The sequence below is a fragment of the Miscanthus floridulus genome, chromosome 5 (assembly GCF_019320115.1).
Source record: "Miscanthus floridulus cultivar M001 chromosome 5, ASM1932011v1, whole genome shotgun sequence".
In the NCBI taxonomy this organism is placed as follows: Eukaryota; Viridiplantae; Streptophyta; class Magnoliopsida; order Poales; family Poaceae; genus Miscanthus; species Miscanthus floridulus.
The window spans coordinates 101,806,242-101,871,126 of NC_089584.1; the positions used below are offsets into that span (position 1 = coordinate 101,806,242).

General features: G+C 47.6%; 2 protein-coding genes across 3 annotated transcripts; one reads left to right on the top strand and one right to left on the bottom strand.

The window, feature by feature from the left end:
* Positions 1-27,565: 27,565 nt before the first annotated feature.
* On the bottom strand, positions 27,566-37,216 carry LOC136450350 (protein ABA AND ROS SENSITIVE 1-like). Its single transcript, XM_066450747.1, has 8 exons — positions 36,939-37,216; positions 36,203-36,303; positions 35,459-35,611; positions 34,298-34,724; positions 28,589-28,664; positions 28,430-28,471; positions 28,147-28,151; positions 27,566-28,052 (listed from the first exon to the last, which is right to left on the bottom strand). Exons 1-8 carry the CDS (start codon positions 37,022-37,024, stop codon positions 27,866-27,868), a joined length of 1,077 nt encoding a protein of 358 aa, XP_066306844.1. The 5' UTR covers positions 37,025-37,216; the 3' UTR covers positions 27,566-27,865.
* Positions 37,217-50,598: 13,382 nt separating this feature from the next.
* Positions 50,599-55,622, top strand: LOC136450351 (probable E3 ubiquitin-protein ligase RZFP34). Of its 2 annotated transcripts, XM_066450750.1 has the most exons (12): positions 50,599-51,889; positions 52,051-52,297; positions 52,381-52,610; positions 52,717-52,804; positions 53,306-53,365; positions 53,457-53,489; positions 53,577-53,654; positions 53,748-53,832; positions 54,471-54,553; positions 54,668-54,759; positions 54,836-54,941; positions 55,129-55,622. In XM_066450750.1, the coding sequence occupies exons 3-12, from the start codon at positions 52,432-52,434 to the stop codon at positions 55,231-55,233; spliced, it is 909 nt and encodes a 302-aa protein (XP_066306847.1). In that variant the 5' UTR covers positions 50,599-51,889; positions 52,051-52,297; positions 52,381-52,431; the 3' UTR covers positions 55,234-55,622. The 2 variants fall into 2 exon arrangements, with proteins under 2 accessions (XP_066306847.1, XP_066306845.1); XM_066450748.1 differs by having other exon boundaries at positions 52,051-52,610.
* Positions 55,623-64,885: the final 9,263 nt, after the last annotated feature.

Here is a 64,885-nt window from a genome sequence, read left to right on the forward strand (position 1 = left end):
CTCCACGGTTACGGCCCGGTGGCCTCCTTCTTCCACTCCCCCTCCCTCCTTCCAAGGCGAGCTCCGGCCATGGGCTCCCCCGTCTCGATCTGCCCTGGCCGCCTCCGCCACCACTAGGACCCGAATGCCGCCCTGCCATCGTCCCCACCGCTTGGCCGGCCTACCTCCCCCGATTTTCCCTTCTAAGGTCACCGAATTTGGAGAAGAAGAGAGGGAGAGGCCAGAGAGAGAGGGCGTGCGGGCGACGAGAAATCGAGTGTCCAACACTCAGTTGTTGGATAACATTTCTCTCTATATATATGTTCTTTTTTTCCTTTTCTCACCCTAGTAATGATTTTCTTCTAAGACGTGTATGATTCATTAGTATACTACGGTGGGAGAAGAAAAGAGATGCTCGGCACTAGCTTCCAACTAAACATTGTGGCTAACTAATTAGCTGGAAGTTAGCTAGCTAATTAATAGCTTCCAGCTAGATATTGGTTGGCTAACTACTAGCTGCGAGATAATTGAAACTCTCAAAGTATATTTTCATTTGTTGCTTCCTAACCTCTCCAAGACATGTAATTTATGTGACTCATCAAGAGTTGAAAACTAAGCCAAGTAAGTTTTATCTTAACGAAACCTATCTCTTTCGTCTTTTCTTAAATAAAAATATTGCTATATCATCATACATGTTTATATAGTATCTTGTTAAAATGAGGATAAAAAATCCTACTGAGAATGGTCTAAGGCAGTCCCAACCTTGAAACTGCAGGGTAGTTTCTATAGGCATTTTCAGACATAATTTAACCAAGAAAAATACTAGCAGATTTGTTATGGCATATATGTGCATGCGTGATCTATTCACAACAGTAATAGCATACTCGATGAACATATTGATCATGACAAAAAGTGCTAAATTTCACAAATTCAGTGAGTACAGTAGTATATCCAGAGGCGGGACCTGTGCCAGAGACAACGACAACGCCATTCCCACTAATCGACATAGTGGGGTGCTCGGTGTCATGAACCTCAGTCGATGTAGGGAAATATACGTTGTTCGGTCTCACAAACGGCCACCATTCAGTGGATGTTCACGGGGATGTTGGGAAGAAGATGACGTTGAGCGGTCACCAAGAAGAACACATCGCAGAGCGCAACACGACCACCAGGAAGTAGAGGTTCCATGTCTATGACCAAGTACAGGAGTAGTCCCGCGCGATGAAGTGCACTCCCTAAAAAACTAATCGCACGCACACCTAAGCAGTTGTCGTAGACGGGTGGGTTTTGGAGGTCTGATCTTCCAACGATCTGTGCTCGCAGAAGCTGGAACGAGGAAACTAGAAAACAACAGCAACGGAAGAACAATGGTGCACTAGATGTATGTTCATCGTACGTGAGGCTGAAGGCGAGCGCACCTTCTTATAGAATAGACGTGGGAGGTCGAAGGCGAAGGGTAGAGGATGATTCTGGACGCGTGAAGTGTGCATCAACTACTAGTAACCGCAGCTATAAACATGGGAGTTACTAGTAACTGCAGCCATAACTATGACCGTCACAAGTTCATCTATCAACCACAACCAATTCACCATTAATCAGCTCAAGTGGCACAACCACCCCATCTCGCATCATGTTGTGATAGTGCATCCTGCCCTGGCTCGGTGCACACACGTGTGGCAAATCTTTGGTCTCACTTAACTTCACTAAATCAAGGTATTTTTTTCAGCCGGAACCGTGTTTCTCTCTCACAACAAATCAGTTGAAACAATGTTTCAGCTTGTTTTTTCAGCGAAACAAACGGGGCATAAGTTGACATGACCTTTAGTCAAATTCCTACATGGGACGGACTAAGACTCTAATTCACATAGCATTTAATCTAAGCTTCAGAATTTATTTGATTTTTAAATGAACAAAATTAGGACAAGTCCGAATCAAACAACTACACCACATAACCCATATCCTTTTCTCCGGTTCGCGCGTGGGCATCTTCTTCCTTTTCTCTGGTCTGGTCCTTGCCCAGGCCGACTCATTCTTCTCTCTCTTCACTCATTGGATCCAAAAAAGACGCAAGCACAGGGAGCAGTGGTGGCCTACGGCGTGGCTACGAAGCAGCGACCACTGGCAGGCATGGTTGCGGATTGGAGCGCGGCGGGGGAGCACACTCTGCGGGCAGGAGCCAGCGGCGTGGCACGCGCTCGATGAGCAGCGACCGCCGACGAGGCGTGTTTGTGGACCCACATGATCGGTCGTTTCTTTGTGCTTTGGTGTTCGAGCCGACACAGCTTCTCTTAAGAGAAGCGATTTCCTCTAATTTTCTTCTCTTTTCTCATTTAATTCCATGCGTATCAGCTTTTCTGCCTATGTGGTAAGCTAATTAATGATAAAAAAACTGATGGTTGTGTCGCCTTGGAACTGCCCTAACAGGTCAAATTAGACCAGTCTGAGTTTATAAGCATTAAATAAGCTGCCAACTATTACAAATATGTCGAATAACACAATATTGACGAAGAGAGATACTATCAAAGTTTTATAGGATTAAAACAAGTTTTATAAGGATGAAACTAGTGTACACACTATTTCCAAACCTTATAAACTGGGTCACTAAACTTTCATTGAGGCTAACTTCCACTGAGACTGATATATTATGAGAATCTTTCGCCTATACCGATGTGAGAGTGAATTTTGACAGCGGAAACTCTGCTGCAACGAATGTTTTAAGAGAAAGTTTTAAGTGTTTTAGTGCTTTAGGCCACTAAGGCACTAAGTCAGTAACAAACCCCTAAGAGATGACAAAGTCGACGAGGAGTCTTGTATCAATCATGGCCATGGACATCCCCGTTCGATGCATCCGTAGATGCACCGGTATGTCTACTACTAGATCCATCCCTATCAACTGCGAATAGAGATAGAGGTTCTGTTTGGCGGAACTTATTACTGTTGCGGCTGATTTGTTGTGAGTCTAAAAAAGTAGAACTAATTCTGTTTTATAAGCTCAAATGAACAGAGCCATACATAAACCACACCCACTGATGCTTCGTGAAGTAGAGGATCGGTCACGCAGCTTGCCAACCTACTGGACTGCAAGCAGCAAGCTTGTTCAACGCTGCTGGCTGCTCGCAGTACGTAGGTTCAGCACTTCAGCTAGCTAGCCAATCAACCGACGCAGAGCTCGGAATGATCATCCGCTGGCGGCGGCGGTGCAGCAGATCTGCGAAAGTCCCGAAACCAAGGGCGTTACACGGCAGATGTGTGGAAAACCCGAAACGCGCGCGCGTACCCGATTGATAAACGAAGTCCACTCCATGGGAGGGAGCCAGGGAGGAAGTGACGCGCGAGCGAGAGCGACGCGGTTGGTGAGCACGTCACAGAGGAGACCAACCGAGCGAAAGGCGGTCGCAGGTCGGTCGTATTGGCCAAAATTTTTTTACAATTTGATCATTTTTTAAAAAAAATTACTTTTGACCTCTTAGAAATCGTAAACTCATCTTTGGACTCTGGGGATCGACGTCAGGACTCATGGCTCCAAGGTAACACGTCTCAGCGCCACAGATCTTGGTTCCGAGGTATCTGACTGTGTACAGCAGGGCATCCTAGGTGGCGTTGACGTGGCCGATACCTCGGAGCCACATATCTTGGCTCCAAGCTCGACGTCAAGATCTGTGGCTCCGACCTCAGAGCCGTGGATCTCGGCTCCGATCTCGGAGCCATGGATCCTAGCGTCAAGCATGGATTCAAAACCCACGGCCAAACCACAATGGTTCAGTTTGATGTCAAAGGATGGCACTTGTAAGGCCAATGTGAAGACAACATGCGACTCAAGAATCATTGTTTATGAAATAAACGTGCCGCTTGGTTTGATGTTCCTGGCCGTAACCAGTTCATGATGCAATCTAATTGTGTTTCTTGATGTTTGATTCACATAGTCCATAATGGATAACAGCGTGAACCATTATGGGTCCATAGAGGCCCGTTCGGCTTGCTGAAACTTAGCTGAATTGGCTGAAAAATACTATTCTGGTTGAATTGTTGTGAGAGAATAATATTGTTCCGGCTGAAAAAATAAGCTGAATAGTACGGATTATAAGGTAAGCCGAACGGGACCAAAATGCAGATACCGCTCATCATGTAGCGCTAACTGATCTAGTTGCCCACTCCCTTGTGCACTCACGGAAACAAACAAATCAACGGCTTCGGGATGTGATCCCTTACCATTTAGAATGTTTAGACAACACATTAAGAAAAGGATAAATTTGAAGAGCAAGTTGTAAAAACAATATAATTATCATCACAAAAAGCATTGACTGTCATTTTATTAAAATATAGGTCTACAATATTCAAGATGGAAAGGTAAACTCGTTAAGATATACAGAAGTAACACACAGGTATAGTTAGATGACCGGTCGGATGCGAGCAGAATCCTTTTGATTATTCTGTCGAACACTTGAAGCACACAGAGCAGCAAGTGCAAAAGAAACAACAACTAAGGGGGTGTTTGGTTGCTCCTCCTAAACTTTAGTCGTTGTCCCATCAGATGTTTGGACACATGCATGGAGTATTAAATATAGACTAATTACAAAACTAATTACATAGTTTGCGACTAATTTACGAGACGGATCTTTTAAGCCTAATTAGTTTATGATTTGACAATGTGGTGCTACAGTAAATATGTACAGATAACGGATTAATTAGGCTTAATAAATTTATCTCGTGGAGTACTGATGTATTCTATAATTTGTTTTTTTATTAGTATCCGAACATCCTATGTGACACCTTCACGTGACACCTCCTAAATTTTAGTCACCGAATCTAAACACCCCTAAGTACCTCACCATGCTTAGAGAGGAAGGAAAACCCAGGGAATACTTCAGCGCGGGGCCACTAGAGGCGAAGAAGAAGAGCAACTGGTGAAAACGGCTCCCACAGAGGTGGCAGCGCGACCATCGCACATAGGCACAGGTGGCGCGAACACACATATGGACACCGGCAACAAAGCACACCAACAACAATAGCGGAGACACACTATATCGGTGTGGGTGGACGAACTGCGCGGCAGCAAAATAGCTGGGGGCGCGCGAGGAGGCGGCGCACAACACAAACGATGGTGGGCTACGTAAAGTGCATTCAAGCCGAAGATGGGCATTCCGATGGTAACAAATAACAAGTGATATGGGCTCATGACAGAGCAGAAAATGGTATGATAAAGAACAAATGTATGTATATGGTAGACAAGGTAGCTCTAGCTCGATACATGTGGTTTTCTTGTCGAGGAGAAATTAACCATATGCCTTTGTCGAAATAGCGGTTTCCACGTCATATGTCTAAATGAACCTTTTAATTAAAATATTTTTACTGACGGCGCTTTTTATTTGTACTAGTGTGAAAGTTCAATTTCTACTAGCGTCACTTAAAAACTACGCGTGTAAATCGATCTACACTAGTAGAGCATATTTACACAAATCATCCGTGCAAATCATTTCTAGAATTTATAAATTTGTAAATCAGTCCAGCAAAAAAACTAATCCGGGAGAGGGCCACTAGCCAGCTTCTACAGCCATGGGTTTTGAATTCATGCTCGGCGTCATGATCCATGGCTCTGAGCTCTGAGCCAAAATCCACGGCTCCAAGGTCGGAGCCATAGATCTTGGCGCCGAGCTCGAAGCCAAGATTTGTGGCTCCGAGGTACCGGCCACGTCAACATCACATAGGAAGCTCTGCCGTGCACGGTTAGGCACTTCAGAGCCAAAATCTGTGACGCCGAGACGTGTTACCTCGGAGCCATGAGTCCTGGCGTCGACCCCAAGGTTAAAGATGAGTTTACGTCTCCCAGGAGCCAAACATAAATTTTGTTTAAAAAAATTTAAATTGTAAAAAATTGGGTCGTATTGGGTTGGGTTCTGCAGCTATATATGGCCATTGGGCCGGCCCGGCACGCCCCGGCCCGGGCATGGCCCGCAACTTCTCGGGCCGGCACGGCACGTCGTGCTTGCGGGCCGTGCCAGCATGGGCCTCGTGCCAGGCATTCGGCCCAAGCACGGGCCTGCGGGCTGATTTTCGGGCTGTGCCAGCCCGACCAGCCCGACGAAAATATCAGGTCGTGCCAGCCCACAGCCCACAATTCTATAAACACACCAGCAAATTCAGCTCTAACTTCAGTTTTCAAATTTGGAATCAAATTTCACAGAAAACATAAAGGATAGGAGATCACAGATTCACAATCGCAACTCATAATCACAAGTTCACTACTAGACCGGATTCAAAGATAACAATTAACTAGACCATTGACCTGTCACAAGTCACAACTCACAAGCATGAAGTATCTTAACAAATTCACAACTCACAATCACAAAATAACAATGCACAAACAAGACTTAAAAAGATAATTGAGCTGTGTGCAATGCTGCCTTATTAAAAACCTTTCTAGGTAAAACTCACCCTTGTGAGAAACTCTAGAAAGAAAAAAAGAGTGCAGCACAGCTCTTATAATGATAAGTTCAAAGTTCAGATACAAATGTCACTCTCAGTTTTATCTCAACTCTCATCTCTCCTCTCAATCTCAAGTTCTCAACTCACTCTCATCTCTCATCTCTCAACTCTCTCAGAACAGAGAACACTAAGTACCAGCAGAAGCCACTGATATACCAGCCGAAGGAGCCCCAGATGCACTCTGAATTTCTTTATCAAGATATAAATGCTCGAAGTAGCTTGCCAACTCTTGGTTGTCTGTTGAATGCTGCAGTCTTCGTTCTCTCAACTCCTAATCCTTGATGCAAGCAAGCATCTCTACATGTTCTGGCAACAAGCGTCGGCGTCGCTCTTTAAGTATCCTTCCTGTCAAGCTGAAGCATGATTCTGAAGACATAGTAGACACTGGAACAGACATTATATCTTTTGTCATTATAGATAAAATAGGAAAGGTTAGTTTGTGGTCACGCCACCAGAGAAGCAAATCAAAGTCATTTTCATATGCAGTGACATTGTCACTGTCCAAGTAAGCTATGAGCTCACAACCAACAGATGCAGTAGATGAAGTTGGGGTAGGGGATGGACCAATAACACCAGAGGCTCCAGGGCCTCCAAATATTCTTCCCCAAGCCTGTTTTCTCTTACCAGTTTGGCCTACAGGATGTGCATCCCTTATATTCTTAGCTGCACCAAACTTGCTGTCATACTTGGCAAACAACTTATAAAGTTCAATTTTAACAGAAGCATAATATGAACTGTAATCAACACCAAGGTTTTCTTTTAGAATTACTAAGACATTAAACAGACCTCTCATCTTAGCTCTTGGATCAGGAATGAAAGCAAATGAATACAGCAGAGGTATATTTTTCTAGTATTTAAGAAATTTTAGTTTCATCGGATATACAACAGCTATCAGATTTTGATCCTTTTCACTTTCATGCAAATGAGCAGAAATCTCAAGCAGATGATGCAAAACAAGAGGGCTAGTTGGATAGTACACACCAGAAAGAACAACAGTTGATTCATAAAATACTTTCAAGAATTCTAATACCTTTGCAGCTATATGCCAATGCCTTGGAGTTAACAATTCAGCCCCAAAATTAGCATTAATGAACACAGAAAAAACTTCTTTATATGGCAGCAGGTGTTTAAGCATAAGTTATGTAGCATTCCATCTAACATCCATATCCAAACCAAACTTCCTAGGTCTTAAACCTTGAGCATTGCAGTAGTTCTTAAACATGGCAATTCTATGATTAGAAGAATTCAAGAAGTTAATAGCAGTTCTAAAATCTTCTGTGTAAGGTTTAAACCTCTTTAAACTAGATTTAACAATCAAATTTATGATATGACAAGCAAAACGTTGATGAAAAAGGTGATAAGTTCTTTTATTAGGATCAGAAGGTGTAGGGGCTGGATCAGAACCCAAGTATCCTGCAAACAAAGGTGCCAAAGTTTCCATTGCTTTTACATTAGAAGAAGCATTATCTAGAGTAACAGAAAAGATTTTGTCAATCAAACCAAATTCCTCAATCACAGAACTAATTTTTTCAGCAATGTTTTGACTAGTATGCTTCACCTCAATCAATCTCAACCCAATTACATTTTTCTGTAGCTCCCAGGCAGCACTCACAAAATTAGCAACTACACTGATGTAGTCCTCCTTAGCATTACCAGACCAAATGTCAGATGTCAAACCAACAGATGAAGCACCACGCAAAATATGATTCTTAAGCATATTATAACGTTCAGTGAATAACTTACTTAGGTCTCTAGTGGTGGCCTGCCGGGAGACCCTAGTAAAAATAGGGTTATGAGCACGTTGAATGTACTCCTCCCATGTATCAGTGTCACCAATACCTAAGGAAAGATCAAGCCTAGCAATCAAGCGACACAACTCCTATCTAGCTACATCAGGTTTGTAGTCCCAGTTGCGCAAACCATCAGAATTAAGCGCAAGCCTAGACTGAACAGCAGCACGTCGATTAGTTTTTTCCATACATGATTTCTGGTGCCTCTTCAAGTGCCTAGTTCCAGAAACAGATCTAGCAGACAAAGTAGCCTTACATATTTTGCAAACAGCTTTAGTGCAAATTCTACTGCCATTCACATCCTCATAGATCTCATCAAAGTCAGCCTAGACAGGAGATTTGCGCTTACCAACTCTGGTTGCATTACCAGAAACAGATGGAGCAGAGCTGTTGGTGTTGGAGCCAGTCCCAGCCATCGTCACCCCTTCACCACTGCCGCTGTCCAGATCGATCGGAGCCTGGCTGGCTCTGAGATCGACACCGAACAAGGCAGCTACGTCCTCTCGGAGATCGTCGTCGTCCTCGCCCTCGGGAGCCTTGCCCGGTAGGACGGCATCGTCATCCGCCATGGCGGCAGTGACCGCTCTAGCCCCGTTCCTCGACGATGTGGGTGGCCGTCGAGCTCGCTCTACGCCGCAGCTAGAAGAGGAAGCATCGGCTACCGACCTGCGGATCAAGAAACACATCAGATGACAGAATCAGATCAAGAAAGAAGATGCTAGGGTTAGGGTTAGGGTTAGGGTTAGGGTTAGAGTTAGGGTTAGGGTTTACCTGCGCAACTGGAGCCCGGTGCCGGAGAAGACGACGACCCCCGCAGAGAAGACGACAGACCATTAGCAAGGACGACGAGCGGCGGAGGAGGGATGACACTGACAGGAACATGAACTCACATATCACCAAGAGGGGAAGGGAGATGGGGAGAGGAAGGAGATCAGTGAGGAGAAGGGAAAGGCTAGCCGACGGCGGAAGGCAGATCAAGGTCACCGGAGTCGATGAGGTCGGACGCCGAGGAGACGGCGGCGCGGCGAAGGCGAGGCGAAGACGAGAGCGGTGTGGGCGCTACGCGGCGGGTCAGCGGGTGGAGTCGAAATATCGAATGGATTAGCCGATTAGGGTTGTGAGGAGAGGGGCGGCCGTCGCCCGTCGGCGTGCCCCTTATATATGAAGGGAGGGCCGGAGGGGGAGGGGTCGACCGGCCGAGCGTGGGCCATGGCCCCGTGGGGCGTCAGGGCATGGGCTGATGATGGGCTGGCTGCCTCGAGCCGCTGTCGGGCCTCCCTCTCTTTCTCGTGCCGGGCCGTGCTGTCCCACGGGCTTGGGGGTCAGCCCAAGCACGGCCTGAGCAGCGGGCCGGGCCAGCCCGGGCCCGAGTTTCATCGGGCCGTGCCGGGTTCATGTCAGGCTTTTTTTTCGTGTTTCGTGTCGTGCCGTCGTGCCTCGTGCTGTATGGCCAAGTATATCCGCAGACAGCCCTCTGCCCTGTGTCCCCACGAACACCGCCGCGCAGGCGCACCTGGCTGCCTCTGCCTCTGGTCTGCTGCCACCGCGCGCGCGCGGGCGTCCGCTTCTGGGGAAGTGGTTTTCGGAGGCAGGCGGATCGAGCCCGTGCAGAACCAACGCCGCGGGCCGGTAGGCGGTAGTGGCCAACGGCACGACGCGCCCCAGTAATTCGTCGCTTTTTCTCCGTGCCGCGACCCGCGAGACAAATGCCATCAGCTGGTGGTTGTGGTTATTGGCTCTTGATGCTTTCAGAAGGGAATTTGACAGCATTAGTACAAAGTGAGTGTGGAGTTAGGTGCCGTGTGCTACTGCGTTGTTCTTATTTCCAAATTCCATGCATCTTTGGGCGTATCATGGAGGACGGCAACACCCGCGGCCATGTACATCAGCTGCAAGCCTGCAGCAGATTCCGTCTGACTCTGTACAGTATGTGTACAGTGTACGCACACACATACATATCCACAAGAGGGCTCCGGGCACTTGAGAGTACTCGCATGCAAATGCGATTCAGAAGTCAGAGCAACAGGATGCAGTTTCCAGTAATCTCAGCCGCAGGCGCCATCGGTACTTCAGTTAGCACTGCTCCCTCCGTCATAGAAATAATACAATTTCAGCTTTTCTGCGATCCATATTAGATTTAACCAAATCTACATAAAAATTGATATTTATATTACCTGAATAGTAATTATTATTAGATTCACAGGCTATATATGTGTGTGTGTTGAAACTACTTTTAAAGGTTTGACCAAGTCCAAACCTAAAACTACTAGCTTGGATTGTAGTCCACGAATACCATGCAATATGGTCCCGTTCCCTTGTCTTATAATTCATGCTTAGTATTTTTCTCTCACAACAAATCAGTTGGAACATTGTTTCGGCTTATTTTTTTAAACGAAGCGAACGGGGCTGCCTAGTATCAGCTACAGTGAAAGTAGTGTTCTTCACTGAACCTTGGGCTGCTGCTCTTGCTACCAGTAGTATTAACAGAAAACAAGTGGTAAACTGCACTGTAATATTCAGATCTATCCAACAGAAAGCTTCGCCCCTGATCATGCACTTCTTTATAACCTCGACCTCAATAATTTCCTGGAATTAAGGAATGTGTAAATTGTGACACTATAGTATCAATATCAACTATGCGATCTGCGTCGTAGTGCAGTGGTTTTGCACTAAAAGTGAACAAGGTAATGCGTCTAGTATCATGCTGAATCATGACACCTCTTCATGGCTTCTGGTATCACATAAAGCCGTTGTTTATGGTTGCGTGGTTGGAGTGGTGCAGTTTCCCCCGGTCCGATTTTGGGTATCATTTTTAATGGAGAGTTTTTTTTCAAAAAATTGTCACGTCACGTAAAATGAAATGAAATACAGATAATACATTCGTCTGAGCACACTTGCCTGTGGTAAGAGGATGATGCACGCCGCGCGTCTTGTGTCAAGGAGAAAAGACAGGCATGTAAAACATTGATATGTTTGCAAAGAGACTCTTACGTAGCTTGTCATCGATGTTATTCGCGCAAGGCCAACATTCCGTGACATCATTTGTTTCCGAGCTCTGTTCGGCTTACCCCATATTCGACTTGTTTGGTTTCTTTTTTCAGCTGGAACAGTGTTTTTCTCTCACAGCAATTCAGCCAGAACAGTGCTTTTCAGCCAGTTTCAGCCAAATTTCAGACCAGCGAACGGGGGCCCCTCGGAACATAATGGAATCCAGAACTATATCTATTTACTTTGCCCCGAGTTAGCTATAGCTAGACAATGTATGCCACAACCAGGAACGCTCGTGGTCGTGGCTCACAATTTCTTTATACCTGCTTCTAGCTTTTCACCCACCATGCAGGTGGATAGGGCTGGGGATATGATGCATGACCATGGATCCATCTTGTTCTTGTTCAACGAAGAATAGGGCATTTTCAACTATATTGACAGCGCAATTGTGCCAATAATGCTAAAAGGGATGCAGCACTTTCCTCGAATCTTACTCTGTCATCACTTCCAAATCACCGCATAAAGAGAGTTGAAATCTGCCGGAAAGCACTCATTACTAGCCACCGCCGAATGATGCCTCCCTCAGGCGAAATATACCGGAATGCACTCATAGTTAACCACTCTGACTGTCACGCGTGACGACGGCATATGATTCGGGACAGCGATGGATCCATGAAAAATTTTAGGGGAGCTAAACAACACATACCTCCGACTGCTGCTCGATCTTAAGTCTTAGCCCCACCTACACTATAGAACTTTGTCAAAAAATTCATGGGGATTACACTGCTCCGATATGGGTAGGGGGGCTCGAGCCCCCCGCCCCACCGTTTGATCCACCCCTGATTCGGGAGAAGTGCAAGTAGAATCCGCCACCTTTTGGGTAATCACATGTCGAAATAGATGATTTATTTGCTACTTTTATCAAGCCTCGTGCTGCAGAATCAGAGTGTTGAGTGTGCTACCATCTGGTTTGTCTTTTGAATTTGGGTATTTTACACCGTGCTCCCTTTATTCTAAACTACAAGTAGTTCTGATTTTATTTTAAGTTAAGTTTATCTAACTTTAATTAAATTTATAGATATTAACATCTACAGTTTTAAGTAAATATAATTTAATGTGTATTTTTATAAACTTAATTAAAATAGTTAAAACGATTTATAATTTAAAACGGAGGAAACGATTAGATATGAGCCAATCTACCGAACTGAAAGTCTGAAATGAGCCCTTTGGACGAGATGTCTTAACTGAGCTGATCAGGAAAGCAAACGAGAGAGTGAGTGGGGCCTTGTTTAGATTGCAATTTTTTTTGTAATCTGGACACTGTAGCATGTTTCGTTTGTATTTGACAAATTTTATCCGATCATGGACTAACTAGGCTCAAAAGATTCGTCTCGTGATTTACAACCAAACTGTGTAATTAGTTATTTTTTTACCTACATTTAATACTCCATGCATGCGTCCAAAAATTGATGTGATGGAGAAAGAGTGAAAAAACTTAGAATTTGGAGGTGATCTAAACAAGGCCCCAGATTATACGAACTAAAAGTTGTCAGTGCTGGTCAGTCGATCAGTTTCTAGAAGTCAATTTGTTTACCCTGCTGCTTTAGTCACTGATGAATATGCGTATATATCGGAATTTCTAGAACCCGCAGTTAAGTAGTATATTGTTACACCTAACTCGTGACTAACTTGAATACCTAATTACCCATGCAGTGTTGAAATGGTGATAACTAGGTATAGAGCCTTGAATGATAGTAGTATCAGCAAAGCAGAGGTCATACTGTCAAAAGGCACACAGAGGACCGCTCAGGCACGATGAATTATGCAGGGGCAAATGGCTGTTTAGTCTCTTTGCCCTGTTCGTTTGACGACTGAAAGTACCATTGGCTGATTTGTTGTTTGAGAAAAATACTATTCGTTGACTGAAAAAGTACCGCTTATAAGACATGCGAACAGGGCGTTTTTTCCTTCAACAACCGGTACTGTTGTAGGCTTGAAATGATCGAAACTGGAAGTTTTTATTGAACTGTTTCTTTGGGACCCTGGCACCATCTTCGTACAGTACCCCTCCAGGCATTATTGGTCTGTCTCTTTGATATGTCGCCTGAGAAACTATTGCGGTCAATTGCTTATCTAGTTCTCTGCTTCCTTTTGATAGATGTCTTTTGCATCATTTTTCAGCTGTATAAATTTTGCAATCGGTTTTCATTAAGCTGTTTCTTTACTCCATATTTCATATGTTGCAGCTAGTTATCGGTTGGTGAAAGGGACGTGTACGTGTGTCTGTCAAACATCGCATAAAAAATCATGTAACCAACGGCGGTCCAAATACAATAAGCAGATGACAAACCTGACAAGAAAGACGACCAGTCTCGACCTAGTTTTCCTACGTTATCTGAGTGGAAAGTTCTAACGATTATCATTTTGTATAATGGCCTTGGCAGCTTATCCTCTATCATTTGCCATTTCTCAAATGCCTAGCGGTGAGCATGAGACGTCAACCGGCATGTTCCCGATTGACAAACCAAAGTCCCGTTGGGCTCAACAGCTGTTGATCTCTGTTACTCTGTTGTATGTGTGTATGAGCAGTCAACGGCCAATCCACAATCTGCCACTAAATCAACTTCATACTTCTTTTTCTAAAATAAAATATAGTTGTAGAAGGCAAAGATACCTTAGAGCAAGAACAAGTATAATAGCATGTTATAATGGGCTGAATGCTGAGAAGGAGTTAAGAGAAGTGAAGTTGATAGTCACAACCGAACCTGATCCGCGTGGACGCCTTCCAATATGACGCAAGCTAGTACGCAATCAATAGTTCCTAAATCAATGCGTTAATTCATTTATTTTCCCTTATTTTTTGTTTTGATTTGAAACTCAGACTATGTTATTCCTATATATTGAATCAACATAATGACCAAAAGAAAAAAATTAACATGGTTTTCTTATAGGCATAGGGGGCGGACAGAGGGGTAACACCACTCTCTCAGAGCATCTCTAATAGTTCTAAAAAAATAGTCTTCCTCCAACAATTTCTAAAACCTCGCTTCTAAAATATAGAAGACAATTTTACATCAGGAATCACAAACTATTTCTAAATCACCTCAGCCACTTTTAGAGTTTCTTTCTCTTTTATATATTTACCTTATGAACTCTGTCTTACTCTTTATTCTTCCCATATCCTTCCACCTCCAGATTGGAACATAGATACGCGTGATCGATTTTCCAAGTGCCCAAAGGTGTAATTTAATGAAAATATTTGATTTTACTTCCTTTAACAACTCATCTATAAGTACTTAGCTATCAACATCATCTGTATTTTCTCGCTCCGTCCCTGCTTACATCCTTACTAGCCAAACTATGATTTTTCTTTGGGACTTGCTAGCGCCCAGACGGACGAACAGGGCGTTCGGACGCCCGCGCTTGCAGTCCATTTCCCTCACCGTTTCGTGCGCCACGCGGGGCCTATGCCGCCCGAACGTCACCAGCATCAAGAAGAGGGAGAGGGGGTGGCGGATGCCTAGCCGACGCCGGGAGGAGACACCGAGGCGAGACAGCAGAAGGCGAGGAGGGAGATGCAGAACCCAATCTACTTTTAAAACATCCTGATGCAACACTTACAACATACGTCTGAAGACAGATGAAACATTTAAAACATGCATCTAAAACAATTTCAAAAGCACTTGAAACTATTGTAAAACATACGCAGCATTCAGATAAAATACTTGCAACATGTGTGTGAAAAAAATATATGCAATATCTAAATAAACACACTTGCAACATACGTCTGGAAAAACAGATGAAACATCGGGAACAAAATCTTACAACATACGTGTATAAACATTGCAACATATGTAACATTCCGATCTACTTTTGCAACATCATATGAAACACTTGCAACATACCTATAAAATATCTGAAACACTTAAAATATAAGGCTTGCACATGCTTTTTCACCCTTCTTCCGTACGGCGCAGCGCAGAGCGAGGGGACAGCTGGTTCCGACCAGCAACAGCTCCCTCTCCTGGCCACCTAGCCTGGGTGCAGCGGAGGACGGAACACGACATGGCACGGCGGGGGACGGGGGCGCCGTGGGGGATGGCGACAGCAGCTTGCCGGAGTAGGCCACAGCGTGGGATTGAGGCGCCACAGGGGATGGCGAAGCGGCGAAACATAGCGGGGCGGGCGGACGGCCACACGATGGACGAGCGCAGAGCGGGGAGACGAGCACAGAGTGGGGAGAATTGATTTTTTTCGGATCTGGACAGACGGATGCCCGAGTCTAAGCATTAGCGTTTTTCTTTCGAAACCAAGCTCAGAGAAAGAAACATTAGATAGACATTAAAATATATCCTCTTAATCGCTCAGAGAAAGAAACATTAGATAGACACAAGCCATGTAGGTGTAGCACAAGCGTTGAAGCATGCACGAGGCGGTCTGCACAGGCGGCGGAGGCGTCCCTTCAACCATCCAACAATGTCAGATGTCCTCGCGATGATAGAAAAAGATTGAAATGCGCAAGAATCTTTGACGGAATCGTGATTTAGAGGCAGATAACTTGCTTAACATGTACTCCTATTGTACAAAATTGGAAGCAACGTGTCGGTGCATAAAGTGACCAACACATAAATATTTATAGTTTTGCCGTACGTTATGATCGGATGTGGCCTAGCACTCAATGACATAGGGTTTATACTGGTTCAGGCAACGTGCCCTACGTCCAGTCTGAGTCGGTCGATGACTTTATTCCTGAGCCTAGGTGCTCGAAGTTTGTTGTGGGGTTACAAACGAGAGGGAGAAAGACTCTGGACTGAAGGGCCAAGAGTGACAGGAGCTTCTATGTGTGCTAAGTATTCGAGCATGTGCTTTGTATAGCTTTTTAGTGTCTAAAGCTAGCAAAGGGTGAATCGATCGTTGGTTCTTTGAATCGTTTGTGTGTTCGAGTGAGTGCATCCCCTTTTATAGATGAAGGGGACGGCCTTACAAGTGAGAGAGAGAGAGAGAGTACGTATGCTACTAAGTCTTGTTGCCCATGTCGTCGGGTACAAGATGATTGTAGGCGCTCATAACACTATTTATGTCAGACGCATGAGGGAGGTTTTACCGTGTTCACCATGTATGGCAAATGATGGCGCCCACAACACTGTTGATGCCCAGAGGCATGTGGAGGGTTTCACCGTGTTTGCCTAGTATGGGAATTGATGGTGCCCACAACACTGTAGGGCAAACGCCGACGCCCACAACACTGCTTGAGTTCTGACATGCAGGTGTACAGGATACGGTCCTTGGTATTGCGGTTGACTTGAGTGCACTGCCTTACTTGCTTCGCCTGTTTCCTGGGTCCTCACCAAGTGGGCATCCCCTATCAGTTGGTCCCAGTCGGCTCCGACTACGCCAGTCGGAGGAGAGCTGTAAGTAGAGGTTTGGTGCATCCCCAGTCGGAGACGCGGGTCAGAATCAAAAGCGGCGTTGGCCAGGCCTTCCGGTCGGAGAGGCAGGTCGAAGTAAGAAGCGAATGTCCTCCCATCTTTGGCTAGATCTTCTGGTCGGAGAGGTGGGCCGAAGTCGGAAACGAGCGCTGTTCCTCCTTGGCTAGGTCTTTCGGTTGGAGAGGCGAATCGGAGTTGGAAGCAGGCGCCATTCCTCCTTGGCCGGGCCTTCCGGTCAGAGAGGCGGGCAAGACCAGAGTCAGAAGCGGGCGCCATTCCTCCTTGGCCAGGCCTTCTAGTTGAAAGCGGGTGCCGTTCCTTCTTGGCCAGGCCTTCCGGTCGGAGACTGGATCGCCCTCCTAGCCTGTCGTTTGGTTTTTGGGCCAGCCCTGTGAGTCGCGCGTTGTTCGCAACAACGTCTGCTGGGCTGAGCTTTTTGCTAGGAAGCAGGTCCATGAGGGACCCTGGGTTTATGAACCCGACAAGAGCCCCCGAGCCTCGGGCGATTCGAGTAGAATTGTCTGGGGGATTTTTGGTTTGACAACGGGTGCGCGCGAGCGCACCCGCAGGTGTAGCCCCTGAGCTCCCGGGTGATTTGGGTAGAATCATCCGGGGGTGTTTCATGTTGCCAGCGAGGGAATTTTTCGTTTTGATGGCGGGTGCGTGCGAGTGCACCCGTGGGTGTAGCCCCCGAGCCCCCGGGTGATTCAGGCAGAATCGCCTGGGGGTTTTGTCAGCGTGTGTGTGTGTGTGCACCTTGGTGGGTGTAGCCTCCTCTTTCCAGTTCCTGACCCATCGTTACCAGGAGTGCGGTCCCAGGCGTTTGGTCATGGCCGAGGGACTAGGCGAGACAAAGTCATCAACCAGGGTGTTGGGCGTGCTGAGGGTTCCGGCGAGTCGCGGATCCAGGGATCGGGTGAGTCAGAGTTGCCAACCAAGGCATCGGGCGCGCTAAAAGATCCAAGAGTCAGGCGCAGCTGAGGGAGAGCCGATGAGTCGGAGTCACGGACCCAGGCATCAGGTGCGTTGAGAGATCAGGCGAGTCAGAGTCATGGATCTAGGCATTAGACGTGTCGAGGGATCGGGCAAGTTGAAGTCGTGGACCCAGGCGCCGGGTGCACCGAGAGATTGGGCGAGTTGGAGTCACAGACCCAGGCGTCGCTTGGCGTAGCCGAGGTTGTGCTGAGGTGTTGGGCGTCCCGAGCCCCCGAGCCCCATTGGGCTCAGTAGGGGTCGGTTGAGTTTCATGCGTTACCCCGTCCATGGTTTCCGCAACCAGAGGGGCTAAGCTAACATCGCTTGACTCGATGGCTCGAGTGACACGCTCGGTGAGCTCGCTAACGAGCACGTTCGAGTGAAATCTGAGTCCGTCATTCATGATGGGGTCGACATAGCCCTCTTGTGGCATTTCACTGCTCCTTAACTCGTGTCTCGACAGATGCCTGGGTCGTTTTGAAGACCGACCTGGGTGGCCCGCTGGCCTCCCCTCAATGGAGATTCTATGGGCATGGCTCAAGGTTAGGATTGAACGAGAAGGTTGAGATGACCCTGTTTGCTTCGGAGCAAACTGGGCGAGGGCCGCTGGGGCTCATCTGTGTTTTCTCCCCTAGCTCTGTTTGACACGAGGCGCTCTAAGTGTCCCTAGAGGCCCTGGAGTCAGAGTGGAAGGCCCGGTCGAAGGTTGACTAGGAAGTGCTTGTGCTCCGAGGCCAGATGCTTGGGGCGGAGGAGTCAAACATCTGGCTACGTGAGCAGGTGACTCGGTAGGAGGGAGGACTCTCCATCCTCAAGAATACGCACCTCGGTATGTACCTGTTCTGCTTTTGGTTGATGTCTTATTTTTTTTCTTTTGAGCTTGTCACCCTTCTTCTAGAGCTAGGTGGAAAGGTTGGGTCGCTGGAGCAGGACCTAGAGATAGCCAAGGTGATGATTGGTCGGAATGCGGAGGCGCTGGCCAAGTCCCTAGAAGAATGATGTGCTCTTGAGGGGGAGCTCGACCAGCTCCGCAATGTCACCCAGGTCATCGTCTCGGAGGTCTTCGGGTCAGCGCCAAGTACCAGCACACCCGCCATCCAACTGACGGAGGTCCTGGATGAGGATCAAGCCCTCATCTCTGATGGGATGTTCTATGGAACATCGGGGGTGGTGACTTTGGTGGCGATGCACCATCCAACCCTAGACTTCACCACCATCTGCAGCAGGTATGCCAATGGCTAGAGCCCAGAGGCTATCCATGTGCTCAGGGAAAGTTTGCTGCCACACGCACAGTTGGTGGCCAAGCAAGTCTCTACGTAGTGGGAGATGGATGCCCACCATGCGAACGCGACTGAAGGTACGCACCAGGAGGACGTTGCCCAGTCCACGGATGGAGTGGAGCCCTGGTTGGAAGCGAACGTCGCCCCACCTCCGACCGAGCCAAAAGTCACCTAGCCAGAGGATGGGCAGCCCCTACCCTTGCCGGTCACGCTGATAGCCGATGCTGTTGGGCAGTCATAATAGCATGAAAAGTAGAAACAAGCAATATGTGTAAGGGATAAGTTCATGGGGGAGTCCCCGTGTCAACGTTTTTTTGTATCCATGAATACATCAACTTTGTTTTTGTGATGAATCAGTTCGTTCGGGGAGGTTTGTCCCGTCCGTTCCTTGTTTTTACCCTAGCATAGCTCTGTTTTTATTCTTTCTTTTTCACACCTGCCCGTTCGTCTCGTAGGGTGCAACCTTAAGAGCCCGGGCATGGCCCGTGAGGCTCCGCTGCTCGTAACTGTAGATAGTGGCGGGGTGTGATCGGTCGGAATGTTTAAAGCAAAGTTACGTAAGGTAATTAAAGAAATGGGATACCCTTTTGTTCAGGTATAAATGTATTTACCATATGATAATAAAAAAGAGAGGTGGTATCGCACCCCTGTGGAGCCCTCAAGCGACCCAGGCCAAAAGTGTTTGGGCCGGGGTGCTATGTAGGAGCGAACGTTGAATGAAAGAAAATAGTAAGACCAAATTTTTAAGGGAAGAAACGACGTAACTGTTCGATGTTCCATGTGTTGGTGAGAACGTCGCCGTTGTCGTCCTTTAGTTGGTAGGCGCTTGGTCGGATCACTTCGGTCACCGTATAGGGTCCTTCCCATGGCAGAGAGAGTTTGTGCTTTCTCCTTGGTCGATTGGGTCCTTCGAAGCACTAGGTCTTCGACCTCGAGGATCCTTCCTCTGATTTTCCTCTTGTGGTACCTATGGATAGTCTACTAGTAGCGAGCAGAGCGGATGACGGTCATCTCACGAGCCTCCTCGAGCAGGTCGACTGCATCTTGTTGAGCCTCCATGGCTTAGTGGCGGTTGAAGGCCTTCACTTTAGGGGCGCCATGGTTGAGGTCGGAGGGCAGCACTGCTTTAGCTCTATAGGCTAGAAAGAAGGGCATGAACCCTATGGATTGGTTTGGGATTGTTCTTAGGCTCTAGAGGATCCTTGGAACCTCTACAACCCATCGCCCGGCATACTTGTTGAGTTGGTCGAAGATGTGTGGCTTAAGTCCTTGGAGGACTATGCCATTAGCACGCTTGACCTGACCATTAGTACGTGGATGTCCGACTGAGGCCCAGTCGATTCTGATGCCGTATCCATCACTGAAGTCCAGGAACTTCTTCCCGGTGCAGTTAGTTCCATGGTCAGTGATGGTTAGGAACGCTGAACCGGTAGATGATGTCGAGGAAGAACTTGACTGCCTCCTCCGAGCGGATGTTGGTGATGGGCTTGGCCTCTATCCACTTGGTGAATTTATTGACCACTACGAGCAGGTGAGTGAAGCCACCCAGGCCCTTTTTGAGGGGTCCTACCATGTTGAGGCCCCAGACCACGAACGGCCAGGTGATGGGGATGGTTTGGAGCTCCTATGCCAGCAAATGAGTTTGCCATGCGTAGAACTGGCATCCTTCACACCTACAGACGACCTCCTCTGCATCTCGTAGTGCGGTGGGCTAGTAAAAATCTTGATGAAAGGCTTTTCCAACCAGCGACCTTGGGGCCATGTGATGTTCATAGATTCTGGCATGGACCTCGAGGAGGATCTGCTTCCCTTGGTTGGTAGGGATGCACTTCATGAGTACCCCCGATGGACTTCATTTGTAAAGTTCAACACCGAGCATGATGAAGGTCTTGGCACGTCGAACGATCCATCATGCTTCAGTCCTCTTGGGTGGGAGAACCTCCTTGAGGAGGTAGGTAAGTAGCGGTGCTCGCTAGTCGGTTTGATTGAGTGCCACCATGGCGACGTCGGCGGGTGACGCCGTCATGGAGGCACTGGGGTCAGAGCCCCCGAGCGCCAGGCTGGCATCAGGGTGTGGCTGGATCAAACCTTCTAGGATGCGGGCGGACAGCTCATGGAGGTCATTGATGAAGACCCTGTCTAGAGACAGAACCCGCCTGGTAGCCAATTTTGCGAGAAAATCGGCAGCATCGTTGTCCTTTCGGGGGACATGGTGTAGCTTGATCCCCTGGAATTTGTCCTTGAGTTTGCGCACCTCTTGGCAGTATGCTGTCATGAGGGGGCTTTTGTAGGAAGACTCCTTCATGACTTGGTTGATGACCAACTCTGAGTCACCACGAACGTAGAGTTGCGTAGCGCCAAGCTCGATGGCGATGCACAGCTCGTTGATGAGGGCCTCTATTCCATGGCATTGTTTGAGGCCAAGAAATGGAGGTGGATGGTGTAGAGGAGCCTACTCCCATCTAGGGAGATCAGAAACACTCTAGCCCCTGAGCTGGGTGCCATCATGGACCCATCGAAGTACATCATCTAGTACTCGTGGGTGACGTCTGGGGTCGATAGCTAGACCTCCGTCCATTCAGCGACAAAATCCGCAAGAGCCTGAGACTTAATGGCAGTGCAGGGGATATATCTGATGTTGTGACCCATGAGTTCGAGTGCCCACTTGGAGATCTGTCCCGTGGCGTCGCGGTTGCGGACAATGTGTCCGAGCGGATAGGAAGTGATGACCGTGACTTCATGGTCGATGAAGTAGTGCAGGAGATTTTGGGTCTCCATTAGCACGGCGTATACGAGTTTTTGCACCTAGGGGTACCAGACCTTGGGGGCGGTAAGTACCTCCCCGATGAAGTATACGGGTTGCTGGACCTTAAGGTGGTGTCCCAGCTCCTCCCTTTCGACGACCAGGGCGGTGCTCACCACATGGTTGTGTGCCGTGACATAGAGCAGGAGGGGCTTTTCCTGTTCGGAAGCGATGAGGATTGGGGCCGATGTCAGTGATGCTTTGAGGCTCTCCAAAGCCTGCTATGCTTCCTTAGTCTAGACGAAGGTGTCCGTCCTTTTGAGAAGCTTATAGAGAGGCATCCCTCGCTCGCCAAGCTAGGAGACGAATTGGCTCAGGGTGGCCAAACAGTCGGTGAGCCTTTGTATGCCCTTGACGTTGCGTATAGGGACCATGTTGGAGATGGTTGTGATTTTTTTGGAGTTGGCCTTGATGCCATGTTCGGACATGATGTATCCAAGCAGCTTCCCCTTTGGAACCCTGAAAACATATTTTTAGGATTTAATTTGATGTTGAACCTTCGGAGGTTCGTGAATGTCATGGCCAAGTTTGCGATCAGGTCATAAGCTTGAGCCGTTTTGACGACTAGTCATCAACATAGACGGCGATGGTTGGTTTTGGCCGATCGACATGATTAGGTTGGTCGAGCGGGTCGATTTGGTCAGTGAAGCATTGCTACATGCACCATTGATAGGTGGCGCTAGTGTTCTTCAGGCCAAAAGGCATGGTTACGTAGCAGTACAAACCATACGGGGTGATGAATGAGGTTGCGAGCTGATCAGATTCTTTCATCGCGATCTGGTGATATCCTGAGTAGGCATCTAGAAAGGAGAGGATCTCGCATCCCAAGGTTGAGTTGACTATCTGGTCTATAGAGGTAAAGGAAAATGATTCTTTGGACATGCCTTGTTGAGGTCAGTATAATCAACGCATATTCTTCATTTCCCGGTCTTCTTCTTAACAAGGATGGGATTGGCAAGCCAGTCGGAGCGGTATACCTCTCTAATGAATCTAGCTGCTAGGAGTTTGGCGATCTCTTCGTTGATGGCCCTGCGTCTCTCGTCGTCGAAGCGACGCAGGTGCTGCTTGGTGGGCTTCGAGCCTAGGATAAGGCGCAATTCATGCTAAGTGACATCCCACGGTATGCCTAGCATGTTAGATGGTTTCCATGCGAAGACATCACGATTGGCGCATAGGAAGTCGATGAGCTCGCATTCCTATTTGGCTAGGAGCTAGGTCTCAATCCGCACCGTCTTGGTTGGGTCAGTGGGGTCGATCCCCACTGCCTTAGTTTCCTCGAGTGGGCGGAAGGCCATAGAGGAGGTTGGTTTGTTGTAGTCTAGGGCTGCTAGGGTCGACAACTCCTTGAGCCGTGGGAGCTTGGATGAGTTGATGACGGCAGTGGCAAGCTCAAAATGCTCGTGGTCGCACGTGAAGGTGTGCGAGAAGGTGCTACCCACAATGATGACATCATTCGGTCCTAGCATCTTCAGCTTCAGGTAGGTGTAGTTGGGGTTCGCCATGAACTTAACGTAGTATGGCCGCCCTAAGATGGCATGGTAAGACCCCAGGAAGTCCACCACCTCAAAGGTTAGGACCTCCGAGCGGAAGTTGGCTCGGTCGCCAAACGTGATGGGCAGGTCGATCTGCCTAAGCGGGTATGCCTATGTCCCCAGGATCACGCTATGGAAGGGAGAGCTCACTGAGCGGAGCTCCGACCGGGGGATGCGCATGGCATCGAGGGTGTCGACATAGAGGATGTTGAGGCCATTTCCTCCTTCCATCAGCACCTTGGTGAGGCGCTTCTTATGGACAATGGGGTCGACGACGAGCGAGTAGTGCCCTAGTCTGGCAACGTGGGATGGATGGGGTCCCTCTGATCAAAAGTGATCGGAGATTCTGACTAGCGGAGGAAGGTGGGGACGGCTGTTTCAGCGACGCATGCCTCTCTGTAGCGCACTTTGTGCTGGCGCTTGGAGTAGATGGCATCTGACCCCCCCCCCCCCGAAGATCATGATGCATTCCTCGGGATCGGGAAAGCCGTCCCCATCCTTGCTCGCCTTGGCTCCTTTCTTGGTTGTTGTCTCCTTGCCCTGTCCTTCTTTCGGCCCACCGACCTATCGCATGAAGCGCTTGAGGAGTTCGTAGTCCTTGTAGAGGTGCTTGATGGGGTAAGCGTGGTTGGTGTAGGGGCTATCCATGAGCTTGTCGAAGTGGTTAGGCAGGCCCTGCTAGGGCTACTTGCCCACATGATCAACTACGGCGACCAATGTGAAGTTGGTCGGTCGGCGCCGATCCTTCTTGTTCTTTTTGCCCCTCTACGTGGAGGGACCCTCGTCTTGATCCTCACGCTTGGCCTTGCCCTTGTCCCAGCCTTCGTTGAAGACCGCTCCGACCGCCTCCTCACCGAAGGCATGGTTTGTAGCAACATCGAGCAGGTCACGGGTGGTTCGGGGCATCAGACAGCCAAGCTTGTGGATCAGGGACTCGCAGGTTGTCCCAGAGAGGAATGCATTGATGATATCCGCGTTGACGATATCAGGAAGGGAGTTGCATCGTTTGGAGAACCTGTGGATGTAATCCTGTAGGGACTCGTTGGGCTCCTATTGGCAGCTCTTGAGGTCCCATGAGTTCCTAGGGTGGACATACGTCCCCTGAAAGTTCCCGACAAAGATTCTCTTAAGGTCCACCCAGTCGCGGATGCTGTCGTGCGGGAGGAATTTGAGCCATGCTCGAACATGTTCTCCCATGTAGATGGGGAGGTATTGAATGATGAAGTGATCATCATCCACTCCTCTGGCTCGGTAGGCGAGCCGAAAGTCTTTGAGCCATATACCGGGATTCGTCTCCCTGGTATATTTGGCGATGTTGGTTGGCGGTCGGAAGCGTTGTGGGAACGGCGCTCTCTGGATGCGTCGGCCAAAGGCCCATGGTCCTAGGCCATCCGGGCTGGGACATCGGTCATCTGGCCAGTGACCATGCCTGGGGTGCGTTTCACCGCTCCCCTCGATGGTTCGGCCGGGGTCCGTGTCGCCTGCCCTCACTGCCGCCTGATGGACGTCATCATCATGACGGGCCCGACATCGGTTGCTGATGACGCTACGAGCATCTCGGTTTGGCCCGAGGCATTCACGCATAGGGGGCCGATGTGGAGCAGGCGCCAGGTCTGGCCGTGGCGCAACTTTGGCCTCCTGTTCCGCGCTCGGTGGTTGTAGTGGCAAGCGGATGGAGCGATTCATCTAGTGCGTCCCTACTCCCCTGGTGGGGAGAGAGGCCGTGAGTTGGTGTCACAACGAGGAGCTCTCCGCCTGTTGAACGGTGGTAGTTTCCACCAGTGCCCGGAGGTTCCAGAGGACCACCCGCTCCTGGGGGTCGACAGGCTCGGGAACGCCGCACAGAAGCATTACCGCAGCAGCGATGTTCTGGTGGCCCAAGCGAACTATGGGGGATCGTTCCCCCCATCCATGATGTTGCGCTGGACCTAGCAGGCACGACCCCGGGCGTCACTTGCCAAGTTACGCGCGCGGGGCGCAGCATGCTGTGTCGAGTGCGCCGATGCAGGTGGCGGCTGGTTTTGCCGCCTTTGTCGTAGTTCCTCGCCGTGCTCCTGCGAACAAGCGAGGGCCTCCGTGCGAGGGTCCAGAGGGGTGTATGTCTGTAAAGACTTCGCTACCACCGGCGGCTGTCCCGGAGTGTCCGCCATAGCGCACTCCTGGGACAGACAATGGCTAGGTGCCACATCATCGATGCTGGAGCCGTCGCTCTCATCCTCGTCATCCATGAGTTCATGGAAAGAGGTGGGAGCGTAGCTCGCCATCCCCACGAATTTGGATGTGAGAGGGGGTAGCGTCAGCATCTTCTGAGCCCTCGGGCGTACGCATCCGTGAAGGACGTGGGGACGTAGGGGAACCGGTCGTATGGTGGTTGCAATGCGAACAACGAGGTCCCTCCAGATAATCGTCGAAAAGTAGTAAATAACGATTTAATAACAATATGTATGTTACTCACAGCGAGGTTTGAGCCCAGCGTAAGCTCAGAGCAAAGCGCAGGCACCTCGTCATTGAAGTCGCCGAGAGTCCCGAAGCCGATGGAGGGCACCCCTCCGATGGGTGCCGTGACAAGTGCCTCCTCACGAAGGCGAAGCACGCCGAGCTGGTCGGCGACGAAGTCTAGACTTTCGAAGAGGAAGGTCTGGGACGGCTCGAAGACGGGTGGAACCCACATCCCAATAGGTGGAAGTGCGGAAAACTCCAGTGAGCCGAAGCGAGTTGTATCGCTTGAGCCCGCCATGGCGAAGATGGCAGAAAGGTGGGCCATCCGATGACCAAAAGCGTGAACGTACGGCGTCCATCCCCACGGACGGCACCAACTGTCGGTGCAGAAAGTGATCAACACGTAAATATTTGTAGTTTTGTTATACGTTATGATCGGATGTGGCCTAGCACTCAATGACACAGGGTTTATACTGGTTCAGGCAACATGCCCTACGTCCAGTCTGAGTCGGTTGTTGACTTTATTCCTGAGCCCAGGTGCTCGAAGTTTGTTGTGGGGTTACAAACGAGAGGGAGAAAGATGGGAGGTGCAAGAGGTCCGGTCGGACTCCGGACTGAAGGGCCGAGAGTGACGGGAGCTCCTTCATGCGCTAAGTATTCGAGCGTGTGCTCTGTGTAGCTTTTGAGTGTCTAAAGCTAGCAGAGGGTGAATCGATCGTTGGTTGTTCGAATCGTTTGTGTGTTTGAGTGAGCGCATCCCCTTTTATAGATGAAGGGGATGGCCTTACAAGTGTGTGTGTGAGAGAGAGAGAGTGTACGTATACTACTAAGTCTTGTTGCCCATGCCGTCGGGTACAAGATGATTGTAGGCGCCCATAACACTGTTTATGTCAGACGCATGTGGGAGGTTTTACCGTGTTCACCATGTATGGCAAATAACGATGCCCACAACACTGTTGATGCCCAGAGGCATGTGGGGGGTTCACCGTGTTCGTCTGGTATGGGAATTGATGGCGCCCACAACACTGTAGGGTAAACGTCGGCGCCCACAACATTGATTGAGTTCTGACATGCCTGGAAGGTTGCAGGGCACCCTTCTGACATGCCCTACCGGTACTGTCCTGTGGATGTACAGGGTACGGTCCTTGGTATTGCGGTTGACTTGAGTGCCCTGCCTTGCTCCGCCCGTTTCCTGGGTCCTCGCCGAGCGGGCGTCCCCGGTCGGTTGGTCTCAGTCGGCTCCGACTGCGCCAGTCGGAGAAGAGCTGTAAGCAGAGGTTCAGCGTATCCCCGGTCGGAGACACGGGTCGGAGTCGAAAGCGGCGTTGGCCAGGCCTTCCGATCGGAGAGGCGGGTCGGAGTCAGAAGCGAACGTCCTCCCATCTTTGGCCAGACCTTCCGATCGGAGAGCTGGGCCGAAGTCGGAAGCGAGCGTCGTTCCTCCTTGGCCAGGCCTTCTGGTCGGAGAGGCGGGCCAGAGTCGGAAGCGAGCGTTGTCCTTTCCTTGGCCAGGTCTTTCGGTCGGAGAGACGGGCCAGAGTCGGAAGCGGGCGCCGTTCCTCCTTGGCTAGGCCTTCCCGTCGGAGAGGCGGGCCAGGCCAGAGTTGGAAGCGAACGTCGTTCCTCTTTGGCCAGGCCTTTCGGTCGAAGAGACAGACCGGAGTCAAAAGCGGGCACCGTTCCTTCTTGGCCAGGCCTTTCGGTCGGAGACTGGATCGCCCTTCTGGCCTATCGTTTGATTTTTGGACCGGCCCAGTGAGTCGCGCGTCGTTCACAACGATGTCTGTTGGATCGAGCTTTTTGCTAAGAAACAGGTCCACAAGAAACTGGGTTTATGAACCCGACACAACACGTAAAATTTCTTGGAACAAGTTAAACCGTTGGTCAGAATGTGATAAGTAGAACCAAAGAGGTTCAATCAGTCAAGGGATTCGCAGTGGGTTCAGGTAGTCAGAAGACTCAGAACTGCGGTGGATACAAAGTTGCCAATGACGCTACACAGAATGACGGGAACTGGTTACTGCTGTGGGAGACGAAAGATGTAAAACTACAGTGTTTTCTTCATGTAAAAAAAAACTGAAGAACAGGGTTAGAATTCTCGATAATGGCAAGATGCTAAAGGTTCTGACTTTCCACGGTAGTTCATACCAGCTGCAAAATGTTTCCATCATTTCAAATGCTGTGCTCTCCAATCAACAGCAAAATCTGTGTTGTCATCCTCTTCATCGCTCGATGAGTCGCTGCTGCTGGACTCGGCATCCATACCGATAGGTTTGCTATTTAATTTAGCGGTACGGGCGGCTCTCGACTCAACTAGCTGTTTCTTCAACATATCAACTTGCTGCCTGTACTCCCTGTATAGAAAAATAAAAGGATGGCCACAGTAAAAATCTTCACTATGGTACACATGTTTTTCAAAATCTAACAGGATATGGAGAAGTATCTTACCGTTGCTCTACCGCCCCGCGCCGCGACGCAGCCGTTGCCAGTGCCATCGCCTCGCCGTCAAGTCCGTGCCTCCCTCTGCATCTCTGCGCCGCTGCCGGCCCAGTGCAATGCCGTCTCTGCCACGCGCACGTGGCCGGGCTCGTCGTCGCCTTGTCTTTGATGGCACTGCAGCGCGCAGGCCACGCCGGTCGTGAACACGCACGCCTGTTTGTTAGCGCCTGCGCGTGGGCCTCCACGATCACGCCGACCGCATCCCGTCAAGGCGAGGCCGAGCCAAGCCCACCTGGAGAGACAAGTACTCCTCCCTCTCAGCAGCAGCATCAATCTACAGCAAGAAGGAAAGTTTGCTAGTATCAGCAGTCTGGAACTAACATTGGCAATGGGTAGGTAAATATCTTTTTCACTGTTAGCATAAAATGTATAGAATATAAATTAGCCTAACCTCCTCTTCTTCAAGGCGGTCATCAACTTCCTGCAAATCCTCCTGAATTTCCTTCTCGAATTCTTTGTATGCATCACTGCACAAGATTTTAATGAATTGACATGATAATGTCAGTGTACAGACAGCAAATAACATTTTACTAACTGTAGATTACTGCAGATTTTGAACTTGACAGATGCACAAACACAAAATGGGAGTGGAAATGACAATAAAACGACCAGTTTAGAAATCAAACTCATTTATGCTGTTAAACTATGCTGACCAACTGCTGCTAAGAGCCATGATCATAAAACACTATCTAAACTCCAGCGTATAATCTATCAATCCTGACTAGTGACTATACATGTCATGTGGGGGAAGACCTACACCAGGAGACGACGAGCCAGAGACGTGCGCCGGGCAGCAGAACGTGCGGGCGCACGCATGGACGCAGAACGCGCGGTGGTCGCGGGCACGGTGCATGCAACCGAGGAGGAAGCGATCAGCGCAAGTGGCTGAAGTTGGAAAGCTATTTTTAGTTGTTAAGATATTATTTGCTATCTTTGATTAGTTCCTTGAATTGAGAAGTTTGTTTCCTCCGTTGGTTAGGGCCGATGGCTATATATTCCCTGTAAACCGAAAGATTGGATTAAGCAAGATCAATTACCTGCTCTCCTACCTCTCGCTCTCAAGCCCGATCGGCAGTGAGGGGAATAACCTCCGCATCGGAAGATCACGGCCGGAGATTACGAACTTCGTAGTCGAGGGCCGCCTACCCTAGATCATAAGGCCCTTGACAACCTGGTATCGCGATCCACTCGATCCTCAGCCCCAGCAGCCGCCACACCTTCATCTTCCACACCAGCCGCCGCCCCTAGCCCACCACCAACGCCGTCATCCCCAGCCCCATCACCCGCCTCCGCAGCCAACCCAGCCGCCGACATGGCCGAGCCCACCATCGCCGACCTCTTGCAGGCGATCAAGCACATGTCCGCCGAACTCACCTCCCTGAAGGCCGATATGGCGACCATGAAGGACAAGGCCTCGATGGCCGACAGCAGCGAGACTCGCCACCCTGATGGGCCGCGCGACCTCGATCTGCCCCCCCGGCCCAAGAAGTGGGATTTTCCCCGCTACGACGGCACCACGGATCCGCTGCTCTTCCTCAACAAATTCGAGGCGTACTTCCGTCACCACCGTACCATGGCTGAAGAGCGCGTCGGCATGGCGTCCTACCACCTAGACGACGTCGCGCAGACTTGGTACACCCAGCTGCTCGAGGATGAGGGAGCCCCGACGTGGGGGCGCTTCAAGGAACTCGTGAACCTGCGTTTCGGGCCACCCCTGCGTTCGGCCCCGCTCTTCGAACTCTCCGAGTGCCGGCGCACGGGAATAGTGGAGGAATACTCCAACCGCTTCCAGGCGCTCCTGCCGCGCGCGGGTCGGCTCGACGAGTCCCAGCGCGTCCAGCTCTTCACCGGCGGTCTTCTGCCGCCTCTCAGCCACGCCGTCCGCATCCACCATCCGGAGACGCTCGCCGCCGCCATGAGCCTGGCACGCCAGGTGGAGTTGATGGAGCACGATCGGCCGGCGCCACCTCCACCACGAGCCCCGCCGCGTGGGCTGCTACCTGCGCCTGCGCCACGGTTCGCGCTACCCGCGCCCGCGCAGCAGTTGGCGCTGCCTGCCCCACCAGCGGCCAACCCACGGCGCCTGACGCCAGAAGCGATGGCCGAACGCCGCCGCCAAGGTCTGTGCTTCAATTGCGACGAGAAATTCACCCGTGGCCACAACAGGTTCTGTCGTCGCCTCTTCTTCGTCGACGGGGTGGAGATCGACGACGTCGCGGTTGAGGGTGACGCGGCCGCCGCCGCCGGGGATACGGAGGCGCCTGTGTTCTCCCTGCATGCCGTCGCCGGCGTGCCCATCGCGGACACGATCCAGCTCCAGGTGACCGTCGGTGACGCCTCCCTCCTCGCCTTGCTGGATGGAGGCTCGACGCACAGCTTCATCGGTGAGGAGGCGGCGAGGCGCGCCGGCCTCCCGATCCAGTCCAGCCCGTGCATGACGGCCATCGTCGCCAACGGCGAACGCGTGGCCTGCCCTGGTGTCATCCGGGACGCGGCGTTCACCATCAACGGCTCCACATTCCACACCGATCTCTTTGTGATGCCCCTCGCAGGTTTCGACGTGGTGCTTGGCACTCGGTGGCTCGGCACGTTGGGTCCCATCGTGTGGGATTTCGCCTCCCGGTCGATGGCGTTCCAGCGAGACGGACAACGCTTCGCCTGGAAGGGCGTGGCCTCAACCGCGACAGCGCAACTACGCACCCGCCGCGGCCAGTGGGACGCTCCTGGATGAGCTCCTGGTCGCATATGAGGACGTCTTCGGCGAACCGACAGGCCTCCCACCTCCACGTGGCCACGACCACGCCATCGTCCTCAAGCCTAGCTCCGCTCCCATGGCGGTCCGTCCGTACCGCTACCCAGCGGCGCACAAGGACGAGCTGGAACGCCAGTGCGCCGCAATGATCGAGCAGGGCGTCGTCCGCCGCAGCGACTCACCTTTTTCCTCGCCGGTCCTGCTCGTCAAGAAGGCCGACGGCTCGTGGCGTTTCTGCGTCGATTACCGCGCCCTCAACGCCCTCACCGTCAAGGACGCGTTCCCGATTCCCGTCGTCGACGAGCTCCTCGACGAGCTCCACGGCGCCCGCTTCTTCACCAAACTCGATCTGCGGTCGGGGTATCACCAAGTGCGGATGCGGCCCGAGGACGTCCACAAGACCGCCTTCCGTACACACGACGGCCTCTACGAGTTCCTCGTCATGCCGTTCGGGCTGTGCAACGCCCCGGCAACGTTCCAGGCGCTGATGAACGACGTGCTCCGACCGTTTCTGCGACGCTTCGTGCTTGTCTTCTTTGATGACATTTTGATTTACAGTGCGACTTGGACCGACCACCTGCGGCACCTGCGTACCGTCCTCTCCGTGCTCTGTCAGCACCGGCTCTTCGTCAAGCGCAGCAAGTGCACCTTCGGCTCCCCCTCGGTGTCCTACCTCGGCCACGTCATATCCGAGGCGGGCGTCGCCATGGATCCGGCCAAGGTTCAGGCTATCCATGAGTGGTCGGTTCCCCGTTCGGCACGGGCGGTGCGCAGCTTCCTCGGCCTCGCCGGTTACTACCGGAAGTTCGTCCACAACTACGGCATCATCGCCGCCCCGCTGACGGCCCTCACCAAGAAAGACGGGTTCTCCTGGACAGAGGACACCGCCGCTGCCTTCGACGCCCTTAAGGCAGCAGTGACATCGGCGCCCGTCCTCGCCATGCCGGACTTCACCAAGCCGTTCACCGTCGAGTGCGACGCGTCCACCCACGGGTTCGGCGCTGTGCTGGTCCAGGACGGCCACCCCGTGGCGTTCTTCAGCCGGCCCGTCGCGCCGCGTCATCGTGCCCTCGCTGCCTACGAAAGAGAGCTGATCGGCCTGGTGCACGCCGTCCGTCACTGGCGGCCGTACCTCTGGGGCCGGCGCTTCGTTGTCAAGACCGACCACTACTCCCTCAAATACCTACTGGACCAGCGCCTCGCCACCATCCCTCAGCATCATTGGGTGGGCAAGCTGCTGGGGTTCGACTTCGCCGTGGAATACAAGTCGGGCGCTGCGAACGCTGTTGCGGACGCCCTGTCACGGCGCGACACGGAGGAGGCCGCCATCTTGGCACTGTCTGCGCCTCGCTTTGACTTCATCGGCAAGCTGCTTGACGCGCAGCGCCAGGACCCGGCGCTCACTGCCCTCCGCGCCGAGGTCACCGCCGGCACGCGCACGGGCCCCTGGGCGCTCGTCGATGACTTGCTGCAGTACAACAGCCGGCTGTACATTCCCCCGGCATCGCCCTTAGCTCGGGAGATCATCGAGGCTACACATGGGGACGGCCACGAGGGTGTCCAGCGTACCCTGCACCGCCTCCGGCGCGACTTCCACATCCCCAACATGAAGCAGCTCGTCCAGGATTGGGTACGCTCCTGCGTAGTGTGCCAACGTTACAAGTCCGAACACTTGAGCCTGGCCGGCCTCCTGCTGCCCCTGCCGGTGCCCTAGGGCGTCTGGACCGACATCGCTCTAGATTTCGTCGAGGCGCTGCCACGTGTGAGCGGCAAGTCCGTCATCCTGACGGTGGTGGACAAGTTCAGCAAATACAGCCACTTCATCCCGCTGGCGCACCCGTACTCCGCCGAGTCCGTCGCGCAAGCCTTCTTCGCCGAGATCGTTCGTCTCCATGGCGTTCCGCAGTCCATGGTGTCGGACCGCGACCCCATCTTCACCTCGACATTTTGGCGCGAACTCATGCGACTGATGGGCACCAAGCTGCACATGACGACGGCATTCCACCCGCAGTCGGATGGGTAGTCCGAGGCGGCTAACCGGGTGATTATTATGTACTTGCGTTGCTTGACAGGGGACCGTCCACGGCAATGGCTGCGCTGGCTCCCATGGGCGGAGTTCATCTTCAACACGGCGTACCAGTCCTCACTTCGGGACACCCCGTTCCGGGTCGTCTATGGCAGGGATCCACCCTCCATCCGCTCCTACGAACCGGGGGATACGCGGGTCGCCGCCGTCGCCAAGAGCATGGAGGAGCGGGCTGAGTTCCTCTCCGACATCCGCTACCGGCTCAAGCAAGCTCAGGCGGTCCAGAAGCTGTACTATGACAGGCACCACCGCCATGTTGCATACCAGGTGGGCGATTGGGCGCTCCTCCGTCTGCACCAGCGGCCCGCCGCGTCGCTCCCTCAGTCCGGCACAGGCAAGCTGAAGCCCCGCTTCTATGGGCCGTACCGCGTCACCGAGCTCATCAACGACGTGGCCGTCCGCCTGGAGCTACCGGCCGGTGCTCGTCTCCATGACGTGTTCCACATTGGCCTGCTCAAGATGTTCCACGGGCCGCCACCAGGTGCACCACCGGCGCTGCCTCCTCTCCATCACGGCGCCATCGCCCCGGAACCGGAACGTGCTGTTCGGTTTCGTTTGGCGCGAGGCGTGCGCCAGGCCCTTGTTCAGTGGAAGGGCGAGTCTCCGGCTTCGGCAACTTGGGAGGACATCGACGTTCTCCGTGCCAAGTACCCTGCCCTTCAGCTCGAGGACGAGCTGAGTCTCGAGGGGGGGGAGATGTCATGTGGGGGAAGACCTACACCAGGAGACGACGAGCCAGAGACGTGCGCCGGGCAGCAGAACGTGCGGGCGCACGCATGGACGCAGAACGCGCGGTGGTCGCGGGCACGGTGCATGCAACCGAGGAGGAAGCGATCAGCGCAAGTGGCTGAAGTTGGAAAGCTATTTTTAGTTGTTAAGATATTATTTGCTATCTTTGATTAGTTCCTTGAATTGAGGAGTTTGTTTCCTCCGTTGGTTAGGGCCGATGGCTATATATTCCCTGTAAACCGAAAGATTGGATTAAGCAAGATCAATTACCTGCTCTCCTACCTCTCGCTCTCAAGCCCGATCGGCGGTGAGGGGAATAACCTCCGCATCGGAAGATCACGGCCGGAGATTACGAACTTCGTAGTCGAGGGCCGCCTACCCTAGATCATAAGGCCCTTGACAATACACGTGTCATGACAACAGAATGTAAAATTGCCAAATAAACAGGACAATACATGACAAACGGGTAGGTCTGGTAAAAATTGTTATGCATGAATGCTGAATCCCGGCAAGACATGGCCACTAAAACTTACTTCATGTCAACTTTTTGAGGTTGGATACCGCGTGCACGGAGATCTGCATCTTTGTTATCAAAGAAACCTTCAGGCAACGATCCTTTTGCTTGAGCAGTTTCTGAACTTGGTTCATTGGGTTGCATGCCACTGCCAGTTTTCTTGTGATCAAAGAAGCCATCAGGGACGCCTTTCACCTTCGTGTGAATGGAAGTGGCAACATTTTGAGATGTACTAAGCTCTTTTGGAACTGGAGCTGGAGCTTCATCTTCTTCTCCATAGTCAAAAAAATTCCCTGGAAGGGTTCCTTTGACACTGGTATTGTTTTGACTCCCTTTCTTTGACATTTGATCCATCCTAACAGATGATTTACCAGTACTTGCTTCTATGGTCTTCGGTTGAATAACAGCAACTTCACGGCGCACAGACCTTCCCTCAGAACCAGTATCTAGAAATCAAAGTTGTTATATCAGGGCATTGATGTTCACAAAAACTGTTGAGTTTACTAGGGGCGCTAACAAATAGCCATTTTACATTTTACTGTACCATATTACTACAGGTAGAAAGCTATACAGAAAACACATCTGCATTATATTAGACATTGATATGGCAAAATGTACAGAAAACAGAATAACTAAAACATTATACTTAGACATTGTAGGTAAAACATTCTAAAACAACTTCACGGTGTTTTAAAATCCCACACCATGTTTCATTTAACAGTTAACACAGTGGCAGACCGATAGGTTTAATGATTTAGCATGTACAGCTAGGAAGGACATTACAGTTTATTGGTAGATTAAGAGAAGAAGAAAATGAGAATTTTATACAGATGGTTCATTTGAAAATAAAATTGAATAGGTTATAATGCACAACTCTACAGAAACATGGTATCTGAGAGCAATGCCATGGGGGCAATACTTCCCCCCGCAAGTCGAGTTTTTATTTTAACATGGTGTCTGAGCAAGTGTACATAGAGGTGACAAAAAAATAAAAATAATGGAAGGCAAACACTGGACAAGTGGCAGAACAAAAGGAGGAATCAAATATAAGCTCAAAAGCAAAATAAGAAATGTTTATTTCCATGATAATGATAATATACGCAAATGCCTCTAGAGCAATACTACAGACCCAATTGATTTTACACTATTTGGAGCAAGGGAGGTCATTAGGTATTCTCACCATCACTTTGCCTTTTAGTTCCCTGGTTATCAAAAAAATTGGTAGGTAGTGTGGAAGATTTTTGTTTCTGAGACTCCAATGGTTGCTCTTGCTTGGCACTGTTGCCTCTAGATCCTGCACCTGTTGCAGCCTTAGCAGCAGCGGCGGCTTTTGCTTGTAATCAAAATACAACCTCAGTTCAGAAGTAATAAATACAGAAGCACCTTCAGCTTCAAGAGCAAATACACTTTGAATGCAGTATGTCAATGTGATTTCATAAACCATAATCTTATTCTTAGAGCAATTAAAATGTACATAATTAATTAAGTCGACATAGAAATCACGTGCATGCAGCTCCCATGGAATCAAATGTACACTATCTGATCTGATAGTAAGCAGAAACTAAATCTGAAAAGGGGGATGGTTTCCAAAAATGCTAGCCGGGTTTCAGATTGAACAGACCAAAATAATCATAACAACAAAAGCATCAAATATGTATTTGTACTAACACTGTTCAGTTTTCATAAGGAACTAGCAAAACAAGCAGCGGAAACCACCATGTCTGGTTTTTGTTACATAGTGCTTTGTCTAATCTTTTTTTAATGAAGTAATGGACAGGACTTAGTTTTATATAGGATAAGATTGCACGGCAATGTATTGTGTGTCGCTGCAGCAAAACATTCAGTCAGGTGTTTTTTTTTTAACAAGCAGCCATAAACACCAACTCAAAAGTGTAAATCAATTATCACAGGCGAAGCTTTCTTACTTCATGATGCTTCCGTGACACTTGGTGTGCAGGCCAAAGTGCTTCAGACTTTAGCGTAATATTGCATACTCTACATATGGGCTGATCAAATTCGTTATACCTGCACAAGATTATGAAAATTTAAGATGTCAATTTGATGTCTCATAGTTCATAGTTATAGTAGTATTTCTTAACTAAGATCCTGATTCTCTCAGCACTCCACTCCACAGTGCAAATTGAAACGCATTTACAGTTCGTAGTTAAAACTCAGGGCGACTACCTGTGCTTTTACATCTATGCTCTCAAAATCTATGACAGCCTTTGCAGAATAACTAAATGATGGCCAGATGCAGGATACCAGAATCCACTCGAACTAAAACTTCGATGAACAGATGCAGGATACCAGAATCCACTCGACCTAAAACTTCGATGCACAGATGCAGGATACTGGAATCCAGTCGAACTAAAATTTCGATATCACGTCGGGAGAAAAACAACATAGCTACGCAATGTGTAAGAGTCCAAACCATGATGATGCCAAGCTGTAATTCGGAAGTAGTTTATAATTGTTGAAATCCAAGTTTTTTTGCACACGGCTAGCCAGAATTCGCGACGGCTGTTCATCCAAATGCCCTAGGGTTACACCTTGTACAGGTGAGGCAGGCATCCCAACCACTGAACGAACTTAGCGGCAGGATTCTGACAGATGAGAGCCAAATCGAAGGCACCGATCGAGACAGAGAGTCGAAGGAGGACCTGACGAGCGCGGGGTCGATGCGCCGCTGCTGCTTCTCCTTGGTCTCGCGGAGCTTCGCGCTGAAGATGGCCTTCCTCTGGTCCATACTGGGCGAGCAAGGCCGCCCCTAGAACCCGAGCCTGCCTACTTCGCCTTCGCGCACAGATGCTGCGGCTGGCGGCCGGGTTCTCCTCGGTCCGCGTCTCGAAGGTTCTGAGGAACGGAAGCTGTCGCGTCAGACTGGCCATTCGGTTAAAACTTCAGTTTTCAACAAACCCGAACCGATCCGTTCGTTTGAAAGTTGAAAATGGACCGGCTTCGGCTTTTTACTTCGGTTTCTCGGTTTAAATAGAACCGAACCAACAATTCCTGTTAGCAGCACTTGTCGTCCCCGCCTGGCCGCCTCCTGCTCGCGAACGCCGCCGCGCCAGTCCGCTTCCTCCTCGTGATCCGCACGCCGTCGCCATTTGCGCCTTGCGGAGTGTTAAAAGCGTGAATGTAAATGAGCACGGTTGCTTTCTTTGATCTTAGAAATATATTTTTACAGGTAGAGATGTATCACGAAGGGACATGACTGTTCTCAAAAAAACATGTTCTTTGAAACTAACATTAACTGTCTAATCCTATCCACTAATCATGTGCTCGATAGATGAGATCACTCGTGAAGAGACGTTTGTTCGTCTGTAAACGTCCGTTCGCGTATTGGTGTCGTTTCACAACACTCCTCCTTGATCGAATCTTCATTGAGATCAATATAGCTTTAAGCTAAAATTCTTTGAAAAAACCTATGGAAAAAATATGAGGAATATATAATATGCTATAAAAACTCCTTTAAACCATATTGAAAAATAAGGAGAAAATAGCATATTTATTTGTGATTTAAATACTATGTCATTGGTATCCCATTAAAACCCCAATGAAAAAAAATATTAGAGATACGACATAAAGATAACTCCCAAAAAAAACTTTCAGAAAAAATATGAGGAGCAATATAAAGTGACATGCTGCTAAAACTCCTGTAAAAACCCAGTGAGAAAATTAGGAGAAAATATGACGACATATTATTGGTATTGCCTCTTGGATAACTCACATGAAAAATATTTTTAGGGAAAAACCATGAATGAGTTGTGAGGGCAATGTGTCTTTGATATTTCCCACAAAATCCTGATGGAAAAAATAGAAAATATAACACATGCTTATGTTAATATTACCTCATTAAAAACTTTAACAAGAAACCTTATGAGTAAAACTTGTGAAAGAAAAGAGTATAATATGATACTGGTATAGGTCAGCATCTAGGAGATGTCTTCCCCTGATTCTTATAAATTTTGACGTCGTCGCATACTAATCTTATATAGAAATTTTTGAAACATAGAAATTAGTAAGGACTTAGTAAATAGTTCACTGAGATTATCACATGCGGTGATTTGCAAGATGTTTATTTCCCCACTTTCTTGTAACTTATCACTTATGGGGATAAAACAGCTTAGGGGCAATGTCCTTAGTGACATTACTCTTTATGTAACTTGTTTGCATCTATGTAACATAAGCAAAATTATCTTCATAGATAATTGTAGGTGATTTAATCGAACCAATATCACATGTTGTTGTATGTGGTTAATCATTCTGCTTCATGTGATGCCTCGTATAGAGCAATAATTTTAGAATAATCGGTAGAGATCGCCGTCAGAGTCTGTTTAGAAGACTTCATGAAATAGTTGTACCTCCATGTTAGAATACAAATCCAGTTTGAGATGGGGACCAGATAAGTAACCAGTATATGTGTATCCAATTATATTGGAATCATGATTTTTCTTAAAGAATAAACCAAGATCCTTTGTGCCACTAAGATATCCGAGGATATGCTTCTCTCCCATCTAATGACGGTGAGTTGGATTTGCACTATGTCTAACTAGTATGTTCACTGCAAATACGATATCAGGCCTGGTGTAATTTGCAAGATACATAAGTGCTCCAATGACATTAAGATATGAAACCTTGGTCCCAATATCTTTTCTCCAATATCTCGTTGTCTAAATGGATCTTTCTCTATTTTTAAAGAACGAACAACCATCGAGGTTTTGTTATGATATGATTTGTCTATATTGAATTTCTCCAAAATTTTCTAGATATAGGCTGATTAATGCACTAAATTCCCTGAGGGACGGTGCTCAAGTTGTAAGCCTAGGCAATATTTGATTTTACCCAAATCCTCCATCTCGAATCCACATGATGAAAATTGTATCTCAAATGATTGCATAATATTTCTGTATCATGATGATATCAAAATAACCAATATACGCAGTCATGTTTAATTATATATAATGTATGTTGCAATTTGTATTTGGATTCAGAATATGAAGTCCATTAGGACTTATACATCCGAATCTATCAAATTCATTTGATATGCCAATTATTGAATTTAAAAAACTTCATTTTCACACATACCATGGGGTATGCTATGCTGGGTCTCTGCGTGAAACCATATGCTACAAGCTCTCATTGTTCACCACCTTACTTCTGAAAAGAAACTCTGTGAGGAAGATATTACATTAGTAATACTTCTCATCATTGAACAAGAGCAATCTTCTTAATTGACACCTTTTAGTTTGACCAAATTTAAGTGTGAAGACACTCTACCTAAGACTTTTGGTCTGGATCCAATAAGGCAAAAAAGCAATCTTTGAGGAGTATATGCCGCGACAATTTGTAGTCTTTAAATGATTGATTCGGTTCTTGAAATTAATATAGCATGTGAAAATGTTAACCCTTTTGGACTTTGAGTCATTTCTCATATGGAGTCAGGGTGTTCCAATGTCCTAGGATCAGAATTTGGGTGCACCGTTGATCCGGGTTTTGGATGCTTATCCATTTTGGGTATCTACCAACTTGAGGTTGGCTTGGATTTACTGATTTGGAGGATATTGTCCTCGGTATCCTCGGACGCTTACTTGGAGTATTATTCTTAGGAGCGGCCATACTTCTCCCCCTCTTCTTTGGAAGTGGGAGTTGAATGATTTTAATTGGTACCTCTATTCTTTCGGGCGCATTATAAGTAGGGCAAGAGGATTTTGTGACACCCTTATTATCAGTAAATGTTTCTGACAGATTCTTTGCAATATGATACAAATATAAGACATTCTAAACTATTAGGTTTAGAATTTGTTTTGGTACGTGGATGTGAGGATTGCTCTTTTGATTCCTGGCATTCTTAATGTGGTATAAATCTCCCCCTAATGCCTGAAATTATCCTAAAATATGATCAACATACGGGCAATTTATAAATCCACTACAGAGTTACCGCTTGGGATCCCTAATGCCCATTGGTATGTTGGGGTGGTGATATGGGTATGTGAAAACATACTTGATGCGCAGATGGGAAATGTTTGGCCGTGGCCAAAGTTTCACATACATACTGCAACGAAGAGAGTTGTATAAGTGCAGCTTGATGAATTTGAATTAATAACGTGTTAAAGCGTGAATGTAAATGAACAAGATTTTGGAGAACTGTTGCTTTCATTAATCTCGAAAATATATTTATACAAGTGGAGGGGTGTCACGAAGGGACACGACTATTCCCAAAAGATATGTCCTTTGGAACTAAAATTAATTGTCTAATCCTATCCACTAATCATGTGCTTGATGGATGAGATCACTCGTGAAGAGACGCTTGTTCGTCTGTAGACGTCGGTTCGCGTATAGGTGTCGTTTCACAACACGGAGAAGAGATGTTGGTTAAGGTTACTGGGTTAGGTGCGAGTGGGAGTGGAGAGGGATAGAGGGTGAGAGGCCTAGTCGAGGCTGGGTTGGGTTGGGCATTGTCGCGTTGGGCCATGGTGGCCTGCTCCTTATGCAGTTGCAGCCACCCTGGAGATAAAATTTCAGTTAATACCATTCCTCGGTTTGGTTTGAGTAGGAAATCGAAGATAAAACCGAACACCGAACAACTGGAACATAAGAACCGAAACCAAACCGAAGAACCGCTTCTCTTACCGGTTAGGTTCGATTTACGGTTTTTGGCGAAAATGTGCCTAGCCTGACTGTCTCGACAAGAGGAAGGGAGGACCTGCTCAGATTTGTGGGAGAGGAGAACGAAGATCCTATTGATCCACCACGAACTTTCAGTAGCCAATTTTGTAGATCAATGGCGAAGGAACAATGGTGAACTCGAGGAAGATGGTCATGGGGAACGAACCGAAGAAAATACGTGGATGAGAAGGAGAGAAAAAAATAACTACCTATAGCACCAAATGGGACAGGCCCACCGTTTTGGTGTGTGACACGATAGGCCAATTGATAACAGCAAGTGGGCTGAGAAGTGGCTCGGGCCAAGTTGTCTAATCTGGTTTGGATTACGAATTAGTGCTCACACAAGGTTTGGTTCAATTAGGTTCCTTGTGATCACATTGCCAACCAAGTTAGGGCCTATTTGGAACGCGAAAATAAAAACGGAGGAATGGAGGAAACCGTAGGAATTGAATAGAGTCAAAAGTGAAAAACTACAGGATTCGAAAACATAGAAATGAAAAACTTAGGCTTGTTTGGAACATAGGAACAAAAATACAGGAATGAGAATGGTAGGACGAAGATAAAACCATTAGTAACTAGATTAGCACTAATTGCACTAAAACCGAATCAATAGTCTCATGGCACCTTTTAATGACTCATTGAATGTCTAAATTAACTTATCTCTGTCTGGACATGACTCTTTCCAAAGTAGGTAACCTTGGTAGCATGCATCAGTTAGCTAGTTGGCATATTATTAACGCACTAAGCAAGCCGTAGGAATTTTCTCCTTTAGCGCAGACCTCATGTTTTCTTTCCTGCATTTCATCCAGGAAAGCTCACCATTCCTTAGGAAAGGAAATCGTCAATTGTCCAATCCAAATAGCAAGACTTGAAAATACTACACAGGAACATATTTCTTTGGAATTTCTTTGAATTTCCTTTGATCCAAACAACCCCTCAGGCTTAGTTGGTTAGGTTCCTACTATGAAAAAAGCAGAGCTGCCATGTTTGACCGCTCAGGTAGGAATTAGGAAATCACAACCCTGCATTTCAATTTTCAATTTCATACTAGTACGCAATAGACTGATCCGAATGTTGTAACTGATGAGCAAATCCCCTCAAGCAAGCATGTGAACATAAAATAGTGCGTGATTTGAGAGTGTTCTAATGCAACTGCCCTGCCAAACCAGCCAACAGGATACAAAAATGCACATCAGATGCACCTGCACCGTTACGAGGAGGTAGCGGTAGTTAGCAACTTTACGAAGACGGCCTTTGGGAAATCTGGTGGTTACGCATGGTCGAGGACCAAATTCTCTCTGTCTCACTGGTCACACAGCATATTATATATATACGAAAAGAAGAGGCCAAAAGGTTGGACGGCGATTGATCGGCCCCGAGAACAACGTGAGCCATCGAATCTCTCTGATCGCTCGCTGAATGCAGATCATTACTTTTTTTTCCCTTTGTAATAAGTATATTAGATCAGCAGACTCCAAAGGCTGGACAGCAACCGACGGGCCCCAGCAAGAGCGTGCGTGATCCACCCATCCTCTCTGATCGCGGATCCTGCTTTCTATGATCAATCAGAGGCATAGATTGAAACGCATGCTACCGGTAGAGGTAGACGCACCGGCTCCTGTCCTAGTCACACCACCGTCAGCTTCTTGCGGCCTTATTGCCTGCCGCCCCGTGTAGAAAACACTGGTCCATGGCGCCGTCGTCCTTATGAATCGCACCACAAATCCCGTCATCGGTGATGCCACTCAGCTTTCATGTCGCCGATGCCCTCCACGACAGAGCAACGTCATTCCCTGATGTACTACTGGTTAGCAGTTAATGCTTGGCGAATCAAGCATTCAGAGGCTGCTGCCTGCCTGCAATGATCCTGCCTGGAACCAATAATCACGACGTGACCAGTGGCCGTCTGCCGCATTTCGTCCTATGATCCAATCACAAATCAGTTTTCTTCAAAAATTCAGGAGCCTTTTTTTTTTATCTGCCAGGTACGCAAGAGGCGATCCTGGTTGTAGTACCAGTACTTTGCTGGCGTGATCATTTGAACCATCGGTTCCGTGGCGGGCTGCAATTTGGAGAACTATAGCCCAGTCAAACACGTCAAAATTTCAGAATTTACTAGAAACACTGGCGTGGCTTTGCCGCGCCCTTCTTGGAGCGGGCCAACCAGGGATCACCGAGAATAGCCGAAAGAAATGTTGACTGTGAAGGTTGTCTAGTATTGATCTTTCAAAAGGGAAACTCCACTAAAACAACATTAAGAGGGTTGAGTTTAGGATTTGCTCAATTATATAACAAAAGCACTCTCATCTCTTGGTCCGCAATTTGCAGACTCTATTGTCGTTAAAGCTGGAATAGAGGACAGGGTTAGATCAAATTAGAGTCCCCATAGCTGCCTAGATTGCTTTCTCCAATTATTTCATCCTGGTAGGAAAGGTCCTAGAGCAACTTTGATATCAGCTTTGCAAGTTAGTGCACATGTAAAGAACTGACATACAAGATCAACACATAACCAGAGAAAATAAAAAGAGAAACTTGGAGGTCAATTGGAGCATAGCTACTTTTGTATGTTAACAACGTTCTTAAGAATATGGGAACACATATTATGGTAAACACATTTTTATTACGGATAGAACACAGCTGTTGTTTTGAGGATTGATTACATCAGTCAGTCTCAAAAATTGTAATTCAGACATGGAAACATTTATTTGTGACATGTAGTTGCTTTATTTGTTCTTTTTTTTTGTATTAACCACATGGTTTTAAATGTGGATGTACCTTAAGAGAAAAGACCAAGAGACAATCTAAACTATATGCAGTTCCAATTCCTGTATTCCTTGAGCTGCAATAAATAAGATCAAAGTTGTCAATAGATGAATATGTAATTACCCTTGAAGCTCATAGAAGATGAGAAATGGAATATTGGGAAGGAATCATATTGTTTCGTATGTCAAAATGTCAGCTACATCCTTTTGTCGATCCCATTCTACCTATCTTGTTATCATTTGCAACAACATTTTCCTTTCTGTATCAGCCATTATTGCAACAACATCCTTGAATCCCAAACAATGAACAAATGATGTATTAGAAAAACAAGAGGCTAGCTAAGAGTTCACTCTGACTGTAAAAGAAAACTGAGGGTGTTGCATAAGCAATTAAGCATGCATATACATTCATAGGTTATGTGAACGATTCCAAAGACATGCTTCTTACTGTAAAGGTTAAGGAAAAGAGAAGTATTATCTGGTACTTAAGGATAATGAGAATAAGAAGTAGTAAATAAGTTTAATAAAGAATGACCAATAATTAATTTTGAGTGAATTGAATTACCAGAGATAGTGCTAGATAGATCTTTCAGTTAACAAATAGTGAGATGTAAATGATCTCAATGGTATTTGAGTACATGTAATGATATATATGTGTTGTGATTTTAGTTAATTTGAGTATGAGTTAGGCTCGAATGCTCTGACCTTTAACTAAGCTTCCTAACAAATATTGATCTTGTATACTTTTCTTCTCATCTGGTGATGTCCATGGCCAATAATCTGATCTCCTTAGGCACATTTATCAGGATCCGGCTCTGGCCAACCACCTTTCTCTCGGATGATTATGTGGATTCTAGAAAGGAAAATCTGGAAATCAATTGGTCTAGACGTGGGATATTTTTTATTGATTTATGTTCATTGAGTGAACTGAGATCCAAAAGATACTGAATGGGTTAGGATTAAATAAATAGTCTATGTATCTGAGTATATATATATAAGGTCTCTGAATAGGGCCAGGAACTAAAACTGAATCTATCTCTACGACAGAGCAAACTTCCAATGTGCACAGCATACGATCTACTGGGCTTAAAAGAACTGAAAATTTCACATAAGCTAGGTCTCAACGTTAGCTACATCTTTCTAGTTGAATTTGTACATGAAGAACAACGGGATTGAACTTACCTACAACAATTCTCTTTGTTTCCTGAGGGAGAGGGAATGTGATTTTTTTTAAATTTTAACACTTTTTTTAAATTAATTTTAAATCTAACACCGCTCGTTTTTTATTTCTAAATCTAACACTTTTGCCCGCGCCTATTTCTATGGCGCGGCGAAATGCCTGTGCCATGCCATGCATGGTGGCGCGGCGAGAGAGCTGACGTGGCAACGACCGAGGTGCTGATCGGTGATGTGGCAAGGTCTGCCGCGCCACCGATCTTGGCGCGGCTCCGCCGCGCCATCCATCACGGCGCAGCAGAGAGCAGCCGCTGGAATCAATATGACGTGATGGGCTAGCTCCTCGTGGAAATAATTTCGCTTTGGAAAATGATTTTTTTTCTTGCAGCGGAGGACATTAGTCAGATGACAGTGGCAGATCAGATGACGCCCCAGAGGCTGCATGTCAGCTAGTGCCCTGCGCTGCCCCTCTGGGGTTTTGTCTCGGGAATCGCGGAAGAGAGAGAGAGAGAGAGACAAGAAAGAGGACACAGAAGAGGCAGACACCGCCGTTCGGTCCATTAGTGTTGTGGCTGCAACGTGTACCGCTAGGTGTGTAAAGGAGTGAGGCATGGGCCCCCCTTCTTTCGAATTTTGATGCCTTTTTACTAGCTGTTATTTTTTTTCTCTAAAACAGATGTTATTTTTTTCTCTCTAAAATTAGTTAAACTAAAAATAATTTGACTTACGATGATTCTATGAGTTGATTTATTTTAGGTATAGTCTGATGAGGTTTACTACTTAGTTCTATAAATGAAATGAATGTAATTAAAGAAGTGTTTAGTTAAATATTCTTAATTTATCAAATTTATATAAATAATATTAACATTTAAGGCAATTAATATGAAACATTACTACATTAGATTCATCGTGTAATATAATTTGGTAGTATAATGATTTGAAGTTATACGTGTTGATATTGTTTTTGTTATTTGTAAACTTATTTTTTGTTCTTATTTTTGTCCTGTTCTGCTGCAGCAGCTTGCCACCACCCGTTTAGTTTCTGTCATATCGGACGTTCAGATACTAATTAGGAGGACTAAACATCAGTTAATTATAAACCTAATTACACAGATGGAGACTAATTTACGAAATGAATCTATTAAGTCTAATTAATCCATCATTAGCATATATTTACTGTAGCACCACATTATCAAATCATGGACTAATTAGGCTTAATAGATTCGTCTTACAAATTAGTCTCAATCTGTGCAGTTAGTTTTGTAATTAATCTATATTTATTATTCCTAATTAGTGTCGAACACCGAATTTGACCGGAACTCAAATTTAGTCCGTGCGACCAAACACCCCGCCAATCTCATCTACTCCATTCGCCCCTACGCTCTCCACATCGCCAGCGCCGCATCAGACCTGAGGCTAATAGTAGATAAGAAAGCAACGAAAGCTGATGTTGTGCAGGAATGGTCTTGTAATAGTAGAAAGTGTGGCTGGTATGGCCACAGTTCTTGTCATGCTGACTGGTATGGGCTTAGTACTAGGTGTACACCTATTGTACTAAATTAGAATTTGTATATAATCAAGTTCAAGGACCAGCTGTATTCCTTAGTTCAGTAGCAGCAGCACTCCCGTGCGTGTGTGTTTGTGCTCTATGTTCTCTCTTCTGAACTTAATCCAGAAAGAAGGGGCCTAGGAGGCGTGTACGGATTAGATTGTTGACCGGTTATGGCCAGCGTTCAAACGGCCAATCGCTTTAGTCACACTCACACATGACTTTGTAGGCTCGCAGGTCGCATCAGGGGCGTGGTGTGTGGTGGACTGATTGGCAGCACGAAGCTTTACATTGAACATTGTGCTCTGTACCATGAACCTATTGCTCTGTACCGTGAACCTAGCCAGCCAGCCAGTCACAGACTCACAGTGCGAGGACAGCTTACCCCACGAACCCAGCCACGCGTCCCGAGGTAGGTAGTCCGCCTCGCGGCTGCCGGCTGGTGCGCCCATGGCGCCCCACACAGTTCTGGCATGCTGCCTGTGCTTCCTCTAGTCCTTTTGCTCGGTCGCCGCACCATCTCTTCCTCTTCTAGCTCGTCATCGAGGCGGCTAGTAGTGCATCCACTATTGCATCGAGTAGAAAAAGATCATTTCCTAAAATGAAATCATTTCCACGAGTAGCTAGCCCATGACGTCGCATTGATTCCAGCGGCCGTTCTCTGCCGCGCCGTGATGGATGGCGCGGCAAACCTTGCCACATCACCGGTCAGCGCCTCGGTCGTCGCCACGTCAGCTCTCTCGCCGCGCCACCATGCATGGCGCGGCACAGACATTTCGTCACGCCATGGCAATAGGCGCGGCCAAAAGTGTTTGATTTGGGAATAAAAAACAAGCGGTGTTAGATTTAAAATTAATTTTAAAAAAGTGTTAAAATTAAAAAAAAATCATGTAGCACAGGCACAGTAGTAGCAGTAGTCAGTAGAGACGGTCTGCAGCATGGAGGATGAGTAGGGAGCAGAGCAGGGGGCAGGGGTGCCGGCGCGTCACGTAGCTGAATCGCTGGTATGGACCGCAGAGGCGGCGTGGAGGAGGCGTGCGCGAGCTCGGCGTGTGGAGGCGGAGTAGGTCCGGCGTCGTTACTTCGGCACGCAACGACGTGCGGGTCCGGCCGAACAGCCCGGCGTGCGACGATGCGTGGGCATGGCGCGGCCCCGCCCGCATGGGAGCACGCGCGGCCGGCGCGCAGCCAAGGCGGCATAGGAGCGCGCGGACCCGGCGGTGCGGGAGGCGCATCCCCGGCACGCGAGGGTCGCGATGCGGTCACGGTACGCGCAGACCCCGCAGGCGGGAAGCGGCGCCGCCGGTCCATGGCGCTTCGGCGAGGCCCCCGGCGTGCTGCTCCAGTTCGTTCTCTTTCTTGTGGTCCAGGCCCCCTGGCCATGACGTGGTGGACCCGCTCCCCAACATGGCGGCGCGATGGCCATAGCCGTCGGCCATGGCAGGGCGAGGCGTCCTCAGCCACCGGAGCGGCGGCGTGGTGGCCGGCGGCGACGTGCAGCCTGCGATGCGCAAAGGCAGAATCATTTAGAGATGATCTCAATGTTGTCTTTCTGTCATCGAACAATGTGAGGGCGTGGGCGTCCATGGAACATAGCTCCAGACTACCATCAATCCATGCCACTACCGTGGCCACCCGGCGTTTCATCCCATCCTCGCGCTGCCCATGCATGTTCTGCTTCTCTTCTCACCGCTGTCGCTGAGGAAAGGAGCAGTGGCGAAGGTGATAATACGTCAGGGAGAGAAGAGGCAGGAGAGCGCGTTAATCGGCGCCGGGTTCGATGCGGCCGCCAAGGCTCCGCCATGAGGCGCTTTGGCCTCGCCTCCAGCTTAGCTCGCTGCAGCCTCCTCGGCTGGAAGGCAGGCGCGATGGACGAGGAGGCGGCGATCTAGTGGCAGGGACGGAGCAAGCGCGGTGGGAGGCGGTGGCTGCAGCGACGACAAGTCCCTCGCGACTCACGTGAGTCGAGAAGGCACTGGAGACGCTAGTTTTTGACGGCCCGATCAAAATCCAACAGTAGAGGAAAAGGAGGCGACGTGGCCCAATGATTTGCGCGAGCTTGGCTCACGTTTAGAAAGAAAGAGATCGGGAGCAGAAATTCATGAACCGCGCGACGCTGTGCGCGGGAGAGCCACTAGCCCAGCTACACGTCTCACCACGCGGACACGTCGTGTCTCCCAGATGGAGGCGCTGGCCGGCGGAGAGCCAGATCAGCGAACAGATGGTGATCCGATCCCGGGGAGAGCTCGCTCTGGCCGGATGCATGATTCATTTCCTTCAAAATTCAATTCAACTCATGCAGTGCCGTACAGTACTGCCGTGCGCCGTCACGGTCGGGTCGCGCGGAATCCCTTCACGGCACTGCTTGCTACCGGCAGCTCCAGGCGGAAGCGCGTGGGGCGGCGGGGGCTGCTGGAGCGTACGTGGCAGGATCCGGAGCGATGTGCGGCGGACGCTCCATGGCAGGATCCGGAGCGATGTGCGGCGGTTCCGGTCCGGGGCTCGGGCCCAATTCAGTTAAAAAGACTTGTGGAACTTGTTCACTTGAAAAGTCTCAGACTTAGAGTATGTAAAGTCGTAACACATCTCTATGAGATCATATCAATATCAAGATTATCGATCTATAGTTTCTCAAAGATGTCTATATTAATAAATGTGCGTTTATTCTTGTTTTGTGGATATTTACATCCTACTATGTTGAAAAGGTCAAATACATTGAGAAAATGCATATTCTACAATACAATTGGCAAAAAAAAAAAAAAAATCGTTTACACTTGACAACAGTTAGATGGAAATTTAACACCCATCATATTTTTTTTGTCTAGCAAAAAAAAAGTGAGTGTGCACACGCCCTCTATTTTTCTCACGAGATGGTACATTGGTACATTTGCTCTTTTTCGTTCTTTCCTGCTTCCACACTCTGACCTGAACTCAAGCACACCCGCAATAGTGGGTGTGTTTTGCAGCTGTGTACTGTGGTTGCAAACAAAGAGTTGCAGTCTACATTAGCTGGAGCATGTTGAGTACCGTCCATGGTTCATCGACATTGGCATTGCTACCGCTGCCTTGCTGCCCTATAGCCGGTTCGATCGCACATCACCCTGAGGCCCAAACATTCCTAAAGACGATAGGGTAGTCAAATCCATTTGTTAATTGTTGAATAGTGCAAAAATTACTAATAGATTAGTGTAGACTTAAAGGTAGTCTTACATGTGTTCACGATGTATCTTTCTCTCACAACATGACATTCAGGACTCCTTGCTACCGTCTCTCATCCATATGTATCAACTACCTAGTGCTAGCTCATATTGTTGGAAACATCGTAACCCAACACCACACTAGCGTTGCTAAAGAGGGCGTTTGGTGGAGCTTCAGCTTCTCCAACTGCTCCCATAGCCGCTCAAACCTCTGTTCTACCAAATATGGACAGCTCCGCCCGGCTCCACGCGTGAAGCCACATAAAATGCTTCTCATTGAAGCTGGGTGAATGGTGAAGTGAAAAAATAGCTTCCAGCCGCTCCTTGTCGAGACACGCGTGGGGTGGACGTCGATGCCCCTATCCACCGGCTTCCCCTGGTTCCTACGGGCTATGGTATGGCGTGAGTGACAAATAAGGCACAACGATTTTGGTGAGAAGGCGCGGTGGAGAACGCACAATGGGATGGCAAGGCGGCAGCGGCGAGATAGCGTGGGGGCGCAGCAGAGGCGGCAAAATGGCATGGTGGAAGGCTGCAATAGAGGTGAGACAAGCATGAGGCGGCACATGTGCGGTGAAGGAGTGAAGACGTGACAAGGTGAAAATAAAATAGAAATAAGAGAGGAAAAATGAAAGGATGAAAAATAAAAATAATAAAAAGTATTATGAATATTCTATTCTTTTTTACAACCAGAAAAATCTGTTTTACCGAAAGTTTTTCTAACTCTAAAACTACTAGATAGAGCTGTTTCACGAGGGTTTTGACCAGGGGCTCTTAACCTCAAGCTCACCAGTACACGTCCATACGCCCTGTCCACCCGAACTCTTCTCTTTTTTTTACAACAAGTCCACACGAACGTTGATAAGGCCAAAATCGCAGTCGCGGTCCACTAGGCCCCATCCACGTCAGCCGAATCCTCCAGAAACCGTGTGCCCCCCGAAGCAGTTTAATAAATACCCTCCTCCCAACCTTCCCTGCCGAATCGCAGTCAGTGCTCTGAAGTCCGAACCCCTTCATACACACCGTCTCGTCTCCGATTTCCCCCAAATTCAGGCCGCAGGCGCTACAGGATCCAGGCACCACTCGATCGGGGGCTGCCGCGTCGTCCCGCCCGCTCGATTGGGGTCGCGTGTGCGATAGGAAGTTCGTCATACGCCTCGCGGTTTTTCTAGTCTCTGTTTTGATTTCTATGCGCCCAATGTTTTGTCCGATTGATCGATCTGCTTAGGTACGCGAGATTGTTTCGATTGCTCGTGAGTGCGCGTGGATGATGATCTCTCGATAATGTCTGATTGTTTAGATCTGTGACTAGTTGCTCGACTTGATTGTGCTGACTGATTGTTTCATCTGTCGTGTAATCTGTATTCAATGTCTATCTAAGCCCTTAATTGCTTTGAAACCACTGCATGTGCTTGATTAATTTGGTTTGTTACCGACATCTTTTGGTGCCTATTTGTGATGAGGAACATTCTGCTGCTTGTGCTTAATCCTCTAGGTTCGTGTTCTCGATGTATGCATGATTAATGGTTGGCTAGTACTTCTCTGATGCGTGGGGATGATGGTTCCGAGATGCCTATCAGCGATTAATTTATATGTGTGCACGATGATGGACTAGAATTTAACATTCCCTGCACGAAAGTAGCCTCCTTATAGCACCTTATGCACTGCCGAAAGCAGCACACTCTGTGGTAACCAGTATTGCTGCATATATTTTCCGTCAAAAAAATATTTGCTGCATATGCATACCACACTTGTTTTGCTTTTTCATCTCTCCTCGTGGCACAATACTACATCGATTGACTTCCACTGTTGGCCGGCCTTTGGATATATCATCAGTGAGCAGAAATATAGCTGTTCTTTGGCTGAATTAAAGAGAAGTTCACTCAGTTTTAGCAACGTAATGGGGGAACATATCATCTTCTGGATGAATTCGGGAAGGAGCAGTTTGTGGACTACTGGCAGGCTATTGATTTCTGTATACCTTGGAAAGAATTGGGAAGGGCATTTTTCTTGTACAGGTTGTGTAATCATTGGTGGTATGAGATGATCTCTATTCGCTTGGGAAGTAGAGATAGGTTAAATTTCAGGTCTGGACGGTGAAACCTTAAATAAAATCTTAGGATGCTGTGTGAAAGAAGCATGCTGGTTTCCTCGAAGGTATGTCTGATCGAAGAATCAATGGATTGAAAATCTCTTATGGATAGACCTTATTAACTAAAGACTAGAGATTTTGAAGATGAAGCTGATGTCTGCTGGAGGTAGGCTTCCTTGAAATCTAACGTCTTAATAACCTTTAAGAGCATAACAACGTGCATGAGTAGTACATGCTAACACGTCGAAACCTTGTCACGAAAGAATCATGTTTCTTTCTTTCTTCCATTTCCTGGCATTTGATGCTATGATGTGTTTCTCTTGCCAGAGAATGGTGTGGACAACGCGGTAATTTTGGTGCAGATGGATGCTGTGTTCAAATTGATTGGAGTTCTCTGGATGGATACCTATCGAGTAGTATAATTCCTCTCTCAGCTCACTGTCCAGATAACTAGTGCTATCTGTGACTGTTGGGTAATCAAGTTATCGAGATTTTGCTGGTTGGAGCTGTCCGGCGTTGCTTTCATCTTTTGTCAATATGCCCAGTCTTCGGCAGCATATGGCGTTCCAGAACTGTGCGCAGTGGTTTCCTCGAATTTAGGACCTTCAACTGCATTCTGTATTGAGAACAATCCTGCTAAATACATGATACTTGCAGGTATTGTGTTGTTTGCAACTTGATAGCTTGTACCGGTAAAAAAAGGTCAAGATGGGCGCCTTGGACCTACACCTTGAGTTTGCTTCTGCTCAACATGGACAAGCCAAGCTAAATGTGGAGGAATATGCCAAGGGCTCTTTGCTGTCTGATGGAAACTACAATACAGAGAAGATCAATGGTTCAAACCCTGATGACTATGAGAAATTTGAGAAAGGGATAATGCAGTATGGGTATGTGTTTCACTTCTCTTTTGGTGCCTTATGCATTTGGCATCTGCTTAGAGCATTTACTTACTTAATAAACTCCATGCTATCAATTAACACATTTGAATGGCAGGTGTCCACATTATAGAAGGAGATGCCGCATAAGAGCTCCTTGCTGCAATGAAATTTTTGATTGCCGACACTGCCACAATGAAACTAAGGTACCGATTTTAGAGTTTTCATTGCAGGAGAGAAATTTTTAGAATACTGAGTTGACATCTTGCGTCCAGTTTTTCTCTTTGTTTCATTGAGGTGCCAGTAATCATTTTTCTTCATGAGATTTAAATTGATGCCATTTGTAATGATGTGTAATATTAGCAATAGTGAAAATTCTGAAAACAAATTGTCATACATTGGTAAATTTTTATTATGATAGTAGGTAGCATAGCTCTTGGTTTCTGCTCTAGATACTGTTGGTACTTTTGTAGACTAGTAGTTTGATGCTGCTGAAATTTCATCCACACCTGTCGGAACCTGTAACTCTGTCCAAAATCTATAGTAAGTTATCTTATTTGACATGTTTTGTTTATATATTGCATACGTTGTCTTCCCTGGAAGATCTTTACGTTCTATTGTATGCATGAGTGTGCCCATTATTATTTTTGAACTTATGGGCTATCTTAAATATTGAAAATTTATAATGTATATACTTCTATTAACAGAATTCCATTAAAACTGATAAAATGAAGAGGCATGAACTTCCACGCCATGAAGTGCAGCAGGTAAGTTTGGCCCCTAGGCATACTGTCCTTTTACTTGCGTGCTACTTTTCTATTCAACTTAGTTGATGTCTTCATTTTTATCTGTCATCAGGTTGTATGCTCATTGTGTGGCACTGAACAGGAGGTGCGTGACTGAACCTTTACTAATAATACTTTGCCAAACGCTATATGTGTTTCACCTATATCATCATGTTTCCTTTTCTGCTGGCAGGTACGGCAAGTATGCATCAATTGCGGTGTTTGCATGGGGAAGTACTTCTGTGGATTGTGCAAACTCTTTGACGATGATGTTAGTAACAGAAAGCTTGATATTGTATCTCCTGTGTTTGCTTTTTGTAAGCGTTGGAGTATGCCTTGCTAAAGGTTCTTTTTGTGATTTTAGGTCTCTAAACAGCAGTATCACTGCAACGGATGTGGAATATGTAGAATCGGAGGGCGGGAGAATTTCTTCCACTGTTCAAAATGTGGTAATGCTTCATGCCTTTTGTGTCTGACATTTCATTTTTAAGGCAATAAAGCTAATGTATATACTGCCATTTTATGATGCTTATATATTTGATGATTCTCTGTACTTGTTTGGACTAAGTGTTCCTTTGCATGCATTTGCCATTAATCCTATGATGAGACATGCATGTTTGTGCGTATGTAAGGCTATATGAATATGGCTTTTCAGTTCAGTTTGCATTCTTCATAGTTTGTAGATTACTAGCTGAACAATGCTGTAGAATAATTTGGAAAATAGAAGGTACACATCCTAAATTGCAGGGTGGACCTATTCCGGCCAAATGACTAGCGCCATTACATGAGAATCATGTACTGGATGTGTTGCGCTACAGTAAAACATAGGGTGAGGTGCATTGTAAATATGGCCCAAGACTGGTCCATGAACTTAGTGGCCCTAGTGGCAGGTCTGTCACTGCTAAAATTTACTTGGCTAACTGTCAAGCAGGGCTGCATTTTACTATTTGTTACTTATTCCTAACCCTTATATTGTTTTTTTTAACATCTAACCCTTATATTATTATGTAGTTCTGCATTGTTCTAATTTATATAGACAATTTTGGGCAAATGCTATAACTCATCTCTGTCTATCTGTTTCATGTAGGATGTTGCTACTCAATTGCGCTGAAGAATAGTCATGCATGTGTTGAAGGGGCGATGCATCATGACTGTCCAATCTGCTTTGAGGTTGCTGCTCTGTTATTTTTTATATTCAAGATATTGCTGGTCTGATCATGTTTTCGTTTAATTGTTTACAGTCTGTTCTCATATTTTCCTGCTGACCTGTTTCGTGAATTTCAGTACTTGTTCGAGTCGACAAATGATGTTTCTGTCCTGCCTTGTGGTCATACCATTCATGTAAAGTGCCTGAAAGAAATGGAGGAGCACTACCAGTAAGCTAGTTCTGCCTGTCCCTTTAGTGTGCCTTAGTTATCGGTGACTAGGTTTTGATGGCTAATAAATCTCCAGGTTCGCATGCCCCCTTTGCTCCAAGTCGGTTTGTGACATGTCGAAGGCATGGGAGAGACTCGACATGGAGCTGGCAACTCTGTCTGACTCCTGTGATGATAAAATGGTAATTTTCTTTTCTGAGAACAGAAGCTGAAAAGAAAGTAGTTAGTTCCAGTCTAGTAAATATGTGTTTGGTGTGGCCATTAACTATGTTCCCTCCTTACTGCAATACTGATGGTGTGCTAAATATAGTTTGAACTAGAGGGGCAATCTGTTTTGAACACTGCTAACTGGATTTTATTCCCATGTAGGTCCGCATATTATGCAACGACTGCGGGGCAATATCAGAGGTGCAGTTCCATTTGATTGCGCACAAGTGCCAGAATTGCAAATCATACAACACCCGCCAGATCTGAAGTAAGAATTGAAGTCACACAACACCGTCAGATCTGAAGTAACAAATCCATGTGGGGTTTCTGCATTCTTCAAGAAGCGTGATGGCTCCTTCCCCTGCTTTGAGCTGCTGAGCACTGGGATATCTGGCAAGACTCCACTGGGTCCTGCGGAGGCAAACAGCTCGAGATTATTTGTCTGCTGCTAGCTGCCGTCCTTCATTATGCATCTTAGCCTCCTAGGTCCTCTCGCCCCTTTACTCCTGTCGCTCTGTGATTCTAGTGTGATAATGTTATATTTCCTGTTGCTTCAAGATTGTAGCGTCGTAGTTCGTAGATGAGATAATTGTTCAAGCTTTGTAGCTGGAATTGAATAATTGTGATTCATGAAGGTGCCTTTGTTGAGCAAGGAAGAGAGGTCTTGGTTGCGGGTAGCTACTAGCTACTAGCTACTAGATAGGCAAGCGTGGTAGATGTGCACCTGTGGTTGTACGGCAAATCCGGATCTCCCATTTTCCATGTTTTATAGTGTTCTTGTGTTCCCAAGTTGTGTTTTCCTCCCTCCGGCCCAATAAAAGTTCCAGTATAGAAGGTGCAATTATTTTTTTTTGTTTAGTCTCACATATGAAGTTCCAGTATAGAAGGTGCAACTGTTTTTTTTTGTTCAGTTCTTACTACTTTGCTAAAGAGCCCCCATTCTCTTTCCTATTTGCGAAGCTAACTCAAACACTATTTAACGAAGTCAGGGATTTGCACCTAACACCCTACCCTTAATCTAATTCCTGTTCTTCAAGGTCCCTGGCCGGAACTAATAAAGGCCGCAGCATCTCCGGCCAAACACCGGCGAGCACGAACCTCCCCGGCATCGACCATCACCACCATAACACTATCCGCAAAGCGCAACCGATCGAGGTATCAAACGCCAAAAATGGTGCAGCACGAAGACGTGGCCATGCGCCGTGGCAACACTAGCGTCGACGAAATCACCTAGCCCAACGCCCCTACCACTACCCTTTTATCTATCTATAGACTACGGGCAACAAGATAGAAGCCCTATTTGAATCGCTACTACACCCAAACTCGCTGGCCACGGGAACGACATCAAACCCGGTTCGTCGGCGGCAGCGAACGCGTCCCGGCGATCCTAGACCCCAACCAGTTCAACCGTCTACCCTAGGAGTGGAGGTACCTCACCAGAGACGTGTAGGACGGTCTGGACGCGGTCGTGAGGCTCGGCAATGTGGTTGACCATGTGCACGGGGGTGCTCCGGTTCACGCCGACCGCGGCGAAGGTGTTCCCGGCGACCTGCTGCTCCATCGGTGAAACTGCTACACGGACGAGGCAACCAAGTCAAAGCGACGCCAAAGCACCGATCGTTAGGAGCAAAGGAGCAAAGAAACGACGCCATGGCAGAATACCCCCTTTCGGCGGCCATGGCAGACCGCCGCGAGGAAAATGCCTCGTATTACCTCTCCGGTGGACAATAGCTCTGTGATTCGATCCTAACCACGAGCTAACCTCTCAAGCTAGGCACGGTTGCAAGGAATTGGACGGAGGTGGTTAGATTACGACGAATTTCGACGGAGGGGGAAGGGTAGTTGGCGCCAGTGGGGATGCCTTCGGCTTAAAGATGGGCCGATGGCCACGACGGGCCAAAGAGAGGGAGGGAGAGGCAAGTCTAGCCAGCTGGAGGAGTAAATGCGGAGCCAGAGGAGCGGGGTCACCAGGCGATGGCGACTCCTCCCTGTCGGACGCAGAGGCGGCGGCGCGTCGGGTGGAAACAACAAGGAGCAGGGGAAGGCCGGTCGGAGCTCGGTTTGTCCTACCCAGGTGGGACGCGGACAGCGGCTTTGACGCCATAAATGGCGAAACGACACCAAGGGGGGGGGGGGCAGCCCCATGTGCGGTAAGGCGATGATGTGGGCAGGGCCATGTGCCGGCCACAGTAGGCCAAGTGCGGCCACGCGTGCGCGGTCCCACGCAGACGAGCATGAGGTGGCAGAGCGGCTAGGCGAACACGATGGCGGTGGCAAAGCTGCTAGGTGGACGCGACAGTGGTGACAGCGGCTAGGCTCGCTGGGCCCCAGCGTCCCGCCGAGCGTGGCTTGGGCATTAGTGCGTGCTTACGTGCGTGAGTGCGTGCTTGGGCGCGACAGCGGGTGATAGTGGCCAGCAACGTGGCGTCAGCAGTGCAGCTGGCTCGCGACGGCCAGAGGCAGGCCTGGCCGGCCAGACGAGCTCGGGCAGCGATGGCTAGGACCAGCGCGACGGTGTGTGCGCGTGTCGGGCAAACCAGCGCAGCGCGCCAAGCCAAGGCATGGTGACCGCACCTATTTGCTGACACCGGTCGAAACATGCCATGCACGATTTTTAAAGCGCCCCAAAAATCAAATTTGTTACATCAAACACCGAACCACCTATTCTATACTCAAGAAGGCATATCAAGCTACTAAAATCAGCCATGAAATTACACTACTTCTTAATCCAATTCGCCTACAAAAATTGCCAAACTTAGCCTTGTCAAACCATTTTCCAACTTGGGAAATTCGACTAAGTCTCGATCGGATTCGCGTCAAATTCGATTTCCAACCTTTTTGATACGCTAGCTAGTGAACTCCTTTCGCGACCTCAAGTATTTCATCGTCATCTACGAAGTTTATACTACAAACTTTATTAAAGTGCCGTATATGTATTCTATAGTATTTTTGTTCAATAAAAATTCGTTTAAAACCCTAAGTGATATAACGCGGCATTGAATGTATCTTTCATTTTGTGTTCCCGACGATCGTTTCAAGTTATGTACATTGCTTTACACCCTATATTACACATATTTACACATAAATATGATGCTCATGCAGTGTTTTAGTAAAAGACTCTATAGTGTAACACTGAGGGTGTTACAAATCTATCCCCCTAAAACAAAATCTCAACCCGAGATTTCATGTGTCTAGTGTGGGAAAAGAGATAAGAATTACATTCCAATGTAAACAACTATCTATCTGAACCAGAGAGAAGGTGGGGGTAATGCTTCAAGATATAGCTCTCTTGTTCCCACGTGGCTTCATCCTCCGAGTGGTTCTGCCACTGCACCTTGTAGAACTTCACCATATTGTTCCTTATCACTCTTTCCTTTTCATCTAAGATCTTGACAGGATGCTCAATATACATCAAGTCAGGTTGGAAGGGAAGCCCTTCAATTTCCATAGCTTCATCAGACACCCACAAACATTTCTTCAACTGAGATACGTGGAACACATCATGTATCGCCGATAAAATATCTGGAAGTTGGAGACGATAAGCAACTGGGCTACACTGCTTCAAAATTTTGTAAGGACCCACGTATCGAGGAGCTAGCTTGCCATGGACACCAAACTGATGCACCCCTCTCATAGGAGATACCTTGAGGTACACATAATCCCCAACTACAAACTACAAAGGCCTTTTTTGCTTGTCTACATAAGCTTTCTATCGGCTCTGAGCTGCCTTCAAATGATTCTGAATAATGCTGACTTGCTCTCGAGCTTCTTTGATGAAGTTAGGCCCAAAGTATCCACGGTCTCCCACTTCAACCTAGTTAAGTGGCGTCCTACACTTTTTTCCATACAGAGCTTCAAATGGTGCCATATGAATGCTTTCTTGGTAGCTATTATTGTAAGAAAACTCAGCTAACTTTAGGCATTCATCCCACTTTTTAGGGAAAGAAATAACACAAGCTCTCAACATATCCTCGAGCACCTAGTTCACCCTTTTAGTTTGGCCATTAGTTTGTGGATGATAAGCTGAGCTTCTAAGGAGTCGAGTACCAAGACATTGCTGTAGTTGCTCCCAGAAACGAGAGACAAACTGACCCTCTATTAGAGATGATAGTAAGGGGAACTCCATGTAGGGTCACAACCCGGTCAAAATATATTTGGGCATACTTCTTGGCTGTATATCTAGTGTCTACCAAGAGAAAATGAGCAGACTTAGTGAGACGGTCCATAATGACCCAAATAGAGTCAAAGCCCTTGGATGTTTGGGGTAAATCCATAATGAAATCCATGGAAATATCTTCCCATTTCCAAGTAGGAATGGGCAAGGGCTGCAAATACCCAGGGGTACGCATGTGGTCTGCCTTAACTCTCCCACAAGTGTCGCACTCTATGACGTACTGAGCAATGTCCTGCTTCATGTTGGACCACCAATACAAGTGGCGTAAATCATGGTACATCTTGTTTCTGCCAGGATGGATAGACAACTTTGAATGATGAGCTCCATTCAAAATCTCCCTTCTAAGCTCTTCATTTGAAGGAACCATCACTCTGTTCTTGTACCTCACTACTCCTTGCTCATCAATACTAAATTGAGGACCACGCCCTTTGGTAATCATTTTCTTGATGTGAGGAATTTCTAAAGTGTCTTCTCTTTGCTCCATAATAATCTGCTCAAGTAATTCTGAGACTAAGGCAATGTGAGCTAGCACCTCTGCATGGTTGAGAGACAAAGGTGTTTCTTCAACCTGATATGACTTTCAGCTCAAAGTGTCAGCTACCACATTGGCCTTTTCTGGGTGGTAATATACCTCCAAGTTATAATCCTTGATCAATTCCAACCACCTCCTTTGCCTCATATTTAACTCAGACTGAGTGAAAATATACTTGAGGCTCTTGTGATCTGTAAAAATGTGTACTTTGTTGCCCAACAAATAATGCCTCCAAATCATTAGAGCGTCGACCACAGCAGCCAGCTCTAAATCATGGGTGGTGTAATTTACTTCGTGCCTTTTCAGTTGGCGTGAAGCATAAGCTATCACACGCCCCTCTTGCATAAGCACACATCCCAACCCCATCTTCGAGGCATCACAATATACATCAAAAGGTCTATCAATATCTGGTTGGGCCAAGATAGGAGTAGTGGTAAGAAGGTTCTTCAAAGCTTAGAAGGCTTCTTCATAGGCCGGACTCCAAACAAACTTGGCTTCTTTTTGGAGCAGCTTGGTCATCGGCTGAGCTATCTTGGAGAAATATAGAATGAAATGCTGATAGTATCCAGCTAGACCAAGGAACTGACAAATATGGTGCACTGACTTGGGAGACTTATAATTTAGCACATCTTGCACCTTGTTGGGGTCTACAGAAATACCATCAGGTGTCAAAACATGCCCCAAAAATTGCACTCGATCTAACTAGAATTCACACTTGCTGAATTTAGCATACAACTTGTGTTCCCTCAATTGAGCCAGTACTATCCAAAGGTGTTGGGCATGCTCTTCCTTTTTTTGGAATATATTAGGATATCATCAATGAATACCACTACAAACTTGTCTAGCTCCGGCATAAACACTGAATTCATCAGGTACATGAAAAATACAGGAGTATTGGTGAGACCAAAAGACATGACTAGGTATTCATACAACCCATACCTAGTAGAAAAAGCTATCTTTGGTATATCTTGTGGTCTAATCTTGATCTGATAATAGCCTAAATGAAGGTCAATCTTGGAGAACACCTTGGCACCAGCTAGTTGATTGAACAAAGTATCAATATGAGGTAAATGATACTTGTTCTTAGTGGTTACCGCATTGAGAGGGCGGTAATCCACACACATCCAAAGAGTGCCATCCTTCTTCACAAAAATGGCTAGACAACCCCATGGTGAAGAGCTAGGACGGATGAAGCCCTTTTCCAACAACTCTTCCAATTGTTTCTTCATTTCAGCTAATTCCTTCGGAGCCATGCGGTACGGGCATTGAGAAATAGGAGCAGTACCAGGCTCTAACTCAATGGAGAACTCCACATCTCTGTCCGGTGGCAAGCCAGGTAGATCTTCAGGAAAAACATCTAGAAACTCACATACCATAGGAATAGAGGTAAGATCAGGAGAAGCTTCAGCATGAGCAGCAACAGGTAAGGCTGGATCTAAGGGTACAAGAAGAGACATCCTATCCTCAAAAGAAGGAAGCCGTAACTCGACAACTCTCTACTTCAGATCTAAGACTACCCCATATACCCGCAACCAGTTCATTCCTAGAATTACATCAATGCCTTGCCCAGGCAGCACCATGAACTGGAGACGGTAAGTGTGAGTGGCTAATACTAAGCCCATTGTGTCTGTCCAAGTATTAACGCACATCTGTGCACCCAGAGTACTAATTCTATAGGTAAAAGGTATAGCCATAAGAGATATATTGTGCTGGTGTGTAAATCCCATGCTCATGAATAAATGTGATGCACCAGAATCAAACAACACATAAGCTGGGTGGAAATCAATGGTGAACATACCAGCCATCACTGGTTCATTTTGCAATACTTCCTCAGCCTCCATGAAATTAACCTGTCTAGATCGGCTGACTGGCACCTTCTTCCTGATAACTATCCGCTTGATTAACCTGGAGTTAGCTAATGGCTGAGAAGACTGGGCTGGCTGGTTTTGCAGACACTCTCAGGCATAGTGGCACCATACTTGAAATAAGCACCATGCTTGTTCCCCAGTTCTTGATGAGGTGGGACCTGCTGTCCCTAGGGCTACTGATGTTGCACCTATTGAGTGGGTACACGATACTGAGTGGAAGGTGCCTGAAAAGTCTACCGAGGCTGTCAAAATGAATGCCCGCCCAAAGATTGATAGGGCACCCACCTGACAACCTATACTTTCTATGCCTGGGGGTGACTAGAAGACCTAGTAGCCACCCTCTTGCACTTCCATTCTGCCTGAGAGTCATGCTGCAAGCCCTCCATGGCAATAGCAGCGTTCATCATCACCCCAAAGGTCTGATAGTTCCTAGTATATAACTCCTTCTGTAGGCTGCAAGAGAGGCCACGATAGAAGCGGTCCCTCTTCTTCTCATCTGTATCAACATGAGTCCCAGCATACTGCGACAAGTGATTGAACTTGTTGACGTAGTCCATCACGGACATACTCCCTTGCCGAAGGTCCAAAAACTTTGTCAACTTTCTGTTGAGAACACCAGCAGGAATATAATACTTTCTGAAGGCTGTAGTGAACTCCTACCAAGTCACCCGATGATCCACCTACTGCATGGCATTAAATGTATCCCACCATGCACTCGCGGATGCCAACAACTGTTGCGCTGCAAAGCGCACTTTCTACTCATCAGTTATGGTAAGCAGCAGAAACTTTTGCTCCAGAATGCGAAGCCAATACTCTGCATCTAGGGGCTCAGCCATTGGCATGAACGTGGGTGGGTGTGTCTTTAAGAAATCCTAAAAAGAGCAAGGTCCCTCAGGACCGTGGGCACCACCCCTGTTCCCACCATTACCCCCATGGCCTCCACGGGCGAAGCCACCGATAATCTATGCCAACAGCTCCATGGCAAGGGCTAACTCATGATGAGCCGCCATCATCTCCGCATGAGTCATCAGAGGTGGCGGTGGAGGAGGAGGAGCCAGACGTGGAGCCTCATGGCTCTCCCCGTTGCCATTCCTATTACCCCGGCCAGTTTCACCTTGGCCTTCGCCAAGATCGTGGCCCGCTCTGGCACTAGTGCTCCCACGACCAGACCTCAGGTTCATCTATAACAGATAGGAACCAACAACTTAGGACAACCCTCTAGATCAGAAACAAGGAATTAGAGAAATGATAAGACATTTATTAAAGCATTCTTTTAGTTTATCCTATCAATTTAGTAATCTAATTTATACGTGTAGGGGGGAATTTAGTTTAAGCAAGATTCTATTATCATGATGCATGCATCAGCCTATACGCTCACTCAAGCCGGAATATAGCGGCATTCGCAAAATTTCGGCACATCGCACACTCACTTTCCGTATGTTAAGCGATTTCTTACGCAACATAAGTCAGTGTACCTGCAGAAAACCGATTAGATAAAATCAGTGCCGCTATCCTAGATAGACCATATTGCTAGGGCTTATACTTATTTAGATAACTTTATTGCGTCCTACTTTTCGCAAAACTTTTGTTGATCACATTTTAGGTTTTGGAAAAGAGTGATGAAACTCGTAAACTCATTATTGGCTCTGGTACCAACTATGGCAGAAACGCCTAAAATAACGCACTTACGGAGGCGCTCGTCTTCCACCAGACACTAAGCACCCCGAAAGCAAGCTACAGTGGGCGGATTCTGTCAGGCACACCCTAAGGGAGAGCTCGAAAAGCCCACATTTTCCCCAAGGATCCAATAATGAGAACGAGTTACAATACTTAGTCCATTTCATACATCCAGAGTTCTTAGAAATGCATATTACATTACCAAATCTAGAGTGCGGAATATTAAACAGTAGAATAAAAATAAACATCTATCGATAATGAATAAGGATCCGTCTGTGCCCACTAGAAGAATTCTTCATACAATGGCTACTCCTCAAGCAGTACCTGCAACAGGGGTAATAAAAACATAAGTACACAATATACTTGCAAGACTTATCCGACTAGTGAGAATAATTTCCCGACTCTAAGGGATATGATAAGCTTTATGGTTTGCTGGGTTTCTTTTTGCAGAAAGCAATTCTAATAGTGAGTCCTTATTTATGTTCTTATTAGAAGTCATTATTAATTTATTATCTAGCCATTCTATATAAGCACCTGTTCTATTTTCAAGCAAGGGTTGAGCAATCAGTTCCATTTCATCACCTTTCATCTTTTAGTTCTTACTATGGTATTAGAGTTTAGACAAGCCGTACCGGATTACCTGATGATTCATGAACCAATGTGCCTAGCTGGGTACCCTAAAACACATGCACCGCTTGTACCCTAGGTATAAGTAGGACCAACCCATCACTCTCCTATCATGGGGTCTAAGTCCCCGTCCAACAAACTTGGACTCCAAGCCCCCGTTCCTGAGTCCTAGACTCAGTGTGGTGCTTAGACCTCCACCATCCCCGCCTACAATCAGTCGGTCCAAAAAGAGCAGGAACCCACGACAAGGGAGCAATAAGCCTTTCCTGCGCCCATACCCAAGTATGTGCTTGGGATAATAAATCTGTGACTTGCCTAGCATCTATTGCAACGGCCGGTCCTTAACCGACACAGACAGGGAAAAAGTGTAACCAAGCTATGCCCTGTTGGTCGTAGGACACAACCTCTTACACCCACCAATACCTAAACCATATCCCTGCCCGGTCTCCATTTTCTTGTCCACCATTTTATCATGAGTGATAATAATCACCTATTGTGAGTAATGATAGGTTACTCATGCTACTAAAATCCTAAGCATAGCAGCTACTCAACCTATACTAGTAGGACTCATAGGTAGATATATTTATGCATGTAGTTTCCATAAAACGCCTGTAACATAAATGCACATCATATATATCCAGTGATAATTCAAAATAAGGATTATGTACCTAGGCTTGCCTTGGGCAGGTGGTGTGTCAACAAAGACAGCAGCGAACGGCTCCGAGGCTCCCTCATGTATGAGAATCTCCTCCTCGTACTCCTCAATGATCTCCTCTAACTCCTGTTTGCTTGCAGGAATGAACCCTACCAACTCGTTATCTATATGCATGAAATGATGATGCAACACTTAGTAATACGGCAATAACAACTCTTAAAATAAAATACAGTTATCAAGCTACTAAACTAGCTCTATCGACTAAGACACTATGTTACTTATCATTTCCACTAAACAGGTATGAGACATTTCATACATTAACATAGCAACTAAAGACATTCTTATTCTTAACATCGATTTACTCTATATACGATAAAACAAGGAGT

Excerpts from the sequence above, each read along its gene's own strand:
- LOC136450350 (XM_066450747.1), bottom strand. The coding sequence starts at position 37,024 with ATGGACCAGAGGAAGGCCATCTTCAGCGCGAAGCTCCGCGAGACCAAG. Across the intron at positions 36,304-36,938 it reads ATCGACCCCGCGCTCGTCAG|GTATAACGAATTTGATCAGC; the intron begins GTCCTCCTTCGA and ends AATCTTGTGCAG. Across the intron at positions 28,665-34,297 it reads CCTCAAAAAGTTGACATGAA|TGATGCATACAAAGAATTCG; the intron begins GTAAGTTTTAGT and ends AATCTTGTGCAG.
- LOC136450351 (XM_066450748.1), top strand. The coding sequence starts at position 52,432 with ATGGGCGCCTTGGACCTACACCTTGAGTTTGCTTCTGCTCAACATGGA. Across the intron at positions 54,554-54,667 it reads ACTGTCCAATCTGCTTTGAG|TACTTGTTCGAGTCGACAAA; the intron begins GTTGCTGCTCTG and ends CGTGAATTTCAG. Across the intron at positions 54,942-55,128 it reads ACTCCTGTGATGATAAAATG|GTCCGCATATTATGCAACGA; the intron begins GTAATTTTCTTT and ends ATTCCCATGTAG.